This window comes from Taudactylus pleione, unplaced genomic scaffold (genome assembly GCF_031769625.1).
Source record: "Taudactylus pleione unplaced genomic scaffold, aTauple2 ptg000016l, whole genome shotgun sequence".
Lineage (NCBI taxonomy): Eukaryota > Metazoa > Chordata > Amphibia > Anura > Myobatrachidae > Taudactylus > Taudactylus pleione.
In genome coordinates this window covers 14053900-14125988 of record NW_028284418.1, presented here as the reverse complement: position 1 = coordinate 14125988, position 72089 = coordinate 14053900, and the positions used below count along the sequence as shown (strand labels likewise).

The window sequence follows — 72089 nt, the reverse complement described above, 5'->3', positions numbered from 1 at the left end:
CTTGTTTTTGAACGAACGACCGCAAATAGCGAACGGCTCTGAATCAGGCCCCTAGTTTGATATTTGTAACAAAGATCATTCTGAGCACTGACGCTTTGTAGCCGGCTTAGGAGAAGAGCACTCACTTGGGCCAGGAAGTCGATCTTTTATCTCCCTGAGATCTTGCTTGATTTCCCTAAAGGTGCATACACACGGAACCATGTACAACAATTACAATATCGCTGTACGATCCCCCTGCACCTTCCTGGAGTGTTGGATGATCGATATCGATCATCCAGCACACCACCAACCCCGCAATGATGGGCCGGCGACCCGCAATCGCGGGTCCCTATGTAACCTGGTCAATATCGACCAGGTTGGTCTGCATGCACGGGTGATCGTCCATACGTGCCCGCACATCGCAGGTCGTTGCGGGGTTGGAAGGGGCCAAAAAAATGCACGATATGAACTATAACAATATAATCAATATCGTTATTGTTCATATCATGCATTTTAATCGTACCGTGTGTACGCACCGTTATGCTGGTCTGGATTGTTTTGTGCATGGCCTCAATGGCTGCAGTCTGTCGGTCCACTGCCACCCTAAGCCCATCGATGACTTAATTAAAAACTAGGAATATTAATTTTTTGGTAATAAAAGTGGTGCAGATAGTGTGGGAAGCAGGGGAGGATTGGCCATAGAATTTAGCAGGAATTTTCCCGGCGGGCTGACACACTGTGGGGCCACCTGTCAGCCAGTTTGAATTTTTTTACTTTCTATTAAAAATAAACAGGTGAGTGGGGCCGCGGGTGACAGCGTGGAAGACGGGGCCGCGGGTGACAGCGTGGGAGCAGTCCAGCTCCGACAGCAGTGAGGTGGAGGCCGGAGGTGGGAGGAGCCGGATCAGCACGCAGCAGCAGCATTATGACGGAGGAGAAGAGCCCACCTCTGGAAAGGAGAAGAGTGCACCTTTTCCGGGCATGCGCATTCAACGCACGCATACAGGGCTGGCTACAGGGGGAGCCGCGCCCTGTGCAGGATGGGACTCAGACACCCGTTACCTGTGCGCGGGTGAAAATTGGTGTGGTCGAATTACCACAGACCACGCCCCCTAAATGGCGTTATTTTGGGGCGTGTCTCTCATTAATGTCAGGTTGGGGGCGAGGCCAGCACTACGTCAGTAGCTAGGCTGCCCCCAGCCCTCCTCCTGTACTGAATGGATGCCGCATGCATGCGCGCGGCATCCATTGCCCTTCTCCGGGGACGGCACCGCCGCACGGCTGAGGCGGAGGAGGTGAAGGGCGGAACAGCGGGGCAGTGGCCGAAAAACGGGACTGTCCTGCTGAAATCGAGAATGATTGGGAGGGGTGCGCCCTCTACCGGGTGGCGCCCCTTGTTCGATCACACTAGTCGCACGTGCCTCGAGCCGTCCCTGCACACATAGGGCCACTAGCAAGATTTTTTCCAGATCCACTTTAATTTCCCAAACCGCCCCTGGTGGGAAGACAGAGCGGTGTGGATGAGGGTGAAAACAGAGCGCCGTGGATGGTGGAAGACAGGCCAGCGCAGATGGGGATAGATCAGCACTGGGGTGGGGAGGGGGGAGAGTATTATGCAGATGGGGGTCAAGGTAGAGCAACACGAATGGGGTAAAGACTGTTTTATACCTCACTCCGTGAGAGTGCGGAATCTGTAGTTAACCACAGAGTGTGATGGCCTACTATATTTGTATTGTGTATGTGACACGTCCATTAAGGCTTCAGCCCAGGGGCATATCTATAATGGGTGCAGGGTATGCGATGCACACTGCCCCTGGGTCCAGGGGGGCCCGCACTGCACACCCTGCACCCATATTATGTAAAACTTATTGAGACATGTCAAACCGTAAGGTTTTTCTCTTTTTTCTGTTCAAACCTTTTTTTATCAATATTTCTTTAATATTACGAGGTGCAGGGTTGTGAAGACTGGATATGGGAGTTCAGGGCAGTGATAACAAAAGAGGATGCAAGGCAGTGAGGAAATTAGAGATCTCGCCAGTGGTAACGGGTCATCAGAGGTTGCAAGGCAGCAATAACAGTAAATGGGCGTGCAGGAAAGCAACAACAGAATTTGAGGGTCAGGGGTGTATTAAGAGGGAGGGCCGTATTTTCTGTCCGGGGCCCCCTCCTCTCTCCCCGGCGGCCTGCAGCGCACTGATGAAGAAATAGACTCTGGGCATTAGACTGTGCCCAGAGTCTACTGTGCATGGGCAGATCACCGGGAAAATGGCGCGGCAGCCATTTTCCCAGCAATTTTCCTAAAGCGCATGCGCAAAACCCTGCACCCATTGTAGATATGCCCCTGATAGGGTGCAGGGCAGTGATGGCAGGATATACGGGTGCAGGGCAGCGATGGCAGGATATGGGAGATTATATCTGTGATGACAGGACATGGTATGTGCAAAACAATAATGGTATTGGGAGCCACTGCACATTAGGCCTGATTCAGCTGAGGACGGAATTGCAAAGCTGCACACAAGTGGCTTTGTAATTCGGAATCGGTATGTAATACCACCGGCCGCATGGCCAGCAGTTCGAATCCCGGCAGCGTCAGACCAACAGAGGAACAGATCCCGGCAGCGGCAGCCTGACAGCGCTGGAAATCCCGATCGTCCCCAGGTAAGTACTAACTAACCTAACCTACCCCCTTAACCCTAACCCTCCCTTAGGGGTGCCTAACCCTAACCTCCCCCCAAGTGTCTAACCCTAATCCCCCCTCTAAGTGCCTAAACCTAACCCCCCCTTCCCCACTGCCTAAACCTAAGTCCCCCGGGGGGGTGCCTAACCCTAACCTCCCCCAGGGGTGCCTAACCCTAACCCTCCCTCCCCCTAGCCTAATCCTAACTTCCCAGGGGGGTGCCTAACCCTAAGTCCCCCCCGGGAGCCCTAAACCTACCCCCCCCCCCTCCCCCCCGCGCGGCCGTCCGCTCGTGGCACCTGGCATCCCTTCAATCGGGATGCCGGGCGCCGGTCTCCCGGCGTCGGTAAAATGAGCGGCGTCTACATCTAGACGCCGGTCATTTCACCCTCGCCGGGATATGACGGTCGGGAAGCCGGCTATCGGTATAATGTCAGCCGGCTTCCCGATTGCATCCCTGTAATTCCATCCTGCAAGAATGCAAATGCAACAGGAGATTTCTGACACCTCCTTGTTGCATCCGTGGTCCCAGAGGGATTCCATTGTGACTATCGGTCACGACGGTTTTCCCTTTGGTCAGGCTTAATAGGTTCTAGGTCCTATTTACATTGATTTAGTAGCATTTTTATGCCATTGGGAAGGAAATTTATTTTTTTTTGTAGCATAAGGAGATTTTACATGAATACTTTTTAATATCATATGATATTTTAAAACAACTTGTTACCAATAACGGTCAATTAGATTATCGCTATAATGTTCTAGCGCAGTTGAAAAAAAATAAATGCAAACATCTGGTTGCTATGGTAAAAAGTTTATTTCTCCTTAATGTAACTGAAATTCCACTTATGGAACATATATCCTGTAATATCAATGTAAGAAAGACATTGACAAGAATAAATGCCCCCAAAACATACTATTTTTATAATAAAACAAAAAAAAAAAAAAACTCGATAGAGACTCATACTTTTCCCTTTTCTCAATATTTCTGACAACATTTTGCACATTCATCCTGTAACACTGCAGCTGGGGGCATCCACCCCTTTTGAGAACTGCTAAGATGGTCTCTTAGGTACTAACTTGAGTGGTCTAAAAAGGGAGATATTCCATCAATCTCTGATATGTGGAGTGGTATGCTACTAAAATGATACATTCTGGTGCTACAGGCCAGCCCTCCAAACATTGGTATGTGATGCTCTGCCTGGCTCCCTCTAGGCTGGAGACCATCATCACAGGCATATAAGAAATGGCACCTGTCACCAGTCTCCAGCTGAGCCTTACAATGCCAGGAATGGCTGGAATGGACAAGCGGCATATTAGGGAATTTCTTATTTAATTATATATAATGGTAATTTACAGCCCTAATTTTTGCAGTGTATTTGTGTATTTATAGGTGAGGCTGTAATGGAATAGAAGGTAATACAGAGCTACATCAGCTGCTACAGAACTAGTGGTCTATTTGTTTTCGTTTTTTAATCAGTTTTTCCCCATTAAATAATTAATAGTGCATGATTTAGCTTCAGTTTATCTGAGCTATTTAACAATGGTTGCTTGTGGGGACAGTGCTTCCGAAAAAAACACTGGGCCTGATTCAGAGCCGGACGCTATTTGCGCTCGCTCGTTCAGAAAAAGGGGCCGGCTATTTAAATTGAGCGAACGCTCTTTGCGGTCTGTTGACGCCTCTATGTTTGAGCGAGCGAACGAAACATGCGCTCGCTATTTTGTAAAGACGCCCCCTTGCCGCTCGCATCCTACGTCATCTCCGCTATTTATTAGATTAATCGAGTACATCGAAAGGCGTCTGAACTGCTCGCAGTGCTTGTGGTTGGATTTTCCTACCGCAATCATGCGAACAGTTCCGGCTAAGAGACAACCAAGTGACGTGGCCGATGACGCTGCTTTGTTAATTATGCACATCCTTAAAACGTTTTGACCTTTTGGCACGCCTGCGTTCGGATCTCCACTCCCCGTTTTCAAGCACCTTCCCCTGTTACCACCCACAAACGCCTCATTCTGTCACTCAAATTAGCAGGCACTCGCTATTTTGCGAGCGCTCGATTTCCGACCGCACTGACTGGTTGGTGCATGCGCATTATGACCCATATGCATGCGCAGATGTGCGAACATCGCTCGGAGCGAACGAGCGGCCGCTTACGAGTGGCTCTGAATCAGGCCCACTGTCCCCAAAGTGATGTTCTCTCAGCGAAATACTTCACTTCCTAGATGCCCGCAGCTATCAGAGAGGGAATACTGTAGAGCATGCGGCCCGAATAAACATTTTATGCGGCCCGAGAGTGTGGGCCCACATACTGTATATATAATATGCGGGCCACACCCCTGCCAGCCTGCGCCTACAGCTCTGGATCTAATTAGATTGTCAGTAGCAGCGTCTACGCGGGACGGCGTGAACTGGAGTGGTGCCCAGCGGCCATCGTGAAGAAAGGTAAGTACTACACAGACAGGTGAGTGGGACCTTTTCTATACTGGAGGCTCTGCATAAGGGGCTTTACTGGGGGCTCTGCATAAGGGGCTTTACTGGGGGCTCTGCATAAGGGGCACTACTAAGGACATTACTGGGGGCATTACTGGGTGCTCTGCATAAAGGGGCATTACTGGGGGCTCTGCATAAGGGGCATTACTGGGGGAACAACATAAGAGACATTACTAGGGGCACAACATAAGGGGCATTACTGGAGGCTCTGCATAAGGGGCTTTACTGGGGGCACAACATAAGGGGCACTACTAAGGACATTACTGGGGCACTGCATAAAGGGGCATTACTGGGGGCTCTGCATAAGGGGCACTACTAAGGACATTACTGGGGGCTCTGCATAAGGGGGCTTTACTGGGGCACAACATAAGGGGCATTACTGGGGGCACAACATAAGGGGCATTACTGGGGTCTATGCATAAGGGGCATTACTGGAGGCTCTGCATAAGGGGCTTTACTGGGGGCACAACATAAGGGGCATTACTGAGGGCTCTGCATAAGGGGCACTACTAAGGACATTACTGGGGCACTGCATAAAGGGGCATTACTGGGGGCTCTGCATAAGGGGCACTACTAAGGACATTACTGGGGGCTCTGCATAAGGGGCATTACTGGGGGGTCTGCATAAAGGGGCTTTACTGGGGCACAGCATAAGGGGCATTACTGGGGGCTCTGCATAAGGGGCACTACTAAGGACACTACTGGGGGCTCTGCCTAAAGGGGCATTACTGGGGGCTCTGCATAAGGGGCACTACTAAGGACATTACTGGGGGCTCTGCATAAAGGGGCATTACTGGGGGCACAACATAAGGGGCATTACTGGGGGTTCTGCATAAAGGGGCATTACTGGGGTCTCTACATAAAGGGGCATTACTGGGGGCTCTGCATAAGGGGCACTACTAAGGACATTACTGGGGGCTCTTCATAAGGGGCATTACTGGGGGAACAACATAAGGGGCATTACTGGGGACACAACATAAGGGGCATTACTGGGGACTATGCATAATGGGCACTACTAGGGCATTGCATAAGGGGAATTGCATAATGGGCACAAATTCAGGGGGTATTGCAAAAGGGGCTCTAATACAGGAGGGATTTGCATAAGGGGCACTACTACAGGGGGCACTGCATTGGTTTATATTAATGACACAACTTTCAAAATTGCATGATAGACTTTTTTTGTTGCGGCCCACACACTCTTAGATTTTGAATATTTGGCCCAGTTGGTATGTTGAGTTTGACATGCCTGCTGTAGAGCAATAGCTACAATGGTGTTATCTAACTGTAAAGCTTAGCTAGCTTGATAAATTGAGAATGCAATCTGCAGTATTAGTTTGGCTAGCACTGTTACAGTATCTCCTACGTTCAGGCTTTGTTAAATAGACTTTTTACTTGACTCACATGGAAACTGCCATCTCCGCATGATTTACTAGGGAAATTAGGTTAATAAATAGGTGCATTAGTGGCCCATAGAGATGTCCAACATTTATTTGCACATCAGTCTCTAAGCTATATTATGGGTCATTAGTATTAATGTTCCTTTGTATTATTGTGTTTGTCTTGTTATAACATTTAAGACTGCTATGCTTGTCAATTTGTATCTTTTTGTTGTTGTGTGATGAAAAGTCTACAAATTATAAAAAAATAAAATAAAAATAAATCGGGAACGTTATTAGGTCCATGGATCAGACAATGACTAATAGTGCATAGATGTTACGGATTCAGTATGATTTACTGCCGGCCGGCAGGGGTGAAAATCCTGATCGTCCAAGGTAAGTATTTGCTAACCCTATTCTACTCCCTAACCCTATCCCTCCCTTAAGGGTGCCTAACCCTAACCTACCCCCCAAGTTCCTAACCCTAATCCCCCCTCTAAGTGCCTAAACCTAACACCCCCTTCCCCACCGCCTAAACCTAAGTCCCCCAGGGGGGTGCCTAACCCTAACCTCCCCCATGGGGGTGCCTAACCCTAACCCCCCCTTCTCCTAGCCTAACCCTAACCTCCCGGGGGGTGCCTAACCCTAAGTCTCCCCCGGGAGCCCTAAACCCAGCCCCCCCCCGCACGGCTGTCCACACCCGGCGCCCGGCTTACCTTCGATCGCTAAGCCGGGTGTCGGGCTCCCGGCATAGGTCTAATGACAGGCGTCGGGATTTCGATGCCTGTCATTTAACCCCTTGCCGGGATTAGACAGTTCGGAAGCCGGTGGTCGGGTTTGCGTCCGTCGGCTTCCCGACTGCTTCCCGATGTTACCACACATAATATAAAATATTCTTTAAATAAATTACATAAGGAATACACATGCATAACAAACATAACATAACAATAATTTATACTCTTAAGCATCCCAAATGAAATTACATTTACAGCACTGATAATGAGGTGATTAATGGTTACATGTTGTATAACTAATACTGGCCATACACTGTATGGTTATTGTTTCAACTTGTCAACAAAAAGGTAAGGTTTCTAAGGTTAGAGTACAAAACCTCTGTGGAGTATAAAAACTATATGTTTCCGACTGTCCTTATCCCATAACATGATTTGACTTCCTTATATTTGGCTAAATTTATTATTTTCTCTGCAAAAAGACCCTCCCCTGTTTCCCCTATCTGATACTCCTTCTGTATTTTTTTTTCTTTACTCTATTTTCCTTTTGTTTATTCAATGTAACTATTTTTTTTATATAACTTTGTAATACTGGTTTCCAATTTGTATACAATTTAAACGTATATGTTGGCGTTTTCATGTTTCTGCACTCTGTACGTTTTCTCTTTGGAACCTATAATAAAAACAGAATGCATAACAAAAAGGTAAATTGGAACAATAAGTGTGCAGTGTATGGTAGCAAACAATAATCAGCCATTAGCGTGAATCAGCTAAAATATGGCAAAAAAAAACCGATTGTTCACACTGATTGGTTGAATTCAACATGATGGATTTAACCAACCTCCAGCAGATATCATGCAAATCGTGCCAGTGTATGGCATCTTTCCCTCCAAATGGCCCATTGTCCGCCCACTTCTGTATGCTAAAAAAAGAATACAAATAAATAATTCAAAATTCAAAGTGTGGGAGTGACCCCACTTTTTAACCAGTACTAGCACTTTCAGCCTAGCGCTGCTTACACCAAAATCAGGGTGTAAACGGGTGTGCCCCCCCCATGTCATGCTAACCAGCACTAGTCTTTGGCAGCCTGGGCTGGTGTACCCATAGAAATGAGACCTGCATTGTGGGGAGGAGACCCACTATGGTTCTAGGTAGCAATAGACCAGTTGGCACCTGGGCTGATCTGTCAGGCCCCCTACCAGCACCCCTGTAGTGGTGGATGCTGTGTAATAGTGGTACAACATAAACACTTTTGGGAGAATTTAATTAGTCCCGATGATTTTGGGGGGGGGCGGCAAAAAACTTTTTTTTTCCATTTTTAAGCTTCGGGCAATTCAATTAGAGCCCATTTTTATACCTGAAAAATGATCTGTTTTTGGACGAAAACACATTGAATCTGTGATTAGTTAATGGACCTATGTGTTTTCGCTGCTGGCTTCCCTAAATCAGGCTAATTATCATGGATTCTTACCAGAGCCTGCTGCGGCAGCCACGATTCAGGGCTAATTGGATTGCCCCTGGGTGTCAATTAGTCCGCGGTAAATTACCGCTGCTAATTGGATTACCCCCTTTATCTTTGGCAAAGCATAAATCTGGATAATGTAAAATTTGGGTTCCCACAATCTTTGCTTCTTGGCAAGCTCCTGCTGTCCAGCCCTATATACAAATTTGGACAGTAGTCAAAAAAATTATCTGCTGAGTGTATAGGCGGAAACCAAGGTGTACCCATAGACTATACTCACCTTTCTACCGACACTGCAAAAAGCACTGTGAGAACAGTACCAATGTCTACTCAGCACATGCGTTGCAGTGAGAGATACTGCACATGGGCCCCTGAAACCGGAGGTAAGACTGCCCAGCCACGGGCTACCGCAAGCAGTATATTAAATCCCCAGAAATGGGTGTGGTATAAAAGGTAGACACCAGGTGCCAAATGTAATAGGGTGAGCGTTTAGAAAATGTGAGAGATTAGCAGTAAACTCTCACATTATTACATTGGTCGAGTTGTATCTACAAAATGGGAAAATATCTTAATGAGAGTATAAATAGTGAGAGTTTTTTGAGGTTGAACAACATGCGAGTTTCCATGTTCTCGGACTCTATTACATTGGCCGAGTTTAAAAAGTGTGAGAAAACTCTCATAATTTCTAAACTCTCACCCTATTACATTTGGCCCCAGATGTTAGGCAATAAGTCGACAGGGACAAAAGGCCAACATGGACAACAGGTCGACATGGAAGAAGGTCGACAGGTACAAATGGTTGACAGGGTCAAAAGGTCGACAAGAAAATGGTCGACATGTTTTTCTTACCCAAATCTTCACCTTAACCCTCCCCTTGATGACTACCCCTAACCCTCCCTCCTAGTGCCTAACCCTAACCCTTGAGGAAGGTGCCTGACCCTGACTGTCCCTTATAGTGCCTAATCCTAACCCTCCAGTAAGGGCTTAACCTTTAACCTAACCCTAACAAAATAAATAAAAAGAATTGGCAACCATTTGTGTGGCGACCAAACTATAAAGCTTAGCTAGCTTGATAAATTGAGAATGCAATCTGCAGCATTAGTTTCGACCTTTAGAACCTGTCAACCAGTTGTACCTGTCGGCCTTCTTCCATGTCGACCTTTAGAGTGTCGACCTGTTGTCTCTGTCAACCTATTGCCTGTCTATTATCTGGTGTCTATCTAGACACTGTCTATCTATAGTCTGGATATCCCCATACATACCACCACTAATCCTATAGAGATAAGGACTTAAATTTAGACAAATATATTGTAAGGATCCCGTTTTACTATGGGAACAAATGAAGGGGAAGGTTATTTACTGAAAAAAGTAAGAATCTTATTTAAGAAAAGCAAGCAAACGAAATATTTTCATTGAGGCCCCTAGGGGAAATCACCTCTTATTTATATATCCATTGAGCTTCGCACCTCAGGAAGGATTTACCACGATCACAACCACGATTAGATTGTTGTATGTGGTCTATCATTCTATATCTTAGGGATGTCAAAGGGTGTTGTGGTTGAACAAAATGACAGGCAACTGGTTGTTTACTGACACCGCTTGATAGAGCAGCACGGATGGAAGACTGGCAACCTCCCCTAAAATTTCCTCTGTGTTTTTCCAACAGAAAAATCCACATGGACAAATGATCTGATATATTACATAGCTGCTATTACAAGTTAAATGGTGTCAAATAAATATATTTTTTCCTGTATGGGGATGGATAAAAGAATCTCCAGTAGAATTTTACACACGAGCACCTAAAGCATCCACATTTTTTGTAGACAAAAAATGTGTGCGGAGGAGAGCCTGGGGGAAGCCGTCCAGAGAGATGAACACGGGAGTGTGCCACAAGGCCATGGGAAGGGGGGGTTTGATGCTCTTTCTGGCACAGGGCACCAAAATGTCTAGTTACGGCTCACCACTTTAAACATACTTGCTGAGTTTCAGCTCCCTCCTTCTGGGAGGGAGCTGTCAGGCTTCTATGGCTTGGGGCGTGACTCGGCAGGAAGGGGTCGTGGCAATGATGCAGCATTGGGGGCGGAGCATGGGATGTGTCCACGCGATTGCACCATTGTGGCTCCGCCCCCTCCTCACAATACAGAGATTAACGGCATTGAGAAGCAGGGGGCGGGGCCACAATGACGCGATTCAGTGTGAAATGCGCCACCGCCCTCCCTCTGCAAGGGTGTATGTATGGGGTTGTGGGGGGATGCAAGGGGGGCGAGAACGCCACCTGATTTTCAAGCAACCCCTGACCATCACGGGAGAGTAGGCATTTATGACTTTACATTAACATATTTCAGTGGTGTGGTATGATTTGTCGTCAGTTAACAGGGTCACTGTCGACAGTTTCAACTATTCTGACATCTTAATGTCGACATTGTTGTGCTAACATCATGAATGTTGACATGGTTACTGTTGACCTTATGAACGAATACCTGTTTCAGAATGGTGACTGCTGAATACAGTACCCCATTTTAATTGTGTTTAAAAGCCATACCTGCTCTTGCGGGGAGCCTTGCTAACCCATGGGGAATATTAAGCAGAATAGATCTTATTTCTTCTGCATAGCCTCTAGGAAGGAGGTTCAGTTATATTCTTGGAATAGGTATGAAGTCCCAGCGGCTGAATAGCTCCCAGTTCATATCCCGACGCCGGAAGCCCGAAGGATGAAGATGCCGACAGGGGTAGTAAGTACTCCCTTAGTGGTGCCTAACCCTAACCTCCCCGTGGTGGTGCCTAACTGTCACAAGCCGCTGCGCTGCCAATGCTATGCGGGGTGAACGCAGGACAAGAGTTCGCTGAAGTCTCCTCCTTCCTCCTGTTAGGATCTGTGGTAGCAGCATATTGTTTGCAATTCCAGTCTAGGTTGCTGCTGAAGCTCTGCACTAATTACTGCCTGTCTGTGTGCAGTATCGGGTGCACACATTGATTATCCTGTCTGTGCACAGCCCAGCTGCTCACTAGTCTCTCATTAGGGAGGCTGGCTCTGGTTGGGCCGTTTCTGTTAAATACCAGCCAGCCCGTTACTCCATGCCGGTGATAGAGTTTCGTGTTTCAGGTTTGTGACTGTGTCTCCTGTACACCAGTAGAGTTCCAGTGTTACAGTCTCTCCATTATTCCAGTTGTTTTATATTTCTCCTGCCGTTGTGTTCCTTCCAGGCGGCACGATATGCATTCCACCTGTTGTCTGCTGCACGAGTCATCCAGGCAGCACAGCGTGCATCTCTGTGCCCAGCCGCGTGTGGGCGCATGTTGGCATCCGTCGGCTTGTGTCAACTAGGCGACATTAGTCATACTTTAGCGTCCTCAGACCGCTATAGTGCACATCCTCGCCAGTGTCAACCCGGCAACATTGGCCGCACTCCTGTGTCCTCAGAACGTTATTTAGTAAACCAACGCCAGTGTCAACATGGCGACATTGGCCGCAGTTTAGCGTCCCAAGGGCGCAATCCAGTATTGTTACACCAGTGTCAACCCGGTGACATTGGACGCACTCCAGTGTCCTTGTTGCGCAATTCAGTGTGCCTGCGCCAGTGTCAACCAGGCGACACGTTACCTCCTTGTACTCACCTGGTCAGAGACTTAGCAGCCCTCAAAGCTGCCTCCACAGCCCAAAGGGTGCATCTCACCTCCGGCCCTCACGCCGCAACTAGCCAAGGTCAACCAGTCCTCAAGGCTGCTGTACGGCCCAAAGGCTGCCTCATCTTCCATCCTGCCAAGACATCTTCCAGCTTTCAAAGCTGAAGCACGGCCGCATCCAGCCAAGAATTACCCGCCATCAAGGCGGTAGTCAGATTACACCCTCAAAGTCACCACCGTGGCATAACACTAACCCCCCTTCCCGCACCCTAATCCTAACCCTCCCAGGGGGGGTTAGGGGGCTAACCTTAATCTTTCCCCGGGGGTACCTCAGTGTAACCCCCCTCCCCATAGCCTAACCTTAACCCTCCCCGGGGGGTGCCTGACAATAATTAACTACATCCCATGTTCTTCTGTCCAAAATTAACAAATGGTTGTAATTCAAAAGACCACAAGGTGGCAGCAGGACACTACTAATGTAAATGATAGGAATCCCATTCAATGTAACTTAATACAATTGCAGTGAATATAGGTATTTACTTCAAGACATCTGTCTATAAAACAGTCAGAACTTACCTGAGGAGTTATTATCAGTGTCAAACTCCCTGGAGTCTTAGACAGTATTTAGGAGAGGTGTGGTATTTAGCACTGTACTTTCAGTCACAATGATGCCAGTGCTCCTAATGAGAGGAAGTGTGAATTGAATAAGCTGACCCTATGTAGTGATGGCAATGATCGCTTACTGAAGTCGTAGTTATGTGTTGGCATTCTCTGTCATACAGAGGTGCTTTTGCAAGGCTAAACAATATTCACTGGGAACAATAATATTACCTGAATACTTTTAAGGCTAAATTCAATTAGCATGAGTGCCAACGGACATTTTGCAGGACGAGCCTTTAGATGCTAAATTCTGCTTTCAGCCAGTGGAGGTGCGAGCAGAGATCAGATACCATAATTGTGTAGAGAAAGACATTGGAAGCCGGTGGTTAGCAACAGTGGCGTAACTAGGGTATTTGGTGCCCAGTGCAAGATGAAAAATGCCCGCCTCAACTGTGTGAGTGCCAAGAAAATGGGTGTGGCCACAAGCCACAAGGGGCACGGTCACTGGAAATTGGGAGGTGTCAACATGACACGCCACCATTTCTTGTCACTTTAGCAACATTCCTTTCCATTCCATATGCACCATAATGCCCCAATTAGTAGTGCCCAGGGCCGGTTCTCCCGTTACGCATGGTACGTAGCTGCGTAAGGCACCACATAGTGAAGGGCGCCTCAGCTGCGTACCATGCTGGCCGCGGTGCAGACTGTGTCTCTGTGACAAAGCTGCACCGCATGTGTAGCGCTGACCGGACGGAGTTCGGTCAGCGCTACACAGCACAAACACACAGCCGCCGGAACCGGCAGCTGTGTGTTTGCTTTAGCAGCTGATGAGAGTCAGACAGACTCTCATCGGCTGCTGCTCCCACAGCCGGAGCCGGACATCTTCCGGCTCCCGCAGTGGGTAATGGGAGTGACGCGCCACTCCCATAATGCAAAGCGGCAGACGGAGGAGCTGATTTCGGCGGCGGGACCAGGAGCGGGTGTCAGGTAAGTGTTTTTTTTTTATTTTTTTATTGTGTCTCTACTGCGGGGGGGGGGGGCGGATTACTACTGGGAGCACTACAGGGGGGGAATACTACTGGGGGCACTATAAAGGGTGGGAATACTACTGGGGCACTACAAAGGGGGGGACTACTGGGGGCACTACAAGGGGGGGACTACTGGGAATACTACTGGGGGCACTACAAGGGGGGGACTACTGGGAGCACTACAAGGGGGGGACTACTGGGAGCACTACAAGGGGGGACTACTGGGAGCACTACAAGGGGGGAAATACTACTGGGGGCACTACAAGGGGAGGAATACTACTGGGGGCACTACAAGGGGGGAATACTACTGGGGGCACTACAAGGGGGGGAATACTACTGGGGGCACTACAAGGGGGGGAAATACTACTGGGGGCACTACAAGGGGGGGAAATACTACTGGGGCACTACAAGGGGGGGAAATACTACTGGGGGCACTACAAGGGGGGGAATACTACTGGAAGCACTACAAGGGGAGGAATACTACTGGGGGCACTACAAGGGGGGGAATACTACAAGGAGCACTACAAGGCGGGAATACTACTGGGGGCAATACAAGGGGGGCTACTACTGGGGGCACTACAAGGGGGGGGACTACTGGGAACACTACAGGGGGGAATACTACTGGGGGCACTACAAGGGGGGGAATACTACTGGAAAAACTACAAAGGGGGGGACTACTGGGGGCACTACAGGTGGGGAATACTACTGGGGGCACTACAAGGGGGGGACTATTGGGAGCACTACAGGGGGGAATACTACTGGGAGCACTACAAGGGGGGGGAAATACTACTGGGTGCACTACAAGGGGAGGAATACTACTGGGGGCACTACAAGGGGGGGAAATACTACTGGGGGCACTACAAGGGGGGGGAAATACTACTGGGGGCACTACAAGGGGGGAAATACTACTGGGTGCACTACAAGGGGGGGGGAAATACTACTGGGTGCACTACAAGGGGAGGAATACTACTGGGGGCACTACAAGGGGGAGGACTACTTCTGGGGGCACTACAAGGGGGGAATACTACTGGGGGCACTACAAGGGGGGGGAAATACTACTGGGGGGCACTACAAGGGGGGGGAAATACTACTGGGGGCACTACAAGGGGGGAAATACTACTGGGTGCACTACAAGGGGGGGAAATACTACTGGGGGCACTACAAGGCGGGAAATACTACTGGGGGCACTACAAGGGGGGACTACTGGGAGCACTACAGGGGGGAATACTACTGGGGCACTACAAGGGGGGGACTATTGGGAGCACTACAGGGGGAATACTACTGGGTACACTACAAGGGGGGGAAATACTACTGGGGGCACTACAAGGGGGGAATACTACTGGGGGCACTACAAGGAGGGGAATACTACTGGGGCCACTACAGGGGGGGAATACTACTGGGGGCACTACAGGGGGGGAATACTACTACTGGGGGCACTACAAGGGGGGAAAAATTCTACTGGGGGCACTAGAAGGGGGGAAATACTACTTGGGGCACTACAAGGGGGGAATACTACTGGGGGCACTACAAGGGGGGATACTACTGGGGGCACTACAGGGGGGGGAATACTACTGGGGGCACTACAAGGGGGGGAATACTACTGGGGCACTACAAAGGGGGGGGACTACTGGGGGCACTACAGGTGGGGAATACTACTGGGGGCACTACAAGGAGGGGACTATTGGGAGCACTACAGGGGGGGAATACTACTGGGGGCACTACAAGGGGGGGGACTACTGGGAGCACTACAGGGGGGGACTATTGGGAGCACTACAGGGGGGAATACTACTGGGGGCACTACAAGGGGGGGAAATACTACTGGGGGCACTACAAGGGGGGAAATACTACTGGGTGCACTACAAGGGGGGGAAATACTACTGGGGCACTACAAGGGGGGAAATACTACAGGGTGCACTACAAGGGGAGGAATACTACTGGGGGCACTACAAGGGGGGGGGAATACTTCTGGGGGCACTACAAGGGGGGAATACTACTGGGGGCACTACAAGGGGGGGCTACTACTGGGGGCACTACAACGGGGGGGGACTACTGGGAGCACTACAGGGGGGGAATACTACTGGGGGCACTATAAGGGGGGGAATACTACTGGGGGCAACTCAGGGGGGGGAATACTACTGGGGGCACTACAAGGGGGGGATTACTGGGGGCACTACAGGGGGGGAATACTTCTGGGGGCACTACAAGTGGGGGCTACTGGGAGCACTACATGGGGGGGACTACAGAGAGCACTACAGTGGGGGAATACTACTGGGGGCACTACAAGGGGGGGGACTATTGGGGGCACTACAAGGGGGGGACTACTGGGAGCACTACAGGGTGGAATACTACTGGGGGCACTACAAGGGGGGAAATACTACTGGGGGCACTACAAGGGGGGCAATACTACTGGGGGCACTACAAGGGGGGGAATACTACTGGGGGCACTACAAGGGGGGAATACTACTACTGGGGGCACTACAAGGGGGGAAAATTCTACTGGGGGCACTAGAAGGGGGGGAAATACTACTTGGGGCACTACAAGGGGGGAATACTACTGGGGGCACTACAAGGGGGGATACTACTGGGGGCACTACAGGGGGGGGAAATACTACTGGGGGCACTACAAGGGGGGAAATACTACTGGGGGCACTACAAGGGGGTAAATACTACTGGGGCACTACAAGGGGGGAATACTACTGGGGGCACTACAAGGGGGAATACTACTGGGGCCACTACAAGGGGGGGAAATTCTACTGGGGGCACTAGAAGGGGGGGAAATACTACTTGGGGCACTACAAGGGGGGGACTACTGGGGGCACTACAAGGGGGGGACTACTGGGGGCACTACAGGGGGGGAATACTACTGGGGGCACTACAAGGGGGGGACTACTGGGGGCACTACAAGGGGGGCAACTACTGGGAGCACTACAAGGGGGGAATACTACTGGGGGCACTACAAGGAGGGGGACTATTGGGAGCACTACAGGGGGGAATACTACTGGGGACACTACAAGGGGGTGGGAAATACTACTGGGGGCATTACAAGGGGGGGAATACTACTGGGGGCACTACAAGGGGGGGAATACTACTGGGGGCACTACAAGGGGGGAAATACTACTGGGGGGTACTACAAAGGGGGGAATACTACTGGGGGCACTGCAAGTGGGGGAACACTACTGGGGGCACTACAAGGGGGGAATACTACTGGGGGCACTACAAGGGGGGGAAATACTACTGGGGGTACTACAAAGGGGGGAATACTACTGGGGGCACTACAAGGGGGGGAACACTACTGGGGGCACTACAAGGGGGGGAATACTACTGGGGGCACTACAAGGGGGGGGAATACTACTGGGGCCACTACAAAGGGGGAATACTACTGGGGGCACTACAAGGGGGGGGAAATACTACTGGGGGCACTACAAGGGGGGAAATGCTACTGGGGGCACTGCAAGGGGGAAATACTACTGGGGGCACCACAAGAGGGGAATACTACTGGGGGCACTACAAGGGGAGGAATACTACTGGGGGCACTACAAGGAGGGGAATACTATTGGGGGCACTACAAGGGGGGAAAACTACTGGGGGCACTACAAGGGGGGAATACTACTGGGGGCACTACAAGGGGTGCTACTACTGGGGGCACTACAAGAGGGGGGACTATGACTAGTGGCACTATATAATGGGCACTGCATAGGGAGGTTCCACTACTGGGGGCACTGCATGGGGGGGAGTACTACTGGGGCACTACTGGGAGTACTACTGGGCTTACTACTGGGGGCACAAGGGGCACTGCACTGGGGGGACCACTACCGGGGGCACTGTAAAAGGGGCACTGCATGGGGGGGTGCCAAAAAAATACTCGCTTACCAAAAAATTTGGGCTAGGGCCGGCCCTGGTAGTGCCCCTTATGCAATGCCCACTGTAGTAGAGGCCCTTATGCAATGCCCCCAGTAGTAGTGCCCCTTATGCAGTGCTCACTGTAATAGTGCTCCTTATGCAATGCCCACTGGAGTAGTGCCCCTTATGCAATGTCCCCAGTATTAGTGCCCTTTATGCAGTGCCTCCAGTAGTAGTGCCCCTTATGCAATGCCCCTGTAGTAGTGCCCTTTATGCAGCGCATATACACATGTACTCATGTATATTTGGCTATACATGTGTGGCAAGGCATCTATTCACAGTGTTAGGGGGATCTCGGAGAGTACTGGGCACGCCCCCACAGTGACATGGACGAGGGGAGCCACAAGACTCCGCCCCTTTCCCAGAAGGTCCACCCACTCTTAAAGCACCAGTATAACCATTGCGATGGTTATACTATTAAATGGTTGCGATGTGATGGCTACTTGCCATCGCATCGCTGGATTTAATGACGGAAGCCCGGTAACCATTTAATGCCAGGCTTCCGATGTCCATCCCTATAATTGTGCTTATTATTCTTTCAGCACCTTAGAGTAGAGATCTGCATAATATGGAATAGCATAAATACAGTGCCAGAACCACCGAGACAAAGGTGGAGGTTGCCTTCGGAAAGCTGTCCTGGAGATGGCACCCCTACCTCCTCCATTACCCCTGGTTCCACGTTATGTGCCCCTGAATCTGGACTACATACCACATCTCCAGGAGTGAGGCAATTGTGCTGCCGCTGCACTGCTCATATAAGGGTTGTCTGATGGGCGTGTTTTTTTTTCTCCAGCCCACTCGCAAAGCTGTGGGTGACCACCCACAGCTTGTGCGAGCGGCCTGGAGTCCGTCACGATAATCGCGACCATCGGGCTTGCGACGAGACCCTGTGGTAGGGTCTCGGCTCCCGCAAGCCCGAGTGGACTTCTTGCTCTAATAGAGCAGGAAATCCACTACTGACATCACTAGCGATGTCAGTAGGGCCGCCCACATACGCCAGGCATTCCTAAGGGAACGCCTGCGTTTGTGCAGCCACCCCCCCGCCTTCAAAACGGGGAGAGCTGTCACTCACCATCGACAGCCGCCCCGTCTTGTAGCAATGTTGGTGGTGAGTGAGGAAGGGAGGGAGGTGTCAGGGTTCTGCTGGGATGTTGATGGTGAATTTGCAGATGCCAACCACTGTTTTGTCTCCAGCGCCTAGGATGAACTTACACCTCTGCATATATAAGCACCAGGTGCTGCAGATACACACCTGTATAAATAAGCAACTGATGCTGCAGATATACAGTATATATATATATATATATATATATATTAAAAAAAGCGCTCGGTCTGGCACTCTCCACCAGACGAAAAATATGCTCCGGTGCCCTCTGACAACAACAGTAGTACAAAGGCAAAATCTCCAAACAGGGGCACTCGGAGGCTTCAAGTTAGCAAAAAACGTGTTTATTTTTTAAATTAATCCATACCACCAACGTTTTGGGGCCTCACATCATGTCCCTTTTTCGACTTGATGTGAGGCCCCGAAACGGTGGTATGGATTAATAAAAAAAAAAACACGCTTTTTGCTAACTTCAAGCCTCCGAGTGCCGCTATTTGGAGATTTTGCCTGTATGTATATGTATATATATATATATATATATATATATATATATATATTGTGACAGGATCACTGGTAAAGTGGTCTGTGGCAGGTACATTTGTCCCAGATTCCTGTCTTATGTGTTTTAAACCCCCAGGAGAAAGTCTGCAGTGTAGCAGGCTTGAGTCTCGGCTTTTTGAAAAGCCGGTTTGGGACCTGGGGGTTGTGGGTGAGAGGAGAGGGAGGGCTCCACCCACGGCCACTCCAGGTTTTGGTTCTCGCAGCCTGGTAACAGGCTTGTTAGGGTTTCCACCTGAGAGTGGCCAATATAAGCCTAGTGTGTTGAGGGCTGATTGTCTCACCTGGGAGAGCAGACAGGGAGTTTGCTCAGAGCCACTTGAAAACCTATTTGTGAGTACTGTGCTGTGCCTTGTTGCTGGTGAGGGCATTAGGCCCTGCCAGGTTCTGGTAGTGAGGGAACCACCTGTGAAGTTAGTGCCCCGACAGGGCTAGGATTTATGTTTATGTTTTCTTTATGTTATTTCTGACATTGTACAATAAAGACTGGCGCCGACCAGCTAGTACTCGCATCCAGACTGGTGTGCTGCTTCCCTGCTGCTGTGTGTGTGTGTGTGTGTGTGTGTAAGGAAGGAGTCCCCTACCCAGGAGAGGGACCTCCTAATCTGACTGTGTCACAATATGGTGGAGAATGCGGGCAACCCACACACACTGAAGTTGCAGCGAGAGGAAAACTTTCCGTTTAAAAATTAAAGGGACAGACACCCAATTTGTGAGTGTGGAAATAACTCTGTGTCCTTGGAGTCCCATAGAGGAGGCGTCAGCCAATGCTCAGAGAGGCAAGGTTCAGCTTCCAACCTACACCCCAGGACAAAATGGAGGAAATTGTGAAGGCCTTGCTTCAAGCTACAGCAGCTCAGCAGGAATCTACCAGGGCTCAGCAGGAAGCTACAGCAGCTCAGCAGGAATCTACCAGGGCTCAGCAGGAATCCACCAGGGTGCAACTGTTGGCCTTGGAGACAGCTCAGAGGCAACAACAGGTCGCCATCGAGGAAACCCGCCAGGCCTTAGTGGAAATCAGCCAGGCCATAAGAGAGGTGGTACAGCACCTTGTCGCCCGGCCCAGAGATGTTACTACTGGTCCTCCCACCACCACTCACTCCGTACGAGCCAGTCACTTCCTCCAAAAGATGACTTCGGGCGATGATGTGGAGGCCTATCTCGCCGCATTTGAAAGAACGGCCGAAAGGGAGAGTTGGCCCAAGGAGCAGTGGGCAAGTCTGGTGGCACCTTTTTTGTCTGGGGAGCCACAAAAGGCCTATTTCGACTTATGCCTGGCTGATGCCAAGGACTATAAAAAACTAAAACAGGAGATCCTAACTCACTTGGGAGTCACCACCTTTGTTTGTGCCCAACGGGTCCACCGCTGGGAGTTCCATAGGGACAAGCCTCCATGTTCACAGATGCATGACCTCGTCCATCTGTCCTCAAAATGGCTACAGCCCGAGATGCTGACGGGACCACAGATCGTGGAAAGGGTCGTGATGGACCGGTACCTGCGATCATTACCTGTGACTCTGCGCACATGGGTGAGCCATGCAGACCCTAAGTCCGCGGACCAGTTGGTCGAGCTGGTGGAGAGGTACGTGGCGGCTGAGGAGCTGATGAGTATGCCCCACCGAGCCCCGATGGCGCACCGGCGAACTCCCACAGACACTGGTAAGACTGTTCCAGGGGAGAAGGGTGCTGGGCGGTGGAATGTACCTAAGACTGAGGGTGTAGAACCTGGAGACAGGCCTGCCAGGCCAGGAAGGTTCTTGCCCCGTAAACGACTAGACATTAATATGACTCAGTGTTTCCGATGTGGTGGCTTCGGCCATATTGCCGCTAATTGTTCACTTACAAATGAACCTATGCGATGTGATACTGCTCATGTCTACCGCAGGGGTTCTTTCTTTGCACAGACAGCCTGAACGGCTGACCGGCAGGCTGAGACTGATAAGCACATGTGTGTACTCACTGTAGATGGCATCCGAGTAGAGGCACTGTTAGACTCTGGTAGCTTGGTGACACTTTATAAAAGCTGAGCTGGTGAACCCCTTGAGGCGTAAGGGGAAAACTGTTGGTGTGACCTGCATACATGGGGATACTCGATATTATGTTACGGCCGAGGTGAACATCGAGACACCATGTGGCTCTGCTATAGTTTCTGTGGGTTTGGTGCATGGTCTGGTATACGATGCAATATTGGGGAGAGACTTTGCTCACTTCTGGAAGTTGTGGGAAAGCCGTTTTGTTCCAGAGGTGAACAACCCCGATCCATTTGAGAAGGTTGTCGATGTAGTGGAGGAGGGAGTTTCTTCTGAGTCAGAGTTATTCCCTTTTTCTACTATGGTTGGCGAACTAGAGAATGCGGAGCGTGACGGTGGCCCCCCAACTGATGTGCCTCCCATTGAGGTGGGGAGTGTTGTTGGGCCAGGTGATCGTCTGCCTGATTTAGAGGTCAGAAGAGAGGTCTTTGCCGTGGAGCAGTCGATTGACCCTACTTTGGTAAAAGCCAGGGAGAATGTAAAAGTAGTTGATGGTAAATCCGTAGACCCTGATAGTCCTTTGTCCTATCCCCACATGGCAATGTGTCAGGATTTGTTATATCAGGTGACTAAGAAGGGGGAAGATATTGTGGAACAACTAATAGTTCCCAAAGCCTACAGAAGAACAATGTTGGATCTGGCCCATGGTCATATAACGGCAGGCCATCTAGGGGTAGAGAAAACCACTGAGCGAATAATGCAGAGGTTTTTCTGGCCCGGGCTTCATAAAGAGGTGTCTGACTTTTGCGCATCCTGCCCTGAGTGTCAGTATCATGCTCCCAGGCCACATTTTAAGGGTCCACTAGTTCCATTGCCTATTATAGAGGTGCCGTTTGAAAGAATAGCGATGGATTTGGTTGGACCCTTAATGAAGTCTGCCAGGGGACACCAGTATATTCTGGTCATAATGGATTGCGCTACCAGGTACCCGGAAGCGATCCCGTTGCGCAATACGTCAACCAAGACCATTGCCAGAGAGCTAGTTCATGTCTTTAGCAGGCTGGGTATACCCAAGGAGATACTAACTGACCAGGGTACACCGTTTATGTCAAAAGTCATGAAATAATTATGCCGCCTGTTCAAAATTGAACAGTTAAGAACTTCGGTTTATCACCCCCAAACCGATGGGCTGGTCGAGAGGTTTAACAAGACGTTAAAACACATGCTTAGGAAAGTGGTCGACAAGGATGGTAGGGAGTGGGATTACTTATTGCCGTATTTATTGTTGGCCATAAGAGAGGTTCCCCAGTCCTCCACCGGGTTTTCACCCTTCGACTTGTTGTATGGGAGACACCCAAGGGGGTTACTAGACATTGCCAAAGAGACATGGGAGGGGCAGTCTAGACCTTACAAAACGGTGATTGAGTATGTTTCTCAAATGCAGGAGAGAATTGCTGCGGTAGTGCCGATAGTGAGAGAGCACCTGGAACAGGCTCAACAGGCACAGCAGAGGGTATACAACCGCAATGCCCGGTTACGCAGCTTTGCTCCTGGGGACAGAGTGTTAGTGTTGGTTCCCACTGTGGAAAATAAACTTTTGGCTAAATGGCAAGGGCCCTTTGAAATCTTAGAAAGAGTGGGGCAGGTCAATTACAAAGTTTACCAGCCGGGGAAAAGAAAGCCGGAACAGATATACCATATAAATCTGTTAAAGCCCTGGAAAGATAGAACGGTACTGTCGGCCGTCCGAGACCCTCCAGTAAGTCCAGGGCCCTTAGTTCCCGAAGTGACAGTGGCAAAAACCCTGTTGGCAATTCAACAACAAGAGGTCAAGGAGTTTCTAATCAGAAATAGGGTGCTGTTCTCTGACGTACCTGGGAAAACCTCGGTCATTAAACATGACATCATCACTGACCCAGGGGTTAAAGTTAATCTAAAGCCCTATAGGTTACCAGAAGCACAAAGAGAATCGGTGTTGAAAGAAATTAAAAATATGCTAGAGTTAGGGGTTATTGAAGAATCACATAGTGAATGGTCAAGTCCCATTGTGTTGATTCCAAAGCCCGACGGGAGTGTGCATTTCTGCAATGACTTCCGAAGTTGAACAGTGTTTCAAAATTCGATGCCTACCTGATGCCAAGAGTGGATGAACTGATTGAGAGAGGACGGCAAGGTATTTAACCACTCTTGACCTAATCAAAGGGTATTGGCAAGTACCGTTAACCGAGAGCGCCAAACAAAAGACAGCTTTTTCAGCACCAGAGGGCTTGTTTCAGTACAAGATGTTGCCCTTCGGGCTACATGGGGCACCTGCTACCCTCCAAAGAATGATGGACAGGATTCTAAGGCCCCATAGACGGTATGCGGCTGCTTATCTGGATGACGTGGTCGTTCATAGTCCTGATTGGCAGTCTCACTTACCCAGGGTACAAGTAGTGTTGGACTCCATCTATAAGGCAGGTTTGACAGCCAACCCAAAAAAGTGTTGTCTAGGCATGGAGGAAGTAAAATATCTGGGATACACCATTGGCAGAGGCCTGATAAAGCCTCAGCTCAATAAGGTTGATGCCATACAAAACTGGCCACGGCATCTGAATAAGAAGCAGGTGAGAGCCTTCTTGGGAATTACGGGGTACTACAGGAGGTTTATACCCAACTTTGCCACCATGGCAGTCCCACTGACTGACCAGACCAAAGGCAAACAAAAAGTCATGGTAGAATGGAGTCCTGAGGCAGAGAAAGCTTTTCAGGAGTTGAAAGTAGTGTTGTGTTCCCAACCAGTCCTGATGACTCCTAATTTTGACAGGGAATTCATAGTACAAACTGATGCATCAGAAGTAGGTATAGGAGCGGTCCTGTCCCAGAACAAGGAGGGTGAGGAACACCCTATTTTCTATCTAAGCAGAAAGTTGAATGTACATGAGAGAAACTATGCCACAGTGGAGAAGGAGGCGTTGGCCATAAAGTGGGCGTTAGAGGCTCTCAGGTACTACTTGGTTGGAAGAAAGTTCAAATTGATCACTGATCATGCCCCTTTGAAGTGGATGTCCGAAAATAAGGACAGTAATGCGAGAATTACGAGATGGTTCTTGGCGTTACAAACTTTTAAATTTTCAGTGGAACACAGGCCAGGAAGCCAGCTGGCCAATGTCACGCGTTCATTGTTTGGGGGCTTCAGTTGTTCCTCCCCACAGGTCGAAACAAAGGGGGGGGATATGTGATAGGATCACTGGTAAAGTGGTCTGTGGCAGGTACATTTGTCCCAGATTCCTGTCTTATGTGTTTTAAACCCCCAGGAGAAAGTCTGCAGTGTAGCAGGCTTGAGTCTCGGCTTTTTGAAAAGCCGGTTTGGGACCTGGGGGTTGTGGGTGAGAGGAGAGGGAGGGCTCCACCCACGGCCACTCCAGGTTTTGGTTCTCGCAGCCTGGTAACAGGCTTGTTAGGGTTTCCACCTGAGAGTGGCCAATATAAGCCTAGTGTGTTGAGGGCTGATTGTCTTACCTGGGAGAGCAGACAGGGAGTTTGCTCAGAGCCACTTGAAAACCTATTTGTGAGTACTGTGCTGTGCCTTGTTGCTGGTGAGGGCATTAGGCCCTGCCAGGTTCTGGTAGTGAGGGAACCACCTGTGAAGTTAGTGCCCCGACAGGGCTAGGATTTATGTTTATGTTTTCTTTATGTTATTTCTGACATTGTACAATAAAGACTGGCGCCGACCAGCTTGTACTCGCATCCAGACTGGTGTGCTGCTTCCCTGCTGCTGTGTGTGTGTGTGTGTAAGGAAGGAGTCCCCTACCCAGGAGAGGGACCTCCTAATCTGACTGTGTCACAATATATATATATATATATATATACACATAGCATTATATGCCGCAATGGAAATGCTATATTAGCAGATCTAGTATGACGATGCGTGGCATGAGTCACTTGTATTGTATACAAGTGAGCCGTCACACATCATTATCACAGGGCCAAGAAATAAACAAAAAAGTTCCTGGCCTGTCATTGACGGGTATATTTACCAAGATGAAAGTTTTTAGAAGTGATGTTGCCCATAGAAACCAATCGGATTCTACTTAACATTTATCTAGCACCTTCTAGAACAGGGATGGGGAACCTCAGGCCCAGGGAGCTGTATAAGGACCGCAGAATCATTTGGTGTGGCCCTCGGAGCTTTTTTCTGCTAGCCTCATCTGGATAGCTGGGTGCCTAGAATGGGCCCCTGCAGCCAGAATCTATGCAGCAGTGCTGCCTGGAGCATCCTTAGGATGCTTCAGACGGTCACACCGCTGCCCTTACAGGTCGCGAGGATGCTCCGGGCATTGCTGTAATCACCGGCGATTGTGGCCTCGCCCCGTGTGACGTCACACGGAGCGGGGATGTCCTGCACCAAGCCTGCAAATAATGTTATATATATCAAAATTGCCCACGGCAGAAAAAAGGTTCCCCACCCCTGATCTAGAAGATAATAACTAGAAGCTGATTGGTGCTATGGGCAACATCTCCACTTCTAAAAACTCTCACTTAGTAAATATACCCCTTGTAGTCAGGAGATTGGAAGTCAAGAAGGAACAATGGACCTCATTCAGAGCCGGACGCTATCAGCCATTCGCTTGTACGCATTCGATTGTTTTAAACCACGCATGCGTCCGGTTCTCATTGCGCATGTGCGGCCGGATCATTGTGGTCATTTTTCATTCGCTCGATTACACAGCGAACAGGAAGTGACCTATGTCATTTGATTGACAGAATGTTCCATTTATGGGTGGTAACGGGGGTGGAGATGAGAAAACGCAGGCGTGGCAAGGCGTTTTTTTGGGCGTACATGTATTATCTTGTGCGAACATCCAATGTGGATGCTATTTTGTACACGTCACTGTGTGATCCAATTTCCATTAAGACTGCTCGCTCAGCTTGTGGTCTGGTATAGTCTACCGCAGTGATGATGGTCTCTTCGTACTTCCCTGGACTCATCGATGGTGTTGCGATTAATCAAGTGAGGCAACAAAAACAATTAACTTTTAATTGCTAAACAGCTTGTAAGGTGTTTAGCAAATAGACCTTTTTTAGTAGCTAAAAACCGAACGCAGGTGAACTACTCAGCTAATTTCTGGGGCATACAATAAATTAGCTAACAAAAATTTTTGCTTTTTGTGTGCTTTTTACATATTTGTAAGTGTTTATTTTTTAGGCAAACAATATTGTACGCATGTTTGGTTTTTATCATTTTTATTTTTTGACCAAGAAACCAATCGTCCTTTTGTTTTTGGATAATTGTTAATTAAAACTCATAAATTGTTTTTAACCCTTGTTTTTTTAACAACATATTAAATGTTTCTAATTCCATTGTATTGTTTGTAAGTTTGTTAGAGGGATTACCTTTTAACCAGTTTGTGAATAAATCAACAATACAATTTTGCAAATTTGGTTCCAAAGTTTATTAATTTTTTTTTTTTTTTAAAGTTTTTTTTAAAGTAAACATATTTTTTTTCAGGGAACAAAATGTAGAAATCATTTTGGCCACACAACAAAAAAATAAGTGGCATTTGAACACAAATAAAACAAAAAAACAATTCACAAGAAAGGAGAGGGAGGTTTTTGGCATGCAGGAATATGGGGCAAACACAGAGATGGATTGTGGGGAAATTAGCCAGTGCTGTCATCGCCTTTTAGGCCGTTTGGCCGGGGGTTGGAGGGAGCCTGAACGGGTCCGGGAAGTCCTTTGGCTGGCCTGGCCAGAGGCAGATGTTGTGGCCTCTGGACTAGGCCTAGGGCTAGGCACATTTGGAGGGATGGCTGTTGTTGTGCCAGAGGTGGAGGGTCCTGATGTTCCGGCAGGAATGGAGGGCGGCTCCAACATGTGCTGGCGAACGAGCTGCTCCAGGGCATTTGCTATTCGCACGTTGGCAGTATTTTCCGCCAGGGCCTTAGCAATGGTCACGTTGGCAGCAGCACTTTGCTCCAGGGCGTCCGCCACCCGTAGCAGATTGGCGTCTATCCTCAGCAGAATCTCGGTGTGCTGATCCGATTTAAAATTGAGATCAGTGAGGAGGGCCACTGCCTGCGAGGGGGAATGCCCTGGACTGTCTGCCACAGGGTCCCCAGCTGGATCTACTGCTTCCTCCCCTGCAGAGCCAGAAGAAATTCTGCGGCCAAAGCTCACTTCTGGAGCAGACTCATCCGCCTGTGCCTCTGTGAGAAAAAAGAGAAAAGAGTAAAATTATAATCTAGATATTTTACTAAACACATTTCTGAGTTGTTAACATTACAACATTTACCTGGGGCAACATGAGGAGCCGCAAAGTCTGGCATGTCGGTATCCATGTTCGACACGCCAAACACCTCCTCATCCTGCACACACCCCTGGGCCAGCTCCTCCAAATCTGTGAGCTCAAGTGACACAGGGGTGGGACCCCCACCTGTTCCCCCTGCATGCCTAGCCCTATCAGCCATTTTTTGTTTAAGCCAATATTTGAAGTCGCTCCATCTGTTGGTTAAAAAGTAGGCATTATTACTGCAGTATTTGGACCTGTAACCATTTTTGAATCAAATGTAGTTTTGACATATCGGCGTTTGACCTCCCGGGTTGACCGTTCAAACTCACCCACACCATTGACAGCACTGGCTATGTCGTCCACAGTTTCCATCTCTGGGTTGCACCCATATTCCTTGGTGCCTGTGCCAGGTTGTCATTGCACATTTGGACCAAAACCTCCATCTCCTTCCTTGTGAATTGTGGCTGTCTTTTCTTTTTGGCCCTAGTTTGCCTACTAGGCCCAGCAGCCTCTTCCATGGCATCCTCCTCACCTTTTTTTTAAATGGCAGAAAATATGAAAAAGTTAAATGTTTCCAAATGTAATGTTAAACATAGGCATTTTCACATAATTTTGAAAAAACTTACATGGCGCCTCTTGGCTAGTACTTTGCTGCTCTGTACTCATTGTGTTTTCGCAATGTAGCAGACCGATTTAGGTCGTCAGTGACGTTTTTAGACATGCGTCAGCATTATTCGGCCGCGTCATTCCTTGTGCGCTCCTATTGTCCGTCCTTAATTTGAGCGGGAAAATAAAGCCTATTTATGGCTTGGTGTGACTCCATTCGAGGTGGCATTTTTGGATTGTTGGAGGTTTTTCGGTGTAGTGGTTTGTTCGTGCTTTGCTGGTTTCTGGAAGGAGTAGTTTGTATTTTGTTGACGTTTGGTTTTTTTCTTACTTTGTTTCTTTACGTTAGCATTTTTGCGGGGTTTTTTTCATATTTTTAGTTATATTTTTGAGTAAGTATTTCCACAATTCCCCTAAAAAGTTAAGAATAAATAGTTTACTTTTTATTTTTTGAATGTTTTTTTTTTTTTTCAGTTATTTTGGCAGTGACCAAGTGACCTTTTCTAACATTGGGATATTTGTCTGTTTTTGGTAAGTGTTTTTGGTTTTAAGAATTAACAAATTCGATGTGTTGTTCTTAGCATATGTTTCGTTAAGTAATGTGTGTTCTTTTCAGTGTAAAATCATGTCTTAACTTTATATGTAGCGTACTATTTTGCAAACTAATGTGTGTTCTTTTCAGTGTAAAATCATGTCTTAACTTATATGTAGTGTACTATTTTGCGAACTGTGTGTTCTTTTCAGTGTAAAATCATGTCTTAACTCTATATGTAGCGTACTATTTTGCGAACTAATGTGTGTTCCCTTCTCTAAATTTTCCACAACTAGATTTGGCTTAATTCCTAGTTTATTAAATTAATCTAAAAAATATTTTATACTTTTGTAATGTAGGTTTCTTTTCACATGACACGACCCAGGCCTGTAAGAATCTTTGGTTTGCTTTATAAAGATAAGTATATTTTTCTGAACACATTTGTCTAAAACAATAACTACCTGGCTTAACATTTCAGGTTGATGTTGGTTGTATTATATTGGCCATGGTTCCAGAACTCGACCAACCTCAACTTCGTCCCAGGCGTAGGCCTCATAGGCGTGCAAGGCCCCAGATATATAGAACACGTGTCACCCTTTTTGGAATGCCAGATGATGAGGTGTTAAGGCGATACCGTCTTCCGCCACAAATCATCATAGACACTCTCCTCTCTCATTAATAGAGAGTGATCTTGAATGGCAAATTGACAGTCCTACAGCAATACCACCACTTACGCAATTAATGTCGGTGTTACATTTTTGTGCCTCAGGATCCTTTCAAACCACCGTCGGAATAGTGGCAGGAATATCCCAAACCTCCTTTTAAAGGATCCTGAGGGCAGTGATGGAGGCACTTTTTAAACACCTCCATCATTTTATTAAAATGCCATTGGATATGGGTTCCCTTAATGTGGTGAAGGCTAATTTATACCAAATTGCTGGCTTCCCACACATCATAGGGGTTGTGGATGGCACTCACATACCACTTCAGCCTCCAGCAAGGCTGGAGGCTATATTTAGGAACCAAAAGCACTTTCACTCGATGAATGTAATGGTGGTATGTGATGCCTCCCTCCAGATCCTGTCCCTGAATGCCAAATTCCCAGGCAGTGCACATGATTCCTTCGTCATCCGGCAATCAGGGATTTGGCACAAATTAAACAACCTACAAGCTGGTGATGCGTGGCTTCTGGGTAAGTTGACACCTTCTGTTGAAACCAATGCAAAGCTTGGTACACAATGGTCCTGATGTTTTTTATATTTTTTCACAGGAGACAGTGGTTACCCTTGCACGCCCTGGCTGCTCACTCCTTATTTGGTTCCCACACCAGGGCCACAAAGTCAGTATAATTCTGCACTTACAGCCACCAGGCAGGTGGTGGAGCACTGTATCGGCCTTTTAAAAGGCCGATTCAGATGCCTCCACCGCTCTGGTGGCGACCTCATGTATTTTCCGGCTATGGTTTCCAAAATTGTGGTCCTGTGTGGGATATTTCACAAAATCGCCATAAGGAGTGGTATACCAGTGCAGCCAGAGGATGCCTTGCCTGAGGACGGCCCCCCCGAGGTTGGTCGGAGGTCAGTATGTGGGGGGGCCATACGCGATCAAGTTATTGCATGATTTTTTTAGGTAATTGTTTCCATTAACTTATTTAATTGACACAATGTAGACATGTAATATTTTAATGTACACTTTTAACTTTTTTTTCCCCCTAAAATGACCATAAAAATCCATGCATACTACCTGATCAACACAAATGACTCTATGTGGACACATTGGATATAACTTTGGGAACAATGAATTCTCCTCATTTGTGGATTCATGTTGGCATGCTACTTCTTCAAACAGTTCCTGATTTTATATTTTGGGGTTTTTTGGTGTTGTTTGGACTTTTGTGTGTGTTTTCAATGTTTGAATTTATTGTGTCAATTCACTTGGTGTTTATTATTTGTGTGCATTACATTTTTTAAAAACTTTACCCAACCATTTCCATCGTAAATTACAAACAAGTGTAACCTGTTTCAAAAAATGCAAAGTTGCTTAATGCCTAATACTGTAATTTCAGAATTTGTAATTCTGCAGCAATGGCCTCGTTACGCCTCTGTTCCTCTGTGGGTTGAAAAAATGTGCGGATTACTAAAATGACACCTTCATTTAGATTATAACAACCAACCAAAATTTCAGACTATACCAAAAAAATAAAACAGTTACCAAAACATGTCCAAAACAAAAGGAATGCAAAAAGAAAAGCTTTAACATAAATAAGGTCCCAAAAAGAATAAAGAAAATCATTCAAAAAATGTAAACAAAACAAAAAAACAAACTAAGGGCCTGATTCAGAGCCGTTCGCTATTTGCGGTCGTTCGTTCAAAAACAAGGGGTGGCTATTCAAATGATCCGTTCGCAAATTGCAGTCTGTTCACACCTCTAAGTCTGAACGAGCGAGCAAAACATACGCTCGTTTATTTGTTAAAAACGCCCCCTGGCCGCTCGCACCATACGTCATGTCCGCTATTTATTAGATTAATCGAGTACATCGACCAGCGTATGAACTGCTCGCTATTCTTGTGGTTGGTTTTTTCAACCGCTATTTTGCGAGCAGTTCTGGCTATAAAATAACCCAGTGACGTGGTCAATGACGCTGCTGTATTAATTATGCACACCCATAAAACGCCCGTTTTGACCTTTAAGCACGCCTGCGTTCGGATCTCCACTCCCCGTTTTCAAGCACCTTCCCCTGTTACCACCCACATACGCCTCATTCTGTCACTCAAAATAGCAGGCATTCGCTATATTGCGAGCACATGAATTTCGGCCACACTGACTGGTTCGCGCATGCGTATAACGATCCGTACGCATGCGCAGATGTGCGAACATCGCTCAGAACGAGCGTACTGCCGCTAGCGAGTGGCTCTGAATGAGGGCCTAAGACATTTGTTGGTAGCGTAAACAAGAAATACACAAGTGTGAGTGTTTGGACATGTGTCATATGTGTAAGGGGAAAACAGCCTTGACATTGTTTCACAAAGATATATTTAAAAAACATTGGAATTACTTTACTATTTTGAACTGCACAGGCAAAAGGACAACAAAAACCATAGTTTAAAAGGTAAACATACCGGGAACATTGCTGACTGGGCCTGGAGCCCCGAATTCCACCTCATGGTGGGCCAGTGGCTGAGGGAAGGAGGAGGGGTAATGTGGGATAAAGTGGAGGGTGAGGAAAATAGAGGGGGGGTTGGAGTGGAGGGGGAAGTTGGAGGGATGTTAATGTGAGGAGAGGGAGGGGACTGACGGGCGGCAAGGTCTGGGGTGGAGGGGGAATTTGGGGCAGAGTGGGCAGTGGATGTTTGGGTGGGAGTGGGGGATAGGGGTCGAGACACACGTCTGCGCCGTGTGAGTCTCCGCTCTGCCCCTAAATGATGGAGAAAAACATGAGTAATTACAATTTGCCTTTTAGTGTTTTGATTTTATCCCAAACATTTGTACACAAACAGGGCTTTACTGTAAACAAGCACACACAAGTATGTCCAAATAAAACAAACAGGGCTATACTGTAAACATGCACATGCAAGTATGAGAATCCAAAAACAAACAGGGCTATACTGTAAACATGCACACGCAGGTATGAGAATCCAAAAACAAACAGGGCTATACTGTAAACATGCACACGCAAGTATGAGAATCCAAAAACAAACAGGGCTATACTGTAAACATGCACACGCAGGTATGAGAATACAAAAACAAACAGGGCTATACTGTAAACATGCACACGCAAGTATGAGAATCCAAAAACAAACAGGGCTATACTGTAAACATGCACACGCAGGTATGAGAATACAAAAACACAAATAAAAAAATAACCATACACAGAAACACTTACTATGAACTATTTAGAGACGCAAAGGGGCCAGCAGGCGTGGGGATCTGCGCCTCAGATCGGACCACCTTCTTTCAAGTTGGCCGATATTTCTGCGGTAGCCGATCGAACGCAGGCGGCGCCGCACCTCCGCGTAGGCCAGCTGCTTGCGGAGGTTAGTGATGGGGTGCAGGTAATTCGTGATTCTCTGGTCCATCACTTCAGTGAGGACCAGGAGTTCACGGCGACAAAAAGCGGCGGCTCTCATGATGGCAATGATTTTTTTTACACAAAACAGTTTTAATAAAGGTCCGCGAAAAAATTTGATTGGCTAATGTACTTTGTAAATTAATAGGAACAATTTTATTGGTTATTGTATGAGTCATGTGACCTACACCCTCACAAAGATAATGTGAGTTATGATAGGCTTGATGCAGTGACATGCGTAAGCTAATTTAAATATCAAAATTTAAGTATTTAAATATGCCTATAAAAAAAAAAACGCAAAACAATACCTGCATTCTAACAAACTATTAAGTTCGAAAAACCATCTCCTTGGTCAAACCGTACGTATTCTGCGGAAGAAATGACACACACTAACAGGAATAAAGTTTATTGACAATGAAAAAAAAACCACGATTGCAAACATGTGAATAACAATTAAGGTAATTAATATAGTGATTGCCATTCAGGGGTGTATCTAGTGATCCAAGCGCCCCTGGCAATGTAATGGACTGGCGCCCCCCCCCCCTATGCAGTGCCCGCAGTAGTAATCCACCCTATGCTGCATTGCCCCCAGTAGTACCCCCCTATACAGTGCCCCCAGTAGTACCCCCCTATTCAGTGCCCCCAGTAGTACCCCCCTATACAGTGCCCCCAGTAGTAGCACCCCCTATACAGTGCCCCCAGTAGTAGTTCCCCCATACAGTGCCCCCCAGTAGTAGACCCCAGTAGTAGTCCCCTCCCAGTAGTAGTCCCCCATATACAGTGCCCCCAGTAGTGGCCACCCCCCCTAAATTGCCCCCAGTATTGGCCACCCATATACAGTGCCCCTAGTAGTGGCCACCCACACCCTAATTTGCCAATAGTAGTGGCCACCCCATATAGTGCTCCCAGTAGTGGCCACCCCCATAAATTGCCCCCAGTAGTGGCCACTCCTATACAGTGCCCCCCCAGTACCAGGTACCTCCCCATAAAGTGCCCCCAGTAGCGGCCACCCCCTATTTCAGTGCCCTCCCCTGTAGTGCCAGGCTTACACACACAAACACACACACACAAAGAACAACAAAAAATTCTACTTACCTGATCCCCGCTCCTGACGCAACCGCCGCTGTCCGCTCTGAGTCCCGTCCGCTCTTCTCTTGGATGGGAGAGGCGTCATGACGTATAACGTCTCTACCATCACATGCTGCGGGGGGAGCCAGCACACGGAGCTCATTAGTGAGCTCCAGCCGGCTCCCTCCGCGGACGACGCAGCAGCAAATGAGAGTCTGCCTGACTCTCATTAGCTGGCTGCTGTTACAAACACACAGCCACCGCTGGCAGATGTGTGTTTGTAAACTGTGTAGGGCAGACCACTATCACTGCGGTCTGCCCTACACTTGTGGGGCCGGGGGACTTGTCCACCCCCTGGCTACTGGTGGCACTGCCGGGCGGCGCCCCCCCCTTTGGTTGGCGCCCCAGGCGAGTGCCATCCTGGCCAATGGGTAGATACGCCCCTGTTGCCATTAATCGATTCAAGTATGTTTGCAGAATGAAATAGCAGGCAATCGAAAACTGACAGGGCCACTTCCGGAATTGACTTGTGCGAGCGCTCAATGCAACCAAAGAGAAGACGGACGCTCGCTATTTTGAACGCTCGCTAGCTAGAGGAGGGGTTGGGAGAATATGGGGTGGAAGGTTAGCTACGAGCGAACATACGAGCGAGTGCTTAAATTTAAATTTTTTCGCTCGTACGGTGTACGAACGAACGCCCACTTGCGTCCGGGTCTGAATCAGGCCCAATGGTCCTATCTCCTTAATAAGGTTTATAAAAGTAAATTTACCATATGGCACCATCAGATGTGATGTTAAAACATGTTATTATTCATTAATTCAGCGTAGGTAACTGTTAAAGTAGATAAAGTGAGATTCAGGAAAATAGTGTTTTGTACTGGACAAAAGAGGTAATGTTTTAGAGTCTGTAATATCAAACTAAAAACTCTGCTGGCAGATGAACAGGATTGATTAATCACTAATTGAAGCCAAAGACCTAAGTTGGCCATACATGTGTAGATCTGACTATATATGTGTGGAAAAAATTGACAAATCTGGAGTGTTAGTGCAGTTGAATGTTGACGGGTTTTTTAGAAGTGAAGTTGTTGCCCATAGCAACCAATTCGATTCTAGCTTTTATCTTCTAGAAGGTGCTAGATAAATGATAAGTAGAATCTGATTAGTTGCTATGGGCAACATCTCCACTTTTAAAACCCCGCACTTTAGTAAATAAACCCCATAATATCCTAATATGACAGTATTTTCTACTAGTCCTAATCAAGTTCTGATGGATTACATTCAGACAGCTATCAGGGTCTTTGTGATAAAACCACAAGCAGCAATGTTTTGTCACCAATTTAGTGTAAGCTACATTATTACTGGTCTGATATGTATGGAGGGAGCTATCACTGTGTATGGGTTTATTACAGTAACAAAATTATTTTTTCATTTTTTTTAATACAAACTGTCCCATTACTTAATAAAGCATAAGCACAATTATCTCAATCAGCACTCACCTAAGCCTGTGCTGCGTGTGACAAGAGTCATCACAACATATCCACCATGGATAAAATCCCCTTGTCATATCACATCTTCACTATTGGTTCCCATATACGGCCATCACCAAATTTAATTTAAAGTAAATTTTTATCCAAGACAACTGTTTCTCTCTGCCTTACCTCAATGAAACACAACTTACTTCAGAGTCTTCATAAACACAAATGATCTCCCTGTTACAGCTATGCAGCCTTCTACAGTAATACCAATATAATTGTGGCACAAGAACTAGTTCGGACATAAACTTATTTAGCAATGTTCTACTTGTAATCCCGGCTGTCGGGATGCCGGCGCCAGAATCCCGTCATGGGTCCGAGTCCCGGTGCTGGTATTCAAACAGCAAATATTGGGATTAGGGGGAGGGTTAGGCACTAAGGGGTGAGGGTTCGGGTTAGGTGGTGGGGGGAGGGGGTTTAGGTTTAGGCTACATGTGGGAGGGTTAGGTTTAGGCTGTGGGGGTTGTTAGGTTTAGGCTATATGTGGGAGAGTTAGGTTTAGGCTATATGTGGGAGGGTTAGGATTAGGCTACATGTGGGAGGGATAGGTTTAGTCTGTGGGGGGGTGTTAGGTTTAGGCTACATGTGGAAGGGTTAGGTTTAGGCTGTGGGGGTTGTTAGGTTTAGGCTATATGTGGGAGGGTTAGGTTTAGGCTGTGGGGGGGTGTTAGGTTTAGGCTAGATGTGGGAGGGTTAGGTTTAGGCTGTGGGGGGGTGTTAGGTTTAGGCTACATGTGGGAGGGTTAGGTTTAGGCTGTGGGGGGTGTTAGGTTTAGGCTAGATGTGGGAGGATTAGGTTTAGGCTGTGGGGGGGTGTTAGGTTTAGGCTACATGTGGGAGGGTTAGGTTTAGGCTGTGGGGGGGTGTTAGGTTTAGGCTACATGTGGGACGGTTAGGTTTAGGCTGTGGGGGGGTGTTAGGTTTAGGCTACATGTGGGAGGGTTAGGTTTAGGCTGTGGGGGGGTGTTAGGTTTAGGCTAGATGTGGGAGGGTTAGGTTTAGGCTGTGGGGGGGTGTTAGGTTTAGGCTACATGTGGGAGGGATAGGTTTAGGCTGTGGGGGGGTGTTAGGTTTAGGCTACATGTGGGACGGTTAGGTTTAGGCTGTGGGGGGGTGTTAGGTTTAGGCTACATGTGGGAGGGTTAGGTTTAGGCTGTGGGGGGGTGTTAGGTTTAGGCTAGATGTGGGAGGGATAGGTTTAGGCTGTGGGGGGGTGTTAAGTTTAGGCTACACGTGGAAGGGTTAGGTTTAGGCTGTGGGGGGGTGTAGGTTTAGGCTACATGTGGGAGGGTTAGGTTTAGGCTGTGGGGGGGTGTTAGGTTTAGGCTACATGTGGGAAGGTTAGGTTTAGGCTGTGGCGGGGTGTTGAGTTTAGGCTACATGTGGGAGGGTTAGGTTTAGGCTGTGGGGCGGTGTTAGGTTTAGGCTACATGTTGGATGGTTAGGTTTAGGCTGTGGGGGGTGTTAGATTTAGGCTACATGTGGGAGGGTTAGGTTTAGGCTGTGGGGGTTGTTAGGTTTAGGCTAGATGTGGGAGGGTTAGGTTTAGGCTGTGGGGGGGTGTTAGGTTTAGGCTACATGTGGGAGGGTTAGGTTTAGGCTGTGGCGGGGTGTTGGGTTTAGGCTACATGTGGGAGGGTTAGGTTTAGGCTGTGGGGGGTGTTAGGTTTAGGCTACATGTGGGAGGGTTAGGTTTAGGCTGTGGGGTGGTGTTAGGTTTAGGCTACATGCAGGGGCGCCGAGAGGGGGGGAGCGGGTACAGATTACCCGGGCCCGGGCTTCCAGAGGGGCACAGCGGGGGCCCGGGTCCGGGGCCGCCCCCCCGCTCACAGCAGCCCAGCAGTTGGAGACTGCTCGTGGCTGCTGAGCAGCAGCCACAGCAGTCTCCTATGCCTGTGCGGCGGAGCGATCACACTAATCATGCCCCCCCTGGCTTTGCGCCGGGCTGAGGGGGCTCAGAGCGCCCCCCTCCCCAGCGCGCAAATTTTTTTTTTCTCGGCAAGGGGGCATGGCCACGCCTCCCGTGATTAGGCCACACCCCTATTACCGGGGCCCCGCCACGGCTCTTAGCGGGCCTGGCTACATTTGGGAGGGTTAGGTTTATAGTGTGTGTGGGGGTGTTAGGTTTAGGCTACATGTGGGATGGTTAGGTTTAGGCTGTGGGGAAGGAGAGTTAGGGGTAGGGGAAGGGTAATATACTTACCTCCATCTGTTGGTATTGTGACTATGTTGGGATTCTAATGCCGGGATCGTGAGCAACGGCATCCCGTACACAACCCTTTTTATCATATAAAATGGAAATATGTCAAAGATAATATAATATAAAATGATCCTTTATTCTAAGGTTGAACTACAGTGGCAGAGACAGAATAGTCTAGTAATACAGGAATGTTGCTCATTTGTCTATAAGTGTCAGGAGCATAGCAGATTGCGGTCAGACAGTCCAAGGTCAGTACACAGCAAGTACAAACATGAACTCGTGTTGTTCTGGACTCACTGAATAAATGAGGATGTCATCTAAATAGATTCTGACATACTGATCTAGTATGTCTCTAAGGGGGCGATTCAGTGCGATGCTGAATAGCTCCGGGAAGGAGATGACGGTGCTATTCAATTGACCACGCTGTAAACTCCCGACTACAGGATTTCTCCTCACACCCTCCTGAGGTGCGAGCAGAAATCCGACTAAACTAGTGCCGCGATGTTGGTTTTCGGTTTAGCGCGTGCGCCAGTAACATCGTGGCCGCCACTTATCTCAGGTAATGCCGGTTGCCACCAAGGCTGGATTAAGGCTTGTGGGGGCCCTGGGGCAACTAAGTTGTGGGGACCTCCACTAATAAACTGGCCCCTTATCTTTCCAATAAGGCCACAGTGCCCCCCTGGTGGCCCCCTCACAGACCCCCTTCTGTCTCTTCAGCAGAGTGCTTCTCCTACCCCAGTGTCTACCCATCGCCCAGCCCCCACACTTACCTTATGTGTTTGACGGCTGCCCACCGCAGCACAGCTACTCGGCTGCCTGTTCCCTTTCGGTAGTGGATAGATCCCCCTCTTTAAACAGGTGCAGACGTCCTGACGTCACGCGCTCTGCACCGATTAAGCAAAAGAAACTTTATTGCACCAGCCGCTGCCGGTTCAATAAAGTTACTGCGCACCACGGTTCTCCACACTGTACCTGTACAAGTATCCACCTGTGCCCCTAGTACCCCTGTCGCCAAGCATGTGTGTGGGGGCCCTCCTGCATGTGGGGTCCCTTGTCTCCCCCCCTCAATCTAGCCCTGGTTACCACGACTTAACACCTGGCTTAAGGTGTGATAACCAGCATCTACCATCTAAGTAAAGGCAACAACGCGGTCAGTTGAATAGTTCTGGGAACTCCTTCCTGACGCTATTTAAATCACGCTGAATTGAACTACCCCCTAAAAAAATTGTTCACAAAATGTTGAAAAGTTGTTGGTGTGTTAACTAATCTAACTAAAGGCATCACCCAGAATTTAAAAGAACCTTATCTTGTCCTTAAAGCAGGTTTCCACTCATTCCCAGCTCAAATCCGAATCAAATGATATGCTCCTCTTATATCAAATTTGGTAAATATTAAAGGTCCATGTAAACCATTTAAAAAGATCAGGGATAAGTAGGAATGGATATACTGTATATTGCTAATTATAGCTGCATTGAGAACTCTATGATCAATGCAGGGTCTTAATCCACCATTTTTTTTTCTCACAAACCATTTTCGAGCTCCAGCAGAAGTGGTATATGGGCAGATGATACCCGACCTAGACTATTGTAAATATATTCCTCGGCATTATAGAGAGTACAATAAATGCAGCATGACACATGCACATGTCAGCAGACCTGATTTATTTATTTTTTTACCCCAGGTAGCACTAGCTGTTTAAAAAGCGATAGGGCTTAGTTTGGGGAAGAGAGAGTGATATTGGTGCATGGAACAGCAATATTTGTCCAGAGTGTCCAATAGGGATGGACATCGGAGGCCCACCATCCAAACATTTGATGTGATAGTACTTAACCATCTCATCAAAAGAATTTGATGAAAAAAACAGTGCATGTAAAAATAAAAACATGTTTGAGCATACGCAGTTGCGACCCGTGGACGGTCTTGATGTTAAACATCTGAATTCAGCTGTATTTTAACATCGGATGGGCATTGCTTCCACGCTATTCAATGGCGTTTGCCATTGGAAAGCCACCATCAAATGGTGAAAATACTTCCATTAGAAGAAATACATCTATGGTATTAAACCATCGGCCATCATTGTCCATCCCTAGTTCCCAGAAAGAAACAAGTATAGATGATAACCAGGTACAGTCCAAATTATAATATATATATATCAACGAACGCGGGTCCCTATAGTAACCAGGTCGATATCGACCCGGTTGGCCTGCATGCATGGGCAATGGATTATATCATTATCGTCCATACGTGCCCACGCATGGCAGGTCGTTGGCCACTAAAAAATGAACGATATGAATGATAACGATATGATCGTTATCATTATTGTCCATACGTGACCGCGCATCGCAGGTCGTTGGCCACTGAAAAATGAACGATATGAATGATAACTATATGATCGATATCGTTATCGTTCATATCGTCCATTTTAACCGTAACGTGTATATGCAACATAACCCTGGAATTGTCCCTAATTTCCATTTATAACTAATTCTACCATGGCAGTACTATTATTATGCTGCTTAATAATTAGCAGGGTACCACGGCACGATTCTGATATCCAGAGTGTATATATAGATGTATATACATACCTACCAACTTTGCTGCTTGAGGATGTGGGACGTTGCGTGAAAATGGGGTGGAGTCTCTGGGAAAGGGTGTGGAGCCTTGCAGCACACCCGTTTCCGTCACTGTGGGGGCGTGCACAGCACTCTCCGAGATGCTGGGCTGCTTCCAGGCTCCCCCTACACTGTGAATAGAGGCCGTGTGCACGCGCATGGCATTTATTCTCCTACTGCTCTGCACAGTAGCGATGTATGCTCCCCCCAACTACCCCCCCACCGCAGGACACTGCGGCCCGTAGGTGGGACAGTCCCAGAAAAGTGGGCGTGTCCCACTGAATGCGGGACAGGTGGGAAGTATGTATATATATATATAGGTATATCTATATATAGGTCGCGCATCACTAGTGAACCTAACCAGGTTGAAGTTCAATTAGCTAAAATTATGGATAAATTCACTCAAAGGGGATATGACAGAAAACTACTAGCACAGCAGAAAATTCAAGTCATGCAGATGACCAGACAAGAATTATTAACATCAAAGATATATTCAACGCTGGACGATAAAATTCCATTTGTTACTGAATACACCTTAGCCACTGATAAGGACCTTCCTTCCTTCCAACGAAAAAAAACTTTAATCAGCTTTAAAAGGGGAAGAAATATGAGAGATCTGTTAGTGAAATCAGACATTGGTCCTTTGTGGCAACAACCAAGTCACACGTCGTACAAAAAAACGGGTTGTTATCGCTGGGTTTCCGGTGTTACATGTGGATACTTCGAAACAGGACCCACATTTAACCATCCACACACGGGTAAGAAGATAAAAATTCAGCATACTCTCACATGTACGAGCAAGTTCGTCGTCTATCTCATAACATGCCTGTGCGGACTTAGGGCCTGATTCAGATCCGGACGCTAAGCCACGAACACACGCTATGGCCGATAAAAGCACGTATAAATATGCATCAATATGCGTATGCGCGAGTCACTCACTGCACTCGGGAATTGTGCTCTCGTAGTACAAAGACTGGACGCTAATTTGAGTGACAGTGACTTTTGTGCATGGTAACGGTAAGGTGCTTGTGAACGGGGGAGTGGATGTGTGAACGCAGGTGTGTCTGGTCGTTCTAACGCCATTTTATGGGTGTGCATAATTAGCAAAGATGCGTCATTGTACACGTCACTTGGTTGTATTTCAGCCAGCCCTGATCGTAGTGCTTGCAGTGGGGTAGGGTTTACTTCAAGCGCTGCGTGCAGCTCCAATGGCTCTCGATCTAACCGATTAATCACACACTTCCTGGAGATGACGTGTGCTAAGAAAGAAAGGTGGGCGTCTTTATACTGGCATGCATTCGCTGTGTCATTGCTCTCTAAGGCATAGAGGGCGTCCTTCCACCAGACAATGCGATCGCGGCATTTGCACACCCGGACCCCTTTGGCTGTGTGAGAGCGAAGCTTAGCGTCCGGGTCTGTATCGACCCCTTAGTTATGTTGGACAAACGATGAGAATGTTCAAAGAACGTCTGGCCACCCATCGCTCATCCATCAAGTGGGCACTGGCCGGAAGAACAATCACCAACTATTTTCCCTGCGGTACAAAACCATTGACCACGTTCCTCCTTTAAGTAGAGGTGAAGATAGAGTTAAAATACTCTTACAGATAGAACCAAGTGGATTTTCCTATTTGTCACTATACATCCACGGGGTTTAAATGAGAATGTTTCTTGGAATGCTTTTGTGTGAGATGTTATTTTGATGACCGTGGACCCTTTAATTGTGTGAATTGTACTACATTTCGATATTTTTCATATTTATCATATTATTGGGTGACACGGTACTTGGTGGTTACATTAGTTGTGACAGTAGCCCTTGTATTCATACTACTTATTCATCATCCATGTATATTTTATAGCCACTTTTTGCACCTTATAATTATGTATTACTTTTCATTATATTGAATGTATTCTATATTTTTTTATCACACAGCACTTTTGTCCGTTTTCTCCCCCATCCTTGCATGATCAAAGGGCAGGCTATTTTGCTTTGTGGTTACTATGACCACCAACCAGGAGCATTACCGTTACTATGGTTACTCTCCCTTCAGCCATTGCGTCTATCGAACATGCGGCTTGGTTCTCTGGCACTTTAAGATGATGTAACGCCCCCTGCGACACTCGGGCGGCGGCGGGAGACGGATGTTCAATGTGTCACCTATTGTACTGCACAAGTATATAAGGTATGTTTTTACCCATATTACACTGTTTGCACCCTGATGAAAAGGCCTATGAGCCTTGAAACTTCGGCTTAATAAACCACATTTCTATTTTTTTACAAGTCCAGAGGAGTGCCGCCTGGTCTATTGTTCATACATAGACATTACTTCTATTATACCCATATTAGGAAGGCCCCCCTGCAGTTGTAATATTCTGTACCAAGAGATCAGGTGACTGTGACCGTGATCCGCTCAGGTCAAAATGAGTTTCTGCAGAAGAACTGTGTTTGGGGGGGCCTCACGTCATTTTTTTTAAATAATTAACTATTTGTTTGCTTGTTATAGTCAGTTACATGCAGGCATCTCACTGATGTCTGCATGTATCTGTATTAATTCGACCTGCTCATGCTCAAATCGAAAGCATGAAGCAGGTCTAGTCATTTGGGGATTTGAATGTCGATTTGATGAGCGGATGATCTTGCCTACATAGTAAAGTCTGCAAGGACAAATGATCACATATACTACATATCTAGACAAACATGATAGCACATATTTGATGTTGTAAAATTTGTCCTTGTGTGGATGTTTAAATGATGTGCCAGTGATCATATGTTAGCAAGTTGTACATTGTAGAGACTTGTAGCATAAATGTGGAATCTATAGAATTGTTGAGGGCTGTTGTGATGTCAGTTTCGACAACGATATCTCTTATATTGCGCCCCCTTGTATAACATGCCATTGAGGTTTTATTCCTGAAACAAGGAAACCAAAATGCTCTGGCAGCTCTTTATACCATGGAAAATGGAATTTCAATGGTACAGTGTCCTTTTATGGTTTGACTGTTGGAAGCATGAAAGTATCCTTTGGAATTTTAAAGACTTCTGTTTTAGATTTATACAACACTGACAGATCGTACCCATGCACTGCAAATTTATCGATGATCTTATCGATCACAGTTGAAGTTTGAATGGGATCACTAGATATTCTAGCCACTCTGACCATTTGGGATTTGGGTAGGCCTTTTTTAAGAAGTTTTGAACGGTAGCTGCTCGCTAATAGTAAGGTTTTCCTGTCCATCATTTTGCTAAAGACACCTGTATGGATTATTCCATTGGTGATGGAGACTTGGACATCCAGATAGTTTATTGAATCTTTACTAAACTGATACATCAATTTGATAGGTGAAACTGTAGAGTTGATATGGGTCATCATATTGATAAGCAGCTCTTCGCCTCCTGTCCGTAGGAGAAATGCGTGGAATACTGGGAATCTTGAAAAAAACATGTTGTTCCTCTTTGAACATATATATGTTCGCGTAAGATGGTGCGACATTGCTGCCCATGGCGCATCCCGTAAGTCAATGATAGAAAGCGCCATTATACATAAAATAATTCCTTGTTAATGTAAGTTGGAGTAGTGTCATAAATAGATCAACATTGATCCTTGTTACGTGTTCAGCATCCAGGAAAGCCTGCATGGCTTCAAGACCTTCGTGGTGGGGTATTGAAGTATACAGACTACTGATATCCATTACACATAAAAGTGTTTCAGGTGGTACTGTACTGATGAGCAAGTAAGAAACTGGTTGTGGTCTTAATATATGTTGGTTGCTTCATCACGATCGGTTGTAATATTGAGTGCAGGAACAGAGATCAGCTGGTTGTTAGGGCACGTGCGTGACTCTTTTGAGTATAGTCCTGCATACTGTAGGCCTTGAGGGCTGGAATTCTTGGCTGGATGCGGCCGTGCAACAGCTTTGAGAGCTGGTAGAAACTTGGCTAGGTGGGCCTAAAGGCCATAGATTATGAAGCGCCCTTTGGGCCGTGCAGCAGCCTTGAGGGCTGGTATGACTTGGCTAGCTGTGGCCAGTGGGCCATAGAATATGAAGTGCTTCTGGGCCGTGTAGCAGCCTTGACTACTGATTGAGGACACTGTCTGCCCACAGAGGATCAATTTCTTCAGAGGTTCCCCATTAGCGAGAAACCACCGTATAGGTAAGGTGAATTTTTATTCAGTACACACAAAAACAGCATCAATTTTTTTTTGTCCTTTTAAGTGGGTCACCAAAAGGAATTTTCGCCCTGGGCTTTAATTGGTCTAAAACCATCCCTGATATGACACACAAGGTCCCCCACCTACAGGTGACTAATACTGGATTAATGAGAAGTCTGAGGACCCAGGCAACAAGCTCCTGCAACAGTTCTGCATACACACCTATAAACAGGGCCGTAACTAGACTTTTTGGTTCCCTGTGCCAGAGAGAACATTGGCACCCCCCCACACACACATTTTTAAAATAAGGACTTAAGATAGTGCACCTGAAAAAGGCCCATGGCCTCATGGGGAAGGGTCAGGGAAGAGATAGGGGAGGCCAGGAAATGGTGGGGATAAAAGAAGAGGAATCTACAAAGAATGATAACAGGAAATCTGACAGGCCCAAACAGCGCCCCCTGCCCCGCGGTGCCCTGTGCCATGGCACTGGTCGCACTACCCTAGTTACGTCCCTACCTATACAATTGTTGGCCCAATCACGCTGAGGATTGTACAGGTGTGCAGTGGCGGATCCAGGGGGAACAGCAAAAAATATATTTTTTCTCCATGTGGGGGCATGGCCACGCCCCCTGACATAGCCGGCTCTCTACAGGGACACGTGCTACGTGTCAAGTGCACAGGAAGAGCCGAAGAGCCTGAGGAGCAGGCAGCGCACAATAAACCGCCTGCCGTGGTTGGAGTTGCAGGACGCCGAAATAAAGAAAAAGGAGCAGTCCGGCTGCAGAAATGAAGGTAAGTCGGAGGGTGCTAGGGAGCGGGTTGGTTGTTGAGGTTACTCAGGGGGCCAGAATGACAGGGGGGCTGAAGGGGACACGGGGCTGAAATAACAGGGGTCTGGAGGGGACTGAAGGCTGAAATGACAGGGGGCTGGAGGGGACACAGAGGGCTGAAGGCTGGAATAATGAGGGGCTGGAGGGGACAGGAGGCTGGAATGACAGGGGGCTGGAGGGGACACAGAGGGCTGAAGGCTGGAATGATGAGGGGCTGGAGGGGACAGGAGGCTTAAGGCTGGAATGACAAGGGGTTGGAGGTTGGAATGATGGAGGGCTGGAGGGTACACAGTGTACTTGAGGCTGGAATGACAGGAGACTGGAGGGGACACAGGGCCTGATTCAGACCCGCTCGCGAACGATCGCAAGCGGGTCGATGTTGGCCCAGTGCGCATGCGCATGAGGGAGCCGTCTCCGTTGTGCGCGAGACCCGGATAGCAACGGCCAAGCCGTCGCTCCGGGTCTCGCTACAAAGGGGGCGTGCTGTTGATGGTGAGTGATAGAACGCCCCCTTTGGTGGGCGTGCCTGCCCAGACGGAGGCGTTGCCATGGTCAGTGGGAATGCTTTCGGCTCTGATAAAGTCGAAAGCACTCCAGGGCTTGCGGCAACGAGACCCTACCACAAGGGTCTCGTCGAAAGCCCGATGGTCGCGATGGTCTTGATCATCACGACCATCTTTTTGGCCGCTCGTATAGCTGTGGGTGACCAGGAGGCCTCTCCAAAAAGTAAGGACGGCCCTGATTCAGAGCTAGCGCTCTGTAAGAGCATCCGTCTCTGAATCAGGGCCACAGAGGTGGAAGCTGGAATGACGGGGCTGGAGGCTGGAATCATGAGGGACTGGAGGGGACAGGAGGCTGGAATGACAGGTGGCTGTCACCACTGCACATACACACACTGCACCCCCTAAAGCAAGAGTCTAGAACCGCCCCTGCAGGTGTGTACCCAGCTTTACACAGGTTCTGTTACTAATTAAAACTAGATGAAAAAAGAGACTTCAAATCAACCAGTGTCAGAATCTGTGTAATTCATGTATAATAAATTAATGAGATGATATGGCAAGCATGGGACGATAGATATCCTTAAAGCCTGGACGGAAAGTTCTTCAGGCCTGTCACACAGCGTGCTCACACCTCACAGCACGTGAGCACAGCTATGATGAGGAAATACGGTACAGAGTCAGCGCTTGAAGAGCAGCTCCCACGTTTGATCAGGACATGTCTGGTCAAATACGGTAAAGGGGCGGGAACGCCGCTGCAAGCCACGCGTCCAATGTTGAGACCGCCCATCATGTGTGTGGCAAATGGGAGTAGGCGTGTCCACGTGGCGGGACGTTGTATAGTGAGCGCTGGGAGGGCGGGGCTTGTGGGGATTTCTTCTAACAAAGCGCTGTCCAATAGGATATGAGGGTGTGGTTTGCGCTGGGACCGGTAATTCGGTGCCGGTATAGTACTGTTCTACTGACCAAGGGAAAACGTCAGAGGAAAGAGTGCCCCTGTACCCTGCCCGGTGGTGGAAGACGTGTGTAAAGCAGCGACAAGGTAATGGGTGCTGATGGTGGTGGACACGTGTAAGAGTTGCATCATACACGCGTGCTGTGATTTTATGTGGTCACCCTGCAGCATGACGTCACTGTGCTGACAATAGTGTTGTTTCAGGATGACATTATGGTTGTTATCTATGGATATATCAGCCAAATAAGAAATAAGGCCACACCTGACTAGTGACCCATAATACTAGGCAGTGTCATGTACCATTAGAGGAAAAGTGAGATTCCCACAATAGTTACAGACGTACACCCCAGCAAAAGTCAAAGCAATAAAACAGAATGCACCGTTTGATTCCCTAATACTCCAGCCTAGACTCCAATGTACAATTAGCAGCTGTCACCCTAAAATATGAAAATCTCTTATGACATGCTTTGCCCGGTATAAATAGCTGGATTGATGTTCAGTATTTCAGATAACTCCAAATAGAATCATTAGCCTATACCCCGATTATTGTGTCATTAGGAAGTTTACAGTGATAGTGGAAAATTCAGTTCAGAGCAGTAAACGTGTCTACTTTCCCTCACTCCCCAATGTGGTGGCACATAGGGCCTGATTCAGAGCCGCTCACTCTGAATCAGGGCAGGGATTTTTTTTTCTTCAAGCCGTTCGCTAAGCTGTGGGTGACCACCCACTGCTTTTGCGAGCGGCCTGGAGATGCTCGCGATTATCACGACCATCGGGCTTGCGAGGAGACCCTGTGGTAGGGTCTCAGCTCTTGCAAGCCCAAGTGGACTTAAGGAAGTCCACTTCTGATATTACTAGTGATGTCAGTAGGGCCGCCCACAAACGCCAGGCGTTCCTTTGGGAACGCCTGCTTTTGCTCAACCACCTACCTACAAAACGGGGCGAGCTGTCAATCAACATCGACAGCCGCCCCGTCTTGCAGCGAGCCCCGGTGCAACTGAACTTCAGTCGCTGCACTTCAGATGCGGTGCATTCGCAGGGGGGCAAACATCGACCCGCTTGCGAGCGGGTCTGAATCAGGCCCCTAGTGCAGAATTGGATTAAACCCATAAATTATTTAACACTTTGGTCAACAGATTTAGAACATCCTTATGCTATGCTTCTGCAATTATTAGGAATCTAAGGGTGGGATGTACTAGGCAACGAATCCGTGATGCCATACATTCCGCCAATTGTCGGGTACATACAGGTGCATGATGGGGAGTATGATCTGTGAGGGAGTATTGCAGGGGAGGCCCTACACTGACTGCACGTCCCTGGGTGATATAAAGGACAGCTCTCCCGGTAAGAGCTGTTCTCTGCGACAGCGGAACTTCAGGGTTTATGACCCAGAAGTCCTTCTGCGCATGCCGTGGGGAGTGCTGGGGCGAAAAGTCCGTTATCTTCATCTTATACTCAATTTCATTGACTTTTCATCAGTGCGAAAAGTCAAGGTAAAAAACGGGGATAATTTTTCGCTTGCCTTTAGCAGGAAAAGAAAGTGCAGATTTGGGGTTTAGGAGTGTAGGCTTAAAAAAATTGCCTGCACCCCTGGGAATGGTCCCTAAAAATAATCTGTGTTAAAAAAAAGTAAAAACAAAAAAAAATTTGTGATAGGCCAAAAATAATATTTTACATTTTGGGGTTTAAAAAAATAGGGAACACACTTCTAAATTAGCGGAATGGAGTCCAGAGGGGGTCCCTTATATGCGGCAGGTGTTTTCTTCATTGTGGGAGTAGCGGCAGGTGCATTTTTGCAGAATTTTTAAAAATCACTTATGGGACGTAAAAATATGCTTGCACTCATTTTCAAGTACCTCAAATTTGATGAGCATAGTTATTTTTCCCCAAAAAAAACCTTCTAAATGCTCTTCTGCTTCACCTTCTTCAAAGTCGCATTTATGCACCTGCCGCGGCTATTTAAAAACCTGACTTTCTTCTGCAGGTAAAAACGGGGGTTCCCATAGTGATTCCCCATGTCTGGACATCTTTAGGGGGGTCTTACAATTATTTCTCGAAAATTCCCATATTTTTTCGGCGATCAAAGTTTCACCGGTTCCCGATTTCGCCTACTTTGGAATTGAATACGGGGAATAGAGGGCACACGCACAATACTTTTCCGCCTGGAAAACAGGCGAAGGAGGCGAAAAGTCCAGTAGGCGAAAAGGCTGGACTTTTTGCCTCAAATTGAATATGGGCCTTAGAGGGAAACTGAAAAGAAACCCATAGGCTTCTATTGGGGAACGCCATCTAAAGAAAATAATATTGCTATTAATCCCAGTTATGTCACAACCCCCCTCCTTCCTCCTGTTTTCCTGGTCTCCCCCCTTCACATGGATGTCCACTCGACACCTCTTTACCTTCTATTATTTAACTTTTTTCTTCTCATTTTTTCTAATGTTAAAATAAAATTAGATGAAACTAGTTTATACAATAACTATTTTTCATACGAGATGTTATCTTTTCACTTTTTTATTTGTGTAATGCATTTGTACTGGTTCATCCATTTGTTATTGGTAGTGTCTAAATCCCCTTCACGGAGAGGACCCTGACATCATCAGCCCGTGTCTAGCATCATTCCCTGCCATCCAAGTGGGCATAGAGGGGGAATATAACCATGTGGCGAGCGTAGCGAGCCCGTAAGGGAACAACAAACTTGTTTAAGTGGGGGCAACTTACTTGTTTAGCTGGCCTTCATGGGCATGAACTGCACTTCCGCCCTCACTCGCATCACTTCCTGGTCCCTAACAAGCAGTGGAAATTAGCTCTACCATTTGTTATTATGGACCTCTGCATAGGTTCCAATGCATATTGTCTTTCATCTACTGGATAAAATATTATTTAAAAATAATAATAATATTGATAAATAGGGTCCTGATTCAGTTAGGAATGATGCTAATTTGCTTGTCCTGACATGATGTGCAGTGTGCACAAATTTCATACATACGTTCAGCTTAATTAGTGAATATTATAATACGCACCACTGTGGAGTTGCTGTTACGGATTCCCAGGCTGTTCCATGTAAACCCCTAGAACCCACTAACAGCCACCCGCTGTTCCATTAGAACTGGGAGACGTTCACCGGTACTTAAGTGGCCGTCTGGACTTAAGTGGCCGTCTGGACTACTTCGAGTAGTAGTGTAAACCACTACTACTCGAAGTAGTAGTGGTTTACACTGGTTACCTTCAGAACCCAGAGAATAATGGAAGATACTGGAAACTGAGACAGAAGTCAGTAGTTTGGCTAAGAAGCCGATGGTGGGGCTTTGAACCCCAATAATGCGGCTAAAGCTGGTAGTACAAATAGAGTTGATACAGTGGCTCGGGTGATGCGGCTTTGAGAGCCGGTGATGAGATGCGGCTTTGAGCTGATAGTGTGGCTGCAGAGATGGTGGTGAAATGGGGCTTTGAAAGCTGATATAATGGCTTGTGGGCCAGCTGGTTGTATGGCTTGTAAGCCGGTGGTGAGATGCGGCTTTGAGCCGGTAGTGTGGCTAGAGAGCTTGTGGTGAGATGCGGCTTTGAGAGCCAGTAGTATGGCTTGTGACCCAGTGGTGAGATGCGGCTTTGAAAGCCGTTAGTATGGCTTGTAATGTAAGCTGGTGGTGAGATGCGGCTTTGAGAGCCGGTAGTATTGCCTGTGAGCCAGTGGTGAGATGCAGCCTTGAGCCGGCGGTGTGGGTGGAGAGCCGGTGGTGAGATGCATCCTTGAGCCGGCGGTGTGGCTGGAGAGCTAATGGTAAGATGCGGCATTGAAACCGGTAGTAGCTTGGGAGCTGGTAGTGCGGCTGGAAAGCCGATGGAGCGGCAATGAAGCTGGCAGCAGCTTGGGAGCTGATGGTGCGGCTGGGAAGCCGATGTTGCTGGATACCAAAACAAGGAGAAACACAGGAGCACTGACCATGCTGCTGAGCCGAGAGATTCACAAGGAACGATATAGTCGGCGAGGCGGCAAAGGGCCAGCGTGCAGAGATAGAGGAAGAAATCAATCAAGTTGCGCTGCAAAGAACACGTGGCGTCCAGATCGCCTAACAACCGACGGAACAGGAACAACATTGCTAGAAGGTGAGAAGTCGTGACCGCGACTTGTAACAGTTGCAATCTAAAATGCATATTGGAATATATTAAAGATGAAGGGTGCCATTGCCAGCGTTCAAACACTGTCACTATGGCACATTGCCTGCATTTCTCCTCTAAATGTCATTATCGCTGATTACTTCTAAATAACCTTAGGTACCTGACAACAATATAGAGTAAATATGTAGTATATACACTTATAATGGAGTAAATACATTTGCAATGTACCATTGCGTAGAGGATTTATCCAGTGATATTAAAAGGGAGGCCTCTATTATTTTGGATCTTATCAATGTTCTCTGTAAGGTTTGACATAAACAGGAACATGTTCTAATCTGAGACTAGGCACACTACATATATATCGTCAGTTTTGCAGGTATTGCACATTCAACATTAGGACCATTGTGATGCTATTTGGAGAGAGGAAAATGAAATCATATAGGGCCTGTTGCATGAAATGCTGTCGCCAGTCATCAGAAAGCCATGTACCTCCGCTTGTACTGTATTCTGAGTCAGCAGCGGCACTGTCCTCAGCTTGTGAGGGCAGCCCTCATCACAGTTCTCTTTATTCACACCAGCCTCATTTCACTGACATTGGACGGATCTCTTAAGTGGCTCTCCTCTGAATAGCCCACAATTTTGTCTACTGTACACACCCACTTTGTGTCTTACATGGAAACTATTGGCAGCCCATACTGTCCATTCAGCCATAAGTGAGAAGTGACTGAGGTGTGTGACTGAATCACACGTAAATGCTCTTAAGCTGTATTTGCAGCAGGGGTGTAACAATAGCCCCCGCTAGGTACAAAGTTGGGTAAAAATGACGGGATTTGGTTTAGAACTCCTGGGACACCCAACCCCCCCCCCCTCCCCCCCTGCGATGACTAATTAGGCACCTTGACGTTTTTAATTATTTTTAATTGGCCAATAATCACAGGTTGTTTTGGGGTTAAGAGTGCAGTGATGGAATTTTGGGTTGGCTTTATGAGTGAAACAAGTATTTTTAGTCTTGCAGGTGGGAGTAGTCTGTCTTTTTCCACTTTTTTTTTTTTTTTTAAAGTCCCCTAAAATTACCCAAATATATATTTATATCCTTTTATATGTACCCCAAATAAAATGAGAACACTTATTTTTGCTGAAAAAATACACTTCTATATCGTTATCCTATGTTAGTTTGGCATTTTTCGGGGTACAGGCTGATTTCCCAATTTTCACCTACACTTTTTGGCCCCTAGTAATGCCCCTTTATGTAGAACCCCCAGTAATGACCTTAGTAGTGCCCCCAGTAATGCCCCTTTATGCAGAGCCCCCAGTAATGACCTTAGTAGTGCCCCCAGTAATGCCCCTTTATGCAGAGCCCCCAGTAATGCCCCTTATGTTGTGCCCCATTGATGCCCCTTATGCAGAGCCCCCAGTAATGTTCTTAGTAGTGCCCCTTATGTAGTGCCCCCAGTAATGCCCTTAGTAGTGCCCCCAGTAATGCCCCTTATATTGTGCCCCCAGTAATGCCCCTTTATGCAGAGCCCCCATTAATGCCCCTTATGCAGAGCCCCCAGTAATGTTCTTAGTAGTGCCCTTTATGCAGAGCCCCCAGTAATGCCCCTTATGTTGTGCCCCCAGTAATGCCCCTTATGTTGTGCCCCCAGTAATGCCCCTTATGCTGTGCCCCCTCCCAGTATAGAACAGGCCCCACTCACCTGTCTGTGCAGTACTTGCCTTTCTTTACGACGGCCGCTGGGCACCTCTCCAGTCCACGCCGCCCCGCATAGACGCTGCAACTGACTGGATCTAATTAGATCCAGAGCGGCAGGCACCGCTCGACATCACCCGCGCGCTGCGTCACTGGGAACGCTGGCCTCTGAAGCAATCAGAGGCTTCTGATCGTTTCAGAGACCACTGTTGCCAGCCTGTAAAGTAAACACTGCCCGATCGGAGCTGTGCTCCGATCGTGGCAGGGGTGTGGGCTGCATATTATATAATATATAATGCGAGCCCACACTGTGGGGCCACAGAACATGTTTATTCGGGCCGCATGTTTGACATGCCTGGCCTACAGAGACTAACCGGTGGTCTGATTGACTCAGTTGAAAAAGTCTTACATTTCTGCAAGTCAAGAGTTGCAAATATAAAGTTAAGGATAATATCAAAAGAAACCCTTTCAGAAACACACAAGCAGCTGCAAGACCGATTTTCCCAGGCAAAAATAGTACCTGGTACAAGAGGATTTCATAACTTAACCCCTATATCTGAAGTTTCCATAGGAACAAAGTGACTCCGTTCAAATAAAAACTTCAGTTCCATTTCTCAGATCAGAACAATCCAACACCAGTCTATATGTCACAAATCTGTATAAATTCATACATAGCATGTGTTTACGATAACACTGGGGAACAGTCATTATGTCACAAATCTGTATAAATTCATACTTAGCATGTGTTTACGATAACACTGGGGAACAGTCAATCTGTTGCCAGGGTTTTAAGAGTCGATTTCGATTAATTTTGTGCTCCTGATCATGACTATGCCATACTTATTTTTTCAATTGGCTCCAGTTTTTGAGATATGCGTATGTCTTTTAATATTTATGAAAAATTTAATTAAACAATGTTAAAAATAGTTAAATATATATTTTTTTTATTCTGATTTCAATTTGATTCGTAAAATGTTATAAAAAGACACAGGATAATTACATAAGTGTTGGGAAGCTATGAGAACCGTTTTTGTGGGATTTTCTTTTGTATTCTTGTTGCAGACAGTCCCTCTGCAGACTCCAACAGTAATCAGCCAATTAGGCTCCATACCGGCCAAAAAGTAGATTAAAACAGTCCAATTCACATCGACACACCAAGATATATACCAAGAAAAGGTTTATTTCTATACATAAAAAAAAAACATCCACAATAAAAATTAGGCATATAAAACAGAGCTTCAGGACCTGAGGTAGTGTGAAGAATTTTGAACTTCCTGTTTCTCCATGCAGACATTGAGGTAATCCACCATCCTTTTTCAGTTTAAATGGTCCGGGTACCTTTTTCTTATTTGGTGTGCCCAGTCTGCATGGGAATAGTTTTTTATCGATTAGGTTCTTTTTACTTAAACTCTGTTTTGTTTTTTTTGTTTTGGTTTTGGTTTTTTTTTGGGGGGGGGGGGGGGGGGGCGGCGGCAATGTGGGTTTTTTTTCTGTAGGGGTCAGCCAGTGGTTTGTTGTTTTTTTTTTTTTGTGTGGGGGAGCGATGTGGTTTATAATTACTCTGTGTAGCCAGCCAACATAATTATTTTGCCTGTGGGGGCAATGGTTTGTTTTGTTTTTTTCTGAGGGGGCCAGCCAATGTTATATTTTTCTGTGCAGGGCAATGTATGTGTTTTATTCCTGCGGAGGCCAATGTATGTGTGTTTTATTCCTGTGGAGGCCAATGTAGTGTGTTTTTTCATCGGTTGCGAATGCCGCATCGCCAGATGGTGTGCCTTGGCAATTTTAATATCTTGCGCTGTGTGCCTCAAGTTGAAAAAGGTTGAAAATCACTGCCATAGACCATACTACCGGAGAGCTCTATGCAGCCGGAGATAGTAGACAGCCGGGGCGTACAGGAGGACCAGCGTAGACTGGGACAGACAGCAGGGATCAGAGCAGGCCAGGATGGAGAGGAGTCGTCAGTGCAGGCCGGGACGGACAGAGGCACAGCAGTCGCCGCAGGCGACACTCAGTTCATGCATTCCTGTGCATGATATGAACCCCGCAATACTATAGGCACGAATCCACCGGAGCTGATGAGGATCTGCTTCCTCCCTCACTGCAAAATCTAGTAGCCATTCAGCAAAATCTGGTAGCCATTTCAACCTGGCCCCCGGGATTTGTCAAGCCCTGGTCTAATTGGACATGTAGAAATCCTCCTATCTGTTGCTGTGAGTGTGGTACGCTTAATGCTAAACATGTTCAACTCCTGCATATAAAGAAACCTTTATATATTCTTCCTTATCACCAAAGTGAGTTTGGGTACGCCTGCTTCCGAACATATTTACTGTGGTGAATGGTTTATATTGTTGAAAAGATACCTTTTATATGTTCATCAGCAAGTTGTTTCAGTGTGAGTTCGGCATGCCAGAATTACCATAGAAAAACACTGCGAGATCATTATTGAAGAAAATGAGTGTTTATTGCATCAAACAATACCACCCATTGTGTATATATTTTTCTTGTAGCTTGCATTTATAAACCGATACAACCACAGTCAAACCGGGGAGAAATGAAAAGAAGAATATCCACCAGTATACTCTTTTAAGAAGATAACAAGGGATGTAGTCTATACATTTCTACATTTTTGTCTATTGATTTACTAAATTTTGTGTTACACCATATAGTAGCGCTTTGCCTTGTGTATCCTTTTCTTGAAATTAGTGTTGTCCTCAATGCTACTTTGGGTGTGGTGGTTCCCAGTTGGATATACTTACTAAAGCTGCTCCTGCGCACATTTTGAAGGTCATTACTTTTTATAATATACTACAGATGTCTGCTTCGCTGTACAGAGGTACCCCCTAATGTTTGGGTATTTTTTTTAATTTTTTCTAAAAGAAATAATTCTAAAAAGAAAAATGTGTGGGGCCTTGAAAAACTTAAAACCATTACTAGCATTTCCATCTATACTGTTGTTAGAAAAAAATCGAGGGATAGCATAGGGTCCTCCCAAACTTTCTGTTACCAGCCAGGACTGGTGCCATTATAGCACGAGAGACCTACGGTTTGGGTTCCCCCACCCTAATACCAACCAGCCCTAAGCCAGTCCTTTGGGTAATTGGGCATGCAAGGAAAAAACAGCACTGTGTCGATAGCACTGGGGCTCTTCCCACGATCATGGACTACTGGGTGTGTGGTAATACAGTTAATTGTAAAAAAAAAAAATAATATATATTGCAGGGCACCTGTAGAAAAGCATAAAATATTAATATAAACGCTTAACGTGGCACTTTATTTAAATAACATATCCCTCTTTTACCTATGTATTACTTACAGTGAGAATGTCTACTTCGGTCCCTGTAGCTTCCACATCCTGGCTTGGCAACAATAAACTCATTAATGTTGTACAACTTGTCCATAAGGGACACTATTGTGAATGACAGGCTTGGAGCTTGTCATTCCATTGAAATGGGAACACTCCGGTCAGAGTGTGAGAACAGCCAACCAGAGCGCACCCATTAATTTATATGGGAATGACCGGCTCTTTTGTAGCTATCTTGCTCGCTAGAGGCACCTCCTATTGTTTGGCGACTTTTTCTGGTGCTTTTCAGGCGAGTTGCAAACAGCTGGCTATTATACCTGGCAACTTATATGCTTAACATTAGATCAGGACGCAATTTGTGGCTGGGTGTCTTTCATTGACGTGTTTCTGGCAGTTTTCCGGCGAATCGCACTCCATTGCATATTGCTATTTGTATCTCGCCAGAATTGTGGCAGTTTTTACAAAATGGAGGCTAATCCATTCCCCCCCAAAAAGTGCATTAAAACCATAAATGTGTGAACACACTCTTAAGGTGCTGAAAGTAACATGGCAGAAAAAAATACATAGTAATGTCATTGGCTGCATATAAACCTTATGTATGGTGTACCTCCAACATGGCTTACTTACATGATGTGCCTGTCACTCTATGTACATTTACAGTTCATGCTTAAAGCAACACATCAGCCGTCTCTGGCAAATTATTTCTCGCACCATTGTTTTGATTACTGACCTCAGTTACGTTTGCCTTGAAAGTGCTGTATGTGCACTTTACCAGTATTTACTGCGTCTGTGTGCACACGTCATGCTACAGGCATGGCTCAGATGTGCAGTGCAGGCTGACATGTGTGAGTAGGTTATCAGTTATTAAGATAAATATTTCTGTACAGTGTCGGTGTGTCTGGACTATTAATGATTAATAATGCACAAACAGTAGTAGTTAAAAGGAACACACAGAAAAAAAAAATGTCAGATTTATTAGTGATATGCAGTAAAGCAAGATAACTATTATGATAACTCATAGGTGTATATGTATTTAGACGTTGCACACGTGATTCTTTCTTTGTAAGTGAACACATTAAAGTGTTGGTGATTTGTGTGTGCTCAGCTGTTTGTCGGTGGTGTTTGCCTGCTGATTGGTCATCTGCTTGATTTTGTAGGTACTGTCTTTGTGGTTATTATCCAGATCAGACCAAGAACCATCATGAGTGTGGGATTCGTAGGTGCCGGACAACTGACCTACGCCCTTGTTAGGGGCTTTACCGCAGCAGGTATTTATCAACCTTTATCTGTAGTGTTTACATAATACGGAGCGCTTTACAGTGAATATTTAATCATTCATATCAGTATCTGGCTTGGGGATTACACACTAAGGGCCTGATCCGGCAAGAAACACAGTTGACAATACGCACGCAATCGTCCGATTGTTGCATTCTGCGCATGCATCACAGTGCGCAAACTAGCTATTGCGTTGAGGACTGCGATCGCAGAGGTTATGCAGACCCCGCGTAGAGTGGTTGACAGGAAGCACAGCTTGTGGGTGGTGACGGGGGGGGGGGGGGGGGGAAAGGCAGGCACGCCAGTGCTTTCTCACACCGTTTCTGGGGCGTGCATAAATTATCCACTGAGAAGGCCTACGCAGTGTGAGGTCTCATAGCGTGTATGGTTGTTGCCAATATCTGAAGGTCAGGTCTTGTGCAACTGTGCGTGAGGCTGCAATAGTACTCGATTGGTTTTGCTGTGTTGCTAAAGTATACGTGTAAATGTGAGTAAAGGGAAGTGAGCGTCCTTATGTTAGGCTGCGATCACAATGCGAATGCAATAATTTACATATCACCGCTGATATTAGCAACTGCGTTGCATGCATTTTAGCTGAATAGCGATCCATGCTGAATCGGGCCCTAAATTCTTCCACACAAGCACACACAACACATTAGGGTTAATTAATGTACCGGTTTTTGGACTGTGGGAGTAAACCAGAGCACCCAGAGAGTTGGTTACTGCCTATAGACATCTGGGCAGCATACACACATTGCACTGTTTCAAAGATGTGTACAGACTCCAGTATTGGTGATCCCGTCTCATCTTACAGGAGTATTGGCGGCACACAAGATCACCGCAAGCTCCCCTGACACTGATCTGCCCACTGTGGCTGGACTAAGGGTAAGATGCAGCTTTTAAAATGCTGAACAGCGATGTTTCTGCTATGATTTACAATGCTGAACTGTTATTCTATACATTTGAATACATATACAGACATTTTTGTAAATATCTTTATAAACCTTGAGCTTTGATGTCATCATATCAGTCTATAAGGCAAACATATGTATTGTAAAGTTGTAAGGGACGGTACCCTGCTTACTGCAACCTATTAAGTATATTGTCACCTCAGATTTCTGTGACAAGTGTAAAAGTATTCCACATGAGGATGTTGCATTATTCAGCAATTTCGTGAAAAAATTAGATTTGTAACAAATTACTGTAACTGGCTAGAAGTATAATCTGGATATTTACTATTTCTCCTTGGTTTGTTTCTAGACCGCTATTAATAATTCATACTTCTACAGTGTTCCATGGCAACCGCATGGCACAGTACAGTATGTAGTGTTCATAGGCTTTAGAACAACCCCCTGAGCTCTGTCTACACTTTGCAATCCACCTCTCTTTCTACCCCCTCTGTCGTAACATGACTTGCTGATATCTGTGCAAGCCTGGGTCTTTATAGCAGACTTAAGACACACATCCACTAGCAGACCAAAAAACGACTGCACGAAACGACTGCAGTCTGTGCTGTGCCTACACTGAGCATTCAGTCATTCAGTGTAGGCACATCAATCATCCCCTACCATGCTCAACCTGACGTTATCGTTAGGTTGTACGGCATTTTCGGGTGATGATTGATGTCGGAAACGACCAGCGGGAGCGCGCATCGCTGGTTGTTTCCGACATAAAAGTGCATGATTTGGGCACGATTACTGAGCGATTGCAAGATTCCGATGTCGTAATCGTACAATCGCTCAGTTTGATCAGTATGTGGATGTGCGCCTTGACTGTCTGCAGACCCTCCAACATGACCCCTTCCATCAGGTACACAATTCCCTCTCAGTTTATGATTGCCAACACCTGTGCTGAAGTAAATACTTAAAAGAAAGGATGTTGGAGGATCTGTGTCTGTTCTAGGCAGCCATACTCGCTTTTTCCAGAGAAATTTAACATAGGCGTTGGTATTTCGACACCTATGTTAATCCCGACGTCAGAACGCTGAGAGGACGCCGGACTGATCGTCTTCTGCCGGGGGTGAGTATACACTCAGTTGGGGGTGGGGGAGTTGGGTTTAGGGACCCCCGGGGGAACTTGGGGTTAGGCACTCCCCCCTGGTATTTGCCGGCAGTAATAATACCGAAAGGATTAGGATGCTGACACTTGTCAGTCAGTATTCTAACCCTCCCCCTTTACACCCCCTCCCCCCCAGTGCTTAACCCTCCATCTTTTAATCTATTGGTATTCTTACTATTGTATTGAAGAAAAGAAAAGGATATTGTACCCCAGTGTGGAGAGATGCGATAGTGGGATTTGGCTGGGGGGGGGTCACTAGCTGACAATGGTGTAACTAGGGGGGTCGAGCGGGGCTCGTGCCCTGGGCGCCATCAGACCGGCGGCACAGGGGGGGGTGGACACACACGACACCGACCGCGGTCCAGGACACGGATGGTTTGTGTAGTGCGGAACGCACTGAGGGCCTGATTCAGCAAGCAACGCAAGTGAGAGAACGCACAGTATGAGTCGATATTTGCGATCTGCGCGTGCATGAACTGGTTGCTGAGCACAGTAAGGGCTCTCTGAGTACGCAGGGAGCCCGCAGAGACCTTCGATGTTGATTGACAGGAAGTGCCATTTGTGGGTGGTGACATGGGTGTGGTCGGCTGAACGCAGGCGTGCCTGTGCGTTCACACGCCGTTAAAGGAGCATGCATAAATTAATCTCAGTGCTCATTGACTCCTGCGCCCACTGCCAGAGCCGGGCGGGTGATGGGAGAGACGTCATGACTTCTCTCCCATGATGCAGAGCGGGCCAGCCCGGGAGGATGGAGGAGGAGACAATGGCAGCGGCGGGAGCAGGAGCAGGTTTTCAGGTGTTTGTTTTTTTTGTGTTTGTTTTTGTCTGGCACTGCTGGGGGGGTGGGGCTACTACTGGGGACATTATACAAGTTGCACTTCATAGGGGGGGACCACTACTGGGGGCACTTCATAGGGGGGGACCACTACTGGGGGCATTGCGTAGGGGGGACTGCTACTGGGGGCATTATATAAGGGCCACTGCATAAGGGGGGGGGGGGTACTGCATAGGGGGGGCTACTACTGGGGGAACTACTACTGGGGGCACTATAAGGGGGACCACTACTGGGGCATTATATAATGGGCACTGCATAGAGGGGACCACTACTGGGGGCACTGCATAAGGGAGACCACTACTGGGGGCAACTGCATAAGGGAGACCACTACTGGGGGCACTGCATACGGGGACCTCTACTAGCTGCACTGTATAAGGGGCATTGCTGGGGGCACTGTATAAGGGGCACTGCTATTGGGGACATTGCAAGAGGGGCACTACTACTTGGGGCATTAAGGTGCATATGGAAAGGAATGTTCCCAGAGTGACGAGAAACGGTGGTGTGTCCTGTTGCCACGCCCCCATTTTCCAATGGCTACGCCCCTTACGCCATGTGACCACACCCACTTTTCGGTTCAGCAGCACATAATTGTGGGGGGAGGGGAGCTCCGTTTTTTTTACTTGCCCTGGGCTTCAAATACCCTAATTACGCCACTGCTAGCTGACGAGATAGTGGAAAAATATTTACCCTGGCGAGAGGACTCAAAAAGGGAGTGAGTTGTGATAATGTGAGAACCTGGGCTAGTGGAGACTTTGTAAGCAGTTGCTTAGGGTTTGTTAGGCCAGGTTAAGAGTTTGCAAATTTATGAGCCAGGTGGTTAGCTTGGGTATTATGCATTTGCCCATAGTAGCGTGTGCCAGTCATACAGTGGTCAGAGGCAGAGCGTGGGAAATGTTCAGCTGTACAAGGCAGGATCAGACACTATAATGCAGTGTGATAACATGATATAGAGCAGTTTTTCATTTGTAAAATTTGTATTTTCAGAAAATTGGTATAAATTTCACCACAAGTAATAAGGATACAGTGAAGAACAGTGATGTCCTTTTCCTGGCTGTGAAACCTCTAATCATTCCCTTTGTGCTGGATGAGATTGGCTCTGACATTGAGGACCGTCACGTGGTTGTGTCATGTGCTGCTGGGGTCACTATCAGCTCTATAGAGAAGGTAATGGTAGTTATCACTTCATAGCGTCAGATAACAGATGGCTAGTTGTCTATGCTCCTGAACAGAAACAGAAAACACAAAGAAAAGAACCAAGAGGTAAACTGCTTATATACCTGGATAATTGCTACATATTTAGGACACCACATCACTTTTTTGCCCTTCTCAAACCAGGGGGCAGCTAGCCTGATTACTAATGGTATTCTCTAAAGGCAGTCTACTACAGGTACAGGTGTCACAACAAGACCCACCCAGTGAAGAATGATGTGCGTGGGAAAGGGTTATGCAAATCAAACATAATTAATCTATTTTAAAAATGTCTAAAATTCCTCAATATTATCTCACACTTTTAAACAACTAAGAGCTGATACTGTTAAAATAACCTCAGCTACTTCCTGACTGATCTCGGACAGGAAACCAATCAATTCTCTGCATACAGATGTATCCTCATACACCCAGCTTCAATACGCCATGAGGTGTGAGAGAGCCGCCAGGTCCCGTGTGTCTCTGCTTGTGCCGAGTGTCTTATTCACGACACTGAATCTGTATACGACGCACTATGGAACTTGCTGTGGAAAAAAGCCATGGCCTCTGCGCTTTAACACTTCCTGTACTGATTCATACTTAGTTGCCCACAGATATGTGTCGCATATCAAATTCATTAGTGCAGTCTTGTGGTGCATCTTATTCGCATCGCCTTGCGACTAAGATGCATTTGTAGGTGAAAGACAGTCTAATGGGACCTGGCGTGACTGCAGGAATAATGTATGAGAACACATCTGTATGTGTACCATCATATACAAAAAGTCCATCTAGCACGTGAGTTCTTTAAGAACCCTCGCTATCTAATTCATACCTTATATCTCTCCTCTGCCTGGCCTCTCTCTCTTAGGCCTGTATTGCTACATATCAGGAAACCGTATTTCTCATTCCTCACAGTAATCCTTTCCCACCTTCACAGAAACTCAGCACCTTTCACCCAGCCCCCAAAGTAATCCGCTGCATGACAAATACCCCTGTGATCGTTAGAGAAGGGGCCACAGTGTACGCCACAGGGACCCATGCAGAGGTAGAGGATGGGAAGCTTCTGGAACAACTGATGCAGAGCGTGGGATTCTGTACAGAGGTGGAGGAGGATCTCATTGACGCAGTGACAGGACTGAGCGGAAGTGGACCTGCTTATGTGAGTTTGTACAGGAGATGAGAAGGGGATGAAGAGTCCAGTACAAGGATTGGGAGGATTGAGGACACATTTCTTATCCCCCACCAAACTCAATTGTCCATTTTTGCCTTCAGGGAACATTCCTGATTTTCAGATGTGTAAATAGTCCATTTGCAGGTGTCTGGGTGTTTCAGGGACATGGGGAGATTTGGGTGGTATTTATATTGCCCTGATTTTTTTCTTGGAATGTTGGGGGGTATATACATGGAAATTGCAGAATGAGGATCTTGGTGCAAATACATAACATCATGCCATTCATTTTTTGGTTGGCTTTCCTCAGGCATTCACAGCCTTGGATGCACTTGCAGATGGAGGGGTGAAGATGGGCCTTCCCAGGCGGCTTGCCGTTCGTCTTGGAGCTCAGGCCATGCTGGTCAGTATGGGTTTCTTTCTGTTTTATAACTGTTCCTTTTTTTTCCCAAAGAAAGTCAGGATGTTATTGCTTTTATCTGTTACAGGGGGCAGCGAAAATGCTGCTGGAATCGGAACAACACCCTGGGCAGCTAAAGGATAATGTGTGCTCACCAGGAGGGGCAACTATTCATGCTCTGCACTTCCTGGAGAGCGGTGGCTTCCGATCCCTACTCATCAATGCCGTGGAGGCATCCTGTATCAGGACCAGGTAAGCAATCAGCCAGTAATGGTCCACGCTAGCCCCCTTTGAATTCTTACCAGAATCTGGATTTCCATTATCATCTTCTCATGTCAGTTTTATAGCTAGTATTTCAGTCTCAAACTCTTAGCATATTTTGCCTTCAGGAAATACACTGGATCTAAAAGTATTTTTTTCCTCAATTTATTTATATACCAGAGTGAAATAACATCCATACAGAACTGTGTAATAGTGCCACCCTGTGGCCAAACATTACAGTAAAATATGAGGCCTTATTTAATACAAAAAACATAGCTGTGTTTTTACTATAGCAACAAGATATATTTCATCAGGTTAATGCAAGTCATCTGTTTGCTATAGGTCTATAGGTTACATTTGATGCAGATACTTATTGATGTTTACATATACAGTACTAATATGTTAAGCAATGCTGTACAATTGGAGAATATTTTTGCATATTTTTCTTCTCCATGAAAACACACGCGTGCACGCACACGCCAATTAAGTCAGATGGTATGTCTTTGGAGATCGTAAGGAAACCATGCTAACACGGGGTGAACATACACTCTTCAGCGAGTTAGTATTTATTGGCTGTGCCCTGTCTCACCTGTACCTTGTGTGGGCTGAGTAGCTGCAAATAATATACCATCATCATTTAGTATACTAAAATAATATTAATATTTTATTTATAAAGTGATAAGATCTGAAGCACTGTATTCAGTAAGTAGAAGATACAGGGCATTAGTATAATATGATACAGCATAGGAATAAGTACCTTACTTCTGAGGTAAGAGAACGTGTGCACATTGTAAATCAGATAGCTGTGTGACAAATATGTAGCAGATCAGGACAAACGTGTCAGTGTGCACATTGTATATCAGATAGCTGTGTGACAAATATGTAGCAGATCAGGACAGTGAAGCAAGATCTTATGGACTGCGGTTATGTGCTTGTTGTTGGAGAACAGTTTTGAGGTATTATATGAAGCTCTGTGTGAATGATGGCATGAGGAAGAGAATGCCAGAGAATAGGGGCAGCATGAAAGAAGTCTTTGAGCATGAGTGAGAATAGATGAGGAGAGAGGTCATGTGCAGGGTGGAGGCTCTGTCTAGGGAAGTACCTAGAGGTGAGGGAGGAGGTGTGATATACACTGGTCAGCCATAATATATCCATGTGCCTAATATAGTGTAGGTACCCCTAGTGCCTCCAAAACAGCTCTGACCTGTCGTGACATGAACTCCACAAGACCCCTGAAGGTGTCCGGTGGTATCTGGCACTTGGACATTAGCAGCAGATCTTTTGAGTTCTATAAGTTATGAGGTGGGGCCTCCATGGCTCTGACTTGTTTTTCCAGCACATCCTACCTTCTCGCCTTCTACGCTCCCTTTCCTCTACTGCCTGCTCCCACCTTGCTTACCTTTTCAACTTATCTCTCTCCACCAGCATCTTTACCTCATCGTTCAAACATGCTCTTGTCACACCTATTTTTAAAAAAACCAACCTCGACCCGTCCTCACCTGCCAATTACCGCCCCATTTATCTTCTCCCTTTTGCCTCCAAACTTCTTGAGCGGCTTGTCTACAGCCGCATCACCAGCTATCTCTCTGACAACTCCATCCTTGATCCTCTCCAATCTGGCTTTCGCCAACATCACTCCACTGAAACTGCCCTGGCCAAAGTCACCAATGACCTGCTTGCAGCCAAATCCAGGGGCCACTTCTCTCTGCTTATCCTCCTGGATCTCTCTTTGACACCGTGGATCATACCCTCATCCTTCGCATACTCTTCTCTTCAGACCTTTGGCATCTCTAACACCGTCCATGGCTGGTTCACTTCTTACCTCACCAACCGCTCCTTTTCTGTGTCTGCCTCTGGCCCCACCTCCCCCCCCCCTTCCACCCTTCCCGTTGGTGTCCCAAAGGGTTCTGTCCTGGGCCCACTGCTCTTCTTCCTGTACGCTTCTAAACTTGGAGAACTCATCAGCTCCCTTGGCCTCCAAATACCACCTCTATGCCAATGACACACAACTATACCTCTCCTCTCCTGTACTCTCCCCTTCTGTCCTTTCTCAGGTAACCAGTTGCCTCTCCACCATCTCTTCCTGGAAGTCCGAGCGCTCTCTGAAGCTCAACATGGACAAAACCGAACTTATCATTATCTTTACCCCTAATAGAGTCTCCACTCCAACCAGTCTCGCTATCACTGTTGACAGCACAATCATCTCCCCTGTCCCCCAACTTCGCTGCTTGGGTGTCACCCTTGACTCCACCCTCTCCTTCACACCCCACATTCAATCTCTGGCTCAATCCTGTCGGCTCCAGCTACACAACATCGCTCGTATTAGGCCTTTCCTCTCCCTGAATGCTACCAAACTGATTATTCATTCACTAATCATTTCTCGGCTTGACTACAGCAACCTTCTCCTTACTGGCCTCCCACGTTGCCATCTTGCTCCCCTCCAGTCTGTTCTCAATACGGCAGCTAGACTTATCTTCCTCTCCTGCTGTTCCACTTCTGCTGCTCCCCTCTGCAAAAACCTGCACTGGCTCCCATTCCTCTACAGAATCCTCTTCAAACTCCTCACCTTCACATACAAGGCCCTCTCTAATTCTACTGCTCCCTACATCTCCAACCTCATCTCCTTACACACTCCCTCCCGCTCACTCCGGTCTGCCAATGACTGTTACCTCTCCTCCACCCTGGTTACTTCATCTCATGCTCATGTCCAAGATTTTGCTCGTGCAGCACCCCTTCACTGGAATGAGCTCACTCGCTCGATTAGGCTCTCCCCGACCTTGCAGAGCTTCAAACGTGCACTGAAAACCCACCTGTTCATCAAAGCATACCCTTCCACCATATAACTGTCACCAAGTCTCTGTCCCTCCTGCCTCAGCCATCTCTACCTCGCCTACTTCCTGCACTCAGATTCCCCTCTACACACTCATGCCTCATGTCATCTGTCCGTCTCCCCTCTCCCCTAGATTGTAAGCTCCTAGGAGCAGGGTCCTCCTCCCCACTGTCTCACAGCCTTCTTCTCTAGCACTTCTATGACAGCCTTCACCTTCCCAGCTGTATTGTGTATGGAGAATTGTGTTGCTAATTGTTACTTGTGCTCTGTTTATAATTGGTTACTGTATTGTAATGTAATATTCTGTGTACCCTTTACTGTATGTACGGCGCTGCGGACCTCTTGTGGCGCCCTATAAATAAAATGTAATAATAATAATCCCGCAGATTCTCAATCAGATTGAGATCTGGGGAATTTGGAAGCCAGGGCAACACCTTGAACTTTTTGTCATGTTCCTCTAGCCATTCCTGATCTATTTTTGCAGTGTGATAGAGTGCATAATCCTGCTGATAGAGGCCACTTTCATTAGGGAATACAGTTACCATGAAGGGGTGTACTTGGTCTGCAACATTGTTTAGGTAGGTGGTGCCTTTACGTGTCAACGTAACAGCCACATGAATGCCAGGACCCAAAGTTTTAACAGCAGAACACTGCCCAGAGCCTCTGCCTGCTTGCCTTCTTCCCACAGTGCATCCTGGTGCCTAGGTAAACAACGCACATGCACCCATTTGTCAACATGAATTAAAAGGAAATGATTTATCAGATCAGGCCACCCTCATCTGTTGTTCCATGGTCCAGTTCTGACACTCAGGTGCCCATTGTAGGCGCTTTTGGCAGTGTACAGGGGTCATCATGGGCACTCTGACTGGCCTGTGGCAACGGATGTGGATTAACAGACAGTAAAAAGGTTGACAGTGTCTAGCTAGACATCAGATGTTAGACAGTCAATAGGTAGACGGGGACAAAAGGTCGACAGGTACAGATGGTCGTAAGGTCAACCCTCCCCTTGGTGCCTAACCCTAAACGTCGGGGTAGGTGCTTGACCCTAACTGTCCTTTCTAGTCCCTAACCTTCCGGCAAGTACCTAACCCTCCCTCTTGGTGCCTAACCCTCCGGTAAGTGCCTAAGCCTAAAAAACATTTTAAAACATGTCGACCATTTTTTTTGTTGGCCCGTTTAACCCTGTCGATCATTTGTACCTGTCGACCTTCTTACATGTTGACCTTTAGTGTGTCAACCTTTTGTACATGTCGACTTTCTGTCCCAGTCGACCTATTGACTGTCTAACATGTGGTGTCTATCTAGACATTGTCAACCTTTTTACTGTCCATCTATAGTCCGGAACCCTGTGGCAACGCAGCCCAATATGCAGCAAGCTACTATGTACTGTGTGTTCTGACACCTTTCTATCATTGCCAGCATTAACTTTTTCAGCATTTTGTGCTACAGAAGCTCTTCTGTGGGATAGGACCAGATGGGCTAGCCTTCGCTCCCCATGCACATCAATGAGCTTTTGGCGTGCATTATCCTGTCACTGGTTGTCCTACCTTGGACCACTATTGGTAAGTACCAACCACTGCACATCGGGAACACCCAAGAGATGCTCCGATGCACTCGTCTAGCCATCACAATTTGGCCCTTACCAAAGTTTCTCAGAGTTTTACACTTTCCCATTTTTCCTGCTTCCAACACATCAACTTCAAGAACAGAGTGTTCATTTGCTGCCTTATATATCCCACTCCTTGAAAGGTGCCACTTTAATGAGATAATCAATGTTATTAACTTCATCTGTAAATGGCTTTACTGTTATGGCTGATTGATGTAGATCAGTATACAGACTGGCATGGAGCAGCAGCACTTGCTGAGCAGCAGGAAAGGTGTATGTATGAGTCGCAGAATGTATAAGTGGAGCCAATCTGTTCAGTGATAGACCACATGGGACAGTGTTACACCAGCCTTGTCCAGATACGATCAGAGCATGTACCAGCATTTGTGTCAGAGTGGGAAGAGGGAGGTATTGAGATATTATTTCAAGCCATATCAATATGTTAGCATGTGTATGCAAGGACAGCAGAAGAGGGCAGAGCTGAAGACTGACATATAGTCCCAACTTGGGAATTGGAGAGAGTGGAATGATTTTTATCATTAGTGGACAGATGTAGTATGAGGAATAAATGCTTCTTATCACCAGTATAAATCTCTATAGGAGTAGTGTAATAAAAATTCAAGCATTGGTAACATTGTATAGTATGGACTCCTTACTACCATGACAGATATATTGCACCTTTACCTAACCTGTTACTATCTTGCCTCTGCTAAAGAGTTCTCCTGTCTTATTTGCAACACAGGGAGTTACAGTTTTATGCCGACCAGGAGAAAATCCCAGCCGCTGCCATCAAAAAGACAACACTAAGCAAAGTGCAGCAAGAATCCCCACTGGTTTCTACTGCTCCCCAAGGAGCCAAAGTTAGTCTCTTCAACAACAAGTCAGCCATGGGAGTAAAGAGATTCTAACATCTTCCAGTAATCCGGAGAAGCCAGAGCCATAAGCAGGCTGTGGAGAAGGGGGGCGATGTGTGTGTGTGTGTGAGATCATGGCATTAGAGCATCTGAGAGTATGTGTGTGTGCGGGTCTTTTGGTTCTTACTGTTGTGTCCATTATTTTTACTATTTTTATCACATCCAAAAAAGTTAATTAAACCATAAAAGAGTGTAAAGATATTTTATTTTGGCAGTTTGACCACATCCATAAATGCTAAGTTGTCAAATCAATGAGCAACAAAACATAAACTTTTAGATGCTTTAGATTAAAAAATCTTCTAATACGATCTACAGATAGATGTAGATGTTTCAGGTAGGCTCGTGAGGTAGAGGTTTATTTCCTATGCTCATCTGCCTGTAAGCATTTTCAAAGAGAACATCATCATATCATGTTTCATTTAATTATGATAAAAAGTAATAAGTACCTTAGTTCAGGTGTTACCAAACTCCGCCATTACAGTCCAGGTTACGGTTATGCATGCTTGAGCGCAGGGGACTTACTTAGTACCTCAGTCAATTTGATTTAACCACCTGGACTTAACCACGGATATCCTTAAAACATGCTCTGCTTTAGTAGAAGAAAAACAATTACTTAAATTTTCATGTGGCATCGTTTGTAGTCACATTTTGATTATCAAGAAGCTGGGAGAGTGATAAATCTTCATACAACTGCCCAGTACTTGAGGCCCTGCCTGGCACTTTTTGAGCTGGTGACTGTAATTCTTTATGAAGTACCACACAAATTAAACCTTGTGTTTTGTTTTTTTAAGAAGACTTTGAAATTCCAGACAGCATTAGTATGCTTGTATCTCCTTATACAGCAAAGACAATATACTCAAAATGGTAAACCAAAATGTTTCCATTAAAAATGCAAAAAAATTAACTTAAAGCAAATGTGTGTTTTTATTTTTTGTAACCATCACAAAGATGTAGGTTGCGGTTCTTGCTACAACATTAATCTACCTCTCTAAAACTGCAAAAAGCTGTATTGTACAAGTAGGTTTTCATAATAAAATATACACTTTTATTATAATGCATTTATACATGTTAGAATGAAATGCATAAAATTTGTAATGAGATAAAGGTATTCGAATACTCGCGTTTCTTGACAATAATATACCACCAGCTTTCCAGCCTCTCCAATGGATCCCTAGCAGCATCAGCAGCTTCCATGCTGCTGCCGGCTCTCAAAGCTGTACCATAGAACACAGACCTGTGTACCGGCTCTCAAAGCTCCAGTACACTAATTAGTACACAAATTTCTGTACCAACTCTTATGGATGCAGTACACGAACTAGTACTCAAGCTTGCGTACTGGCTCTCAAAGCAGCATCAATTATTCACTTTCTTCCTGCTACCAACTCCAAGCCGCACCATCGGCTTACTAAGCCACATCAATTGTGTACTTTCTTCTGTTACCGGCTCCAAGCCACACCATCGGCTCTCAAAAGCCATATACATTTGTTACTCTCTTCTGCAACCTGCTCCAAGCCGCACCATTGGCTCTCAAGGCCGCATCAATTGTGTACTTCTGTAATCTGTTCCAAGCCGCATCAATTGTTACTCTCTTCTGCAACCTGCTCCAAGCCGCACCATTGGCTCTCAAGGCCGCATCAATTGTGTACTTTCTTCTGTAATCTGTTCCAAGCCGCATCAATTGTAACGCTCTTCTGCAACCTGCTCCAAGCCGCACCATTGGCTTCAAAGCCACACCGTCAGTTCACTTAGTCGTACCATCGACTCCCAAGTCTACCTGAACCTGTTTCTGTTCCTGTAGTTCCTCTCATCACTGAATCCCATTGTACCTTCGTGTGAATCACTACTACCCCGACTTATAAGCCCAGGCAGCCGCCTAAGTACCGGTGAACGTATCCTAGTTCTAAGGGAACAACGGGCGGTTGTTATTGGCGGAAGACCTCGCTAGCCTGGGTTCTAGGGGATTCACGTGGAGCAGGCTTTGGAATTGATAACTGCCACAATATATATCAGAAACCAATCTTATTAATTGCATTTGAAATCTGCTAGGTTCCGTATCTGAGGAACAATATTATTGGTCTCAGAAGTCAAGAAAAGCAGAAAAAAGATTTATACTATATTTTAATTTCCATGAGCATCTGAGTATGTCTATTGTGACATCCTACATTTCTTCTCAGATATTTTTTACAGATTTGTATCATTTTGGCTCTCTGCAACAATAAAATATTTACTCCATGTCTACAGTGTCTTAAACCAGTTACACATCACCAATGGGAAAAGTCAAGGAATTCAAAGTGAACCTTCAATATGCTTAATACCATATTAAGGATTAAATGAGAAATGTAAACGGTTAAACTACACAGACTATGTTAATCTTTTCTGCATCCAAAATGATGTAATCTTTCATAAACATAGGTGAGGCTAATTAAAACAAATTACTTTGTATCTACGTTTTAGTACAAATTTACTTTATTGGGTATAAAGATAGCATGGGGTAATAAAATAGCTTGTACCATGAACAGCCAAAGTATAGGCCAAATGCTTACATATCAAACCTATTAATTTTAAATATACAGTGTTACAATTAATTAGAGCTTGACCAAAACCTACAGGTATCTCCATTTCCTTCAGGGGAATGCCCCACTGAGCGCTAATGGCACGAAAGGGGCATATATTCTTCGAACCTACCAGCTGGCCGACTCGGAACTCGTCTGCCTTCAACCGACGCTTAAAAACCTTAATATCCAAGCCTGAGGAAACTGATCATTCGACCGGAAAGAAAGGAGGGTGCAGGCCATTGATGAAACTGGAAGCCCCTGAGCTTCCTCCAACAAGAGAGGGTGGGAGTAATGGGATGTGGTTAAGATACTGCCGCCCGGAATCCCGACGCTGGAAGCTTGACCAGGGACTAAAGATAGGCGTCTAAATCCCAACGCCTATCTTTAGCCCCACGCTGAAATCCCGACACCCAACATACGGAATGAAGGTAAGCCGAGGTTTTTTAGCTGCGGGAGGGGGTTAGGTTTAGGCATCCCAAGGGGGACTTAGGGTTAGGCACCCCGCCGGGAGGTTTTGGGGTAGGGGGGGTTAGGTACCCACCCCTCGGGAAGGTTAGGTTAGTGTGCGGGAAAGGGGTTAGGGTACTTAAAACCCCTAGTCGGGATCTTCAATGTTCGGGCTTCCGACATCTGTATTTGGTCCGCCGGGAATAGATCCGGCGGCATTACATACCAATTCTGGGAGGGTGAACAGCAGGAAAGATAGGGATCCAAGAGGCAATATGTGCCGGAATTTGCATCCACTGTTTCTCTATTTCAAGCCACTAGTTTGATGCAGCACCCCTAATCCATTCCACGACTCTTCTGTAGCAGGGTTGCTCAATAATAGCCCTGTAGGGCAACTGGAGCGAAGGACTTTCCTTCGCTCGTAGTGTCTCATCAAAGGGGGCGTGCTGTCGATGTTGACTGACAGCACGCCCCTTTGGTGGGCGTGCCGGGGGCGTGCCTGCCAGACGGAGGCGTTCCCAAGGGAACGCCTACCGTCTGAAACCGGCCCCACTGACATCACTAGTGATGTCAGTGGGAGTGATTTTGGCTCTGATAGAGCCAAAATCACTCCTGGCCTTGCGGTTG

General features: G+C 46.7%; 1 protein-coding gene across 1 annotated transcript; it reads left to right on the top strand.

Moving 5' to 3' along the window:
* The first annotated feature begins 46736 nt into the window (after positions 1-46736).
* PYCR1 (pyrroline-5-carboxylate reductase 1) lies at positions 46737-68648 on the top strand. The gene is made up of 8 exons (XM_088474800.1): positions 46737-46905; positions 57086-57196; positions 58018-58088; positions 61081-61260; positions 62219-62440; positions 62760-62852; positions 62938-63101; positions 68289-68648. Exons 2-8 carry the CDS (start codon positions 57130-57132, stop codon positions 68452-68454), a joined length of 963 nt encoding a protein of 320 aa, XP_088330926.1. The 5' UTR covers positions 46737-46905; positions 57086-57129; the 3' UTR covers positions 68455-68648.
* The last annotated feature ends 3441 nt before the right edge of the window (positions 68649-72089 follow it).

What these genes read in the sequence shown, in the direction of transcription:
- PYCR1 (XM_088474800.1), top strand. Translation starts at nt 57,130, where the DNA reads ATGAGTGTGGGATTCGTAGGTGCCGGACAACTGACCTACGCCCTTGTT. An exon ending in GCGGAAGTGGACCTGCTTAT is followed by an intron (nt 62,441 to 62,759) that starts GTGAGTTTGTAC and finishes GGCTTTCCTCAG; the next exon opens with GCATTCACAGCCTTGGATGC. An exon ending in TTGGAGCTCAGGCCATGCTG is followed by an intron (nt 62,853 to 62,937) that starts GTCAGTATGGGT and finishes TATCTGTTACAG; the next exon opens with GGGGCAGCGAAAATGCTGCT.